At 43.5% G+C, this 60948-nt stretch overlaps 1 protein-coding gene across 1 annotated transcript; it reads left to right on the top strand.

Moving 5' to 3' along the window:
- Positions 1-2849: 2849 nt before the first annotated feature.
- On the top strand, positions 2850-30047 carry LOC109904419 (phosphatase and actin regulator 4A-like). Its single transcript, XM_031789251.1, has 14 exons — positions 2850-3387; positions 10391-10561; positions 10717-10797; positions 11102-11556; positions 12277-12850; positions 13334-13753; positions 17947-18538; positions 18743-19002; positions 19948-20131; positions 20253-20308; positions 25375-25436; positions 25634-25771; positions 28185-28261; positions 28505-30047. The coding sequence occupies exons 1-14, from the start codon at positions 3315-3317 to the stop codon at positions 28518-28520; spliced, it is 3159 nt and encodes a 1052-aa protein (XP_031645111.1). The 5' UTR covers positions 2850-3314; the 3' UTR covers positions 28521-30047.
- Positions 30048-60948: the final 30901 nt, after the last annotated feature.

Raw genomic sequence — 60948 nt, 5'->3', positions numbered from 1 at the left:
CCATATTTGCCCTTGACTCCTGTGTGTGACTTGATAACACAACACAAATTCCACAATACTGATGAATTGAGTCATGCAGTAGCCTGTTTTTATTCACCTTAACTGTTTTTTTTTCAGTAGATGTGACGAGGAGAAAAAAATCTACCTATTCATTTTCACAGAATCTGTTTCCTTTGATATTAGGCTGGTATGGTTACCTATAGAGACCAGCTGACAGCCAGGGATGGTTCCCAGGGTAGCGGGCCTGATTAGGACCTTTTTATCAAAAATATCACCTATAGCCTTGCATTCCTAACATTCCTGCCTGTCATTTCCCCTTGAAAGAGCTCTTTTGTGTCGTTACCTGGTTCCACCTCTAGAGAGGGCTACAGTGGTGTGCGCTATAGCTCAATAGAGGCAAAGGTTTTGGAATGGAGTCGTGTCAGATTTGAGAAGACTCACGCACACACATTCAGTTTATTTTAAGTTAAGGTAATTCACTGTGGACATTCACACACTGACAACTTCATTCAGAATAGTTGGCTACTTGTATGGGTTCCACATGTAAAAATAGCTGTTTGAAACATTGACATAGGTTTGAACTTGTGTGAAGTAAGTTATCGAGCCATGAATTGTTCTACCTCTAATTGAACTGTTTAGGCACGTGTTATATGTTCCGTGTCAACTCATTGACTTCATCATAGTTGCCTGTGCCATTGAGGTGCTTTACAGTGTCAGCAAACAAGCTGCACATTCCCACAGACAACTAGTCTGTCAATCGTTCATTGATTTATGGTGTAGCTCAGTTATTAGAGCATGTCACTTGTAGGTTCAATTCCCAGCACCACCCATAAGTAAAAAAAAAAAAAAATGTTTTAACGGAATATGCGCGCATGCCTCTAAGTCACTTTGGATAAAACTGTCTGCCAAATGGTTATTATTATTACTACACTGTGGCCAGTTTGTTAGGTACACCCATCTAGTATTGGGTCAGACCCCCCTTTGCCTCCAGAACATCCTGAATTCTTTGGGGTATGGAAACATTGCTCAATTGGTATCAAGGGACCTAACGTGTTCCAGGAAAACATTCCCCACACTATAATACCCCTGCCACCAGCCTGTGCCGTTGACACTAGGCAGGATGGGGCCCTGGACTCATGCTGCTTACGCAAAATCCTGACTCTGCCATCAGCATGATGCAACAGGAACCGGGATTATTTCTCTTTCGACCTCTCCTCAAGAAGATGTATGCGCCCACAGGACTGGATGTTTTTTGTTTGTCGCACCATTCTCAGTAGCCCTAGACACTCATGCTTGAAAAGCACAGGAGGGTGGTCTGTTTCTGAGATACCGGAACCGGCACGCTTGTCTCCGAACATCAGACCTAGGGCTGTTACGGTGACCGTTTTACAGCCTCAACGGCAGTCACGAGTCACGAACGCAGTCAAACTCCACGTGACCGTTTTGTCACGGTAACTAGGCTTGTCCAAGCTCTGATGCTGCTGATGGTCATTAGTAGTCTACCAAACATGCTAACTGCCTGGTACTGAGCACTCTCTTGTCCCTCTCATCACTCTGACATCAATGCAAATGTAACGTTCAATCAAACAGTAACTGAACTATAGCAAGCCACAGCCACGTCTGTTAGCACAAACCATTTTATTCACAAAGTTCAACTCAGGCTATGTGAGTTTGGTTGTCTTTTTATTGTAGGCTAGTCTTTAATGGTTGAGTAAATGCAGTTCTGTGATTGCGTAGGTTAATTGGGCTACTCACTTAGTCTAGCTATAATTCCCTAAGACTAAGGGAAGAAGCAACTGTTGATTCCTTCATGCTCCCAGTCATATGAGGAGATGGACTTTCTGCACGTTGCTATTGGTATTACTTAGAGAAAACATCTATCTTCCAGCAGGGGTACTGTGTTTCATAGCAGTTTATCACATTTTTAGGTGGGCTAATCTGTTATGTTTTGCCACAGACTGAGTTTGAGTGTAGGCATTTATTCATCTCTGCAAGATTTATTTTCCAGGAGCGATTCAAAATCATCGCTAGTTTGTTAGGCTATAGGCCTAGCTATTCACAAATTTGCTTCGCAGTCGACCAGGCAATGCTGACTGGTCTGGCAATTGTCAAGTCTGCTGTTGATTGTCAGTAAATGGAATGTGTTTGCAGACTTGAAGGGGTTGCATCCCTAGACTAGTGCACAGCCCGCTCTGACATACCTTCTTCTTACCTCCATCCCTCTAACTAACCTTATCTCCTTAGCTATTTCTCCTCTCTCCCTTTCACTCTAAACAGACTGATTTACATGTAACCACACCACTCACTGCTAATACAGTTCAGTACAACAGGACTGAAGGAAGATTTGCTGTTCTCCATGCTCAACAGGGATTTCTGACTGACACATCATTAAGCATTCACTGAAATCTCCTGCCCCTCCGTCAGTTCACTTCCCCCAATAGTCCCACTGTAACAGAATGGATGGTTTTAGAAAGCAGAAACACCTATTGAGGAAATATGTGCTTCGGTTTAGAATTTAGCATGCACTGAGATATTGTGGTGTTGATTTAGCATTGTGTTGGGGCATCTTAGGTGAGCTGCTATGCTAGTGTCTTCTCTCCTCCTCAACAGTTCTCTCCTCAAGCTGTCCATCCAAACTAATCCATCCATAAAATAAGAAAAGTGTTTCAATTAAGCTGTCAGCAACAGCTCTAACATTCAGCTGGCCTTCTGTACAGCAACACATGCACATTATCGGCTATATGGTTGACTTCGGGTGTGCAACACGACACCTGAGTGACATCACATCCTCTCTGGCTGTTCAGAGCTCCACCTAGACTTGTCTCACCTTCCACCACTTCTCATGTTACAGAGAGAGGGAGAGACCTCCCCTCCAGTTACCAACCACTTCTCCTCAGGAGAACTGGGATCAAATACCATTTGAATTCTCTCAAATACTGTTTTGCCTCCTGTGAACTTTGCCATGAGGAATGACAGGCTTCGGAGTCTGCCGGTATGCAACTGCCTTAACTGGTGTACCTTATTTATGAAGTCATCTACACAGACGAGGGACTTTGCAAATTGTGAGAGTGTGTGTGTGTGTGTGTGTGAGAGAGCGAGACCGAAACACACAGTGAAATAGACTGAGGAAGGAAGGGAACAACGTGACCCGAGGGAGTAGGAGAGTCTTGGGTTACAGGAGCATTAAGGCGGTTGGGTTTTTTGGCGAGGATCTTAGCAGGGGATCTATTTTTCCTCTGTATCCCTCCTCCCTACCGTGGACACCTGGAGAGTTGGGGGCCGGTGGGTCAGAGGGGACAAGGGCGTGGGGTAGCATGGGACAGAGTGCCAGCGACGTGGAGACAGTGCCCCGGCAACACCAACCACAACCTGCTCAACACAACACTGGTGAGTCCAAGGACAGAACAGGAACCTGTACAGAACTTGAGGACATGAGCTTTTGTATTTGTTTTTGGAGGAGGAGTTTGAAGTAGCCTACTCAGAAAAGCGCTATTTGTTTGTTTTAGCATGGAAGAACCTGCTTTTGTATTGCTGCCTATGGAATAGGAGTTTGTTTGTCGAATGTTTTGTAGAGAACTGTTTGTATTAGCATGGAACAGAAAGGGTAGGTGGATATGCAAGATATGTGTTGCAGGGGTTTTTGTTTTGCAAAGCGAGACCGAGAGAGAGAGGAGGCGGAGATGGGCAGGCACAGACAGGTGAGGGAATGTATGCTGATGGAATGTGGTGATTGTGTAATACACCGACCTCACCGACCCACACTGCTGTCTAAACTCCTCTCCCCCTCCCCCCGTTTTTACAACGGAACATGGGATTTTTTTGTTAAGTGGTGCTGGGAGTGCAAGGCACCAGGCTGTATCACAACCGGCCGTAATTGTACGCTGCCCTATGAGACTGCCAATTGGCCCACTTCGTCCGGGTTTGGACGGTGTAGGCCGTCATTGTAAATAAGAATTTGTTCTTAACTGACTTGTCTAGTTAAAAGAAATCTGCCGTTGTCTGTTTCTCAGGATTCCATCATTAATTATGGTGCTGTACCGTTTGCCTAGCCTAAAGCCCCCATCGTTCCTCTAATATACAGAGACAAACACAGAAACCTGTTTTTGCCGCTGTGACTGTCTGTCAGAGGGCGGAACACATAACTGTTGAATTTGGACAACTTGACTGCTCCATAGTAAACTGTGTGCAGGGAGGGGTCTCTTGATGGCTCAGTGTAGTTTATTAGGCTGGGATTGTGAGTTGTAGTCAGTGAGAAGAACACATTACAGTTTGATTTAGGCCTAATTGTCTCTGTACCATTCTGAGTTTAGGTGGGGGTGGTGGCTCATCTGGGATTGTCTTACATGGGTTGGAATAAAGCAGCATGCTACTTTCTGTGGACAAAGTCATCTCCATATTATCCTGCTTCTTCTTGTGCTCAAGTTTATTGGGCTTGTATTGTGAGTTTCTAATTTGTCTTTAACTTAGCCCCTAGGTTTATTTGCTTAGTAAAAATGTGAACCACATGACACGGTCTGGTCAGTCAGTGTTTGCTGTGTCATGTTGTGGACTTTAATAGGTTAGCATTGTTTTGTTGTGCACTGTACTTTCAACTCTTTAATAACTAAACAAATTGCATGCCTTGGTTTAGCCATTTGTTTCTGAACAACTGGGTTTTATATTGGAGCCCGTTGGGGAATGTTAATCTAGTGTAGGCCTAGTATTAGTTGGAATTGCATACTTTATACTGACTTGGTAATGTAGTTATTAAATACAATAAACTTGTAACACATGGTGGCAAATACAGTGGAGCACATGCAGTACATTCAGAAAGTATTCAGACCCCTTCCCTTTTTCCACATTTTATGTTACAACCTTATTCTAAAAATGATAAAATAATGACCAAAGCGAAAACAGGTTTTTAGAAATTTGTGCAAGGGTATAATAGAACAGATACATTTTCATAAGTATTCGGACCCTTTGAGAAAAACCAAGCCATGAGGTTGAAGGAATTGTCCGTAGAGCTCCGGGACAGAATTGTGTCAAGGCATAGATCTGGGGAAGGGTACCAAAAAATGTATGCAGCATTGAAGGTCCCCCAAGAACACGGTGGCCTCCATCATTCTTAAATGGAAGAAGTTTGGAACCACCAAGGCTCTTCCTAGAGCTGGCCGCCTTGTCAAACTGAGTAAGCGGGGGAGAAGGGCCTTGGTCATGGAGGTGACCAAGAACCCGATGGTCACACTGACAGAGCTCCCAAGTTCCTCTGTGGAGATGGGAGAACCTTCCAGAAGGACAACCATCTCTGCAGCACTCCACCAATCAGGCCTTTATGGTAGAGTGGTCAGACTGAAGCCACTCCTCAGTAAAAGGCACATAACAGCCCGCTTGGAGTTTGTCAAAAGGCACCTAAACAAGTTTCTCTGGTCTCATGAAACCAAGATTGAACACTTTGGCCTGAATGCCAAGCGTCACAACTGGAGGAAACCTGGCACCATCCCTACGGTAAAGCATGGTGGTGGCAGCAACATGCTGTGGGGATGTTTTTCAGTAACAGGGACTGAGAGACTAGTCAGGGTCAAAGGAAAGATGCAAAGTACAGCGAGATCCTTGATGAAAACCTGCTCCAGAGCGCTCAGGACCTCAGACTGGGGCGAAGGTTCACCTTCCAACAGGACAACAACCCTAAGCACACAGCCAAGACAACGACAGGAGTGGCTTTGGAACAAGTCTCAATGTCCTTGTGGCCCAGCCAGAGCCCGGACTTGAACCCGTTCGACCACCTCTGGAGAGACCTGAAAATAGCTGTGCAGTGACATAGCCCATCCAACCTGGCAGAGCTTGAGAGAATCTGCAGAGAAGAATGGGAGAAAGTTCCCAAATACAGGTGTGCCAAGCTTTGTAATGTCATACCCAAGGAGTGTCGAGGCTGTAATCACTGCCAAAGGTGCTTCAACAAAGTACTGAGTAAAGGGGTCTGAATTGTTATGTAAATGTAATATTTTGTTTTATTCTTAACCTGTTTTTGCTTTGTCATTATGGGGTATTGTGTGTCGATTGAGGGGGAAAAAAATATTTCATCAATTTTAGAATAAGGCTGTAACGTAACAAACTGGAAGAAGTGAAGGAGTCTGAATTATTTCTTTATGCACTGTAAGTATAATTGTATTTCTTTAGTACAGTACTCTCCTGTGCATGCTTCCACTCCATGCATATATGGTATACCACCACCGTGCTATGCTCATAGCAATAGAATGTCATTCGAACTTCATGGTTACACTACTCAATGCAGTTGTCAGAAACTATGTTGACTCGGTGCGTGTCATGTCATTGTTATGGGGCATTTACCTTATGGACCATTCAGTATGACTGCTGGTTGAGTAAGAACAAACCAAGGCTTCTCTAGCAGCTCTCTCTGCTTCTCTCTGCTTGTCATGTTCACCACGAAACAATGGGTACATTCACCGTGACAATATTGTCACAGATTTCTGTTCAAACAAGACGTGTGTGTTTGTGTACTATTGGTGTGTTGTAAAATATGTAGCCTGCATGCCAGTAAGACAGTGCTCAGCCTGTAGATGGATGTCAAACTGTTTATTTGATGGCCTGTCAGTCTCTGTGGAGCAGTGGCCTGTCAGTCCCTGTGGAGCAGTGGTTACCACCAGTCAGTCCAGGGTTGTTTGACTGTGCCGTCACCTTTTATTCCCCAACTCTGATACCTGCTTTCTCTTCTCACGTTGTCGCGTTCTATTGTAACACAAGGACGCCTCGCCCCACACAGACAGAGCCCCTTCCAGCACCAATTAGTGTCTGTCTGTCCAGGAACAGCTGTGAGGCTAATGTGTTTGACAGAGGTAAGGTTCAACGCCCACCACCGCTCCCTGTCCCCCACATCACTGCAGTGCCATACAGTTCAGGTTAGGACCTCTTGGTCAACTGGGGATCACACGAGACCCATATAGGAACTAAACGGACAAACAGACTTGTTTATCTCAAAGAGATGCATGCATCTGACAACATGGTTGTGCATTTAAAGGGACTTAAAAAGGAACACTCATTTTGAATGAGATGAATCATTCACAGCAACGTAAACTAAGGCTTAGACTTAATCCAAAATGAGTTAATGTACTATACAGTGTAGCTAAGCTAACAGTTATGGTAACTTGGCATAGAGATTGCTGGTGTTGAAGTTCAGTTGGTATTGATCGTTCTGGAGACCATGATAAAGTATGATTCCTCAGCTGTTCCTGTATGGAACTGTCTGTATGTACCCAAATGAAATGTCATATCCTGAGCTTTGCTGCTGCTACATTTAGCTTAGACTAACCTTGAGAAGAACAACTGTATTGCTGGGAACTGCATCTCTGAGTGTTCACTGTTTCCAGACCAGCACAATTACCATGTGGCCTGGATGTGGAACTACAGTATTTACACTATATATTACGCATACTAGATGCATATTCTCAGATGAATATTGGCATCAGGTCTGACGTAATCTTCTGGCTACATGCTACTGACAAAACAACTGACCTCAAAGTTCTGGTGGGATTCTCTAATTGTTTTGCTTTTGCTGGCACTGACTGGCTTGTCTCGCTCACTCTCAAACTGTTTTCTGTGGAACTGGCGCCTGCCTGCCACAGGGATATCAACACTCTAATTTTTCCACTTATGAATCCTGGCCCCGTTTCGCACGACTTCCCATGTCTTGTCTCCGACCCCTCTCTTTTTGCTGTTTTGCTCTCCCGCTTTCTTTCTTTCCTCTCTCTCCCTCTCTCTACTAGTCTTTTATAACATTATCTATTTGTTTAACAAACACCCTTGCCCTCAGTGAATTGCACTGACTGGTATGCTGTTTTTATCATTTGTTTACTATTTAGGAGCATGATATACCTGTGTCTGTCTGTCTCTCTAAAATTATCAATCAAGTGAATTCGATCTGTTTCTCTCCGCTTACCTTTCATCCCTCTTACTCATGCCAGGGTGTTTTCTGGTAAGAGTCAGAATACAGGGGAATGAATGAATGAAATTGAGGATGCAAATTGCCACTGTCCCCCATAGACTGGACTGTTGTGACCTCATCAATATAAGGCCGATGACTGTAACATATGTCTGGTGTTTTTATATAGATCTCATGCTATTCAAAGCTTCCTGGTTTGTTCCTTAGGGTGTGACTCAGTCAACCATCAACATGCTGTATGTCCTAAGCACCGTCCTCTTGTGCAGCAAGTGTGTGTACGTGTGGTTGACTTATCACCTAAGAATGTGTGGATATTTCACGCCCATAATAAGTCTTCCTTGCTCTATTGCATGGTTTACAGCAGCATGTGACGTCATCAGCTGGAGACCAGTTATGAGTCATGATTTCTGGGAGACTAACCTTATCCTCTCCAATGTCTTGCTTGTTTGTTTATTCTGCTCTCTGTCTGCAGATTCTGTAGTAATTATGTTTGTACTCTTGACAGGAAGTGTGTTGGGCTTATGTTTGTATTGAAACCGTATTGAAACCATCCCATTCTCTTTCCATGCTGGTGGGGAGAAGTCTCAGTTCAATGTTAGAGACTCTGCAGCCAATAAGAGTGGAATTCAGAGCAGCCTTCAGCTTTAAGCCTGGCTAATTCTGTATTGTGGTCTAGTATAACACTCTGTACAGTTGTGGCAAAAAGTTTGGAATTACATAAATATTAATTTTCAAAGTCTGCTGCCTCAGTTTGTATGATGGCAATTTGCATATACTCCAGAATGTTATGAAGAGTGATCAGATGAATTGCAATTAATTGCAAAGTCCCTCTTTGCCATGCAAATGAACTGAATCCCCCAAAAACATTTCCACTGCATTTCAGCCCTGCCACAAAAGGACCAGCTGACATGTCAGTGATCCTCTCGTTAACACAGGTGTGAGTGTTGATGAGGACAAGGCTGGAGATCACTCTGTCATGCTGATTGAGTTCGAATAACAGACTGGAAGCTTCAAAAGGAGGGTGGTGCTGGGAATCATTGTTATTCGTATGTCAACCATGGTTACCTGCAAGGAAACACCTGCCGTCATCATTGCTTTGCACAAAAAGGTCTTCACAGGCAAGGATATTGCTGCCAGTAAGATTGCACCTAAATCAACCATTTATCGGGTCAAGAACAATTGAACAGAGAGCTGTTCAATTGTTGTGAAGAAGGCTTCAGGGCGCCCAAGAAAGTCCAGCAAGCGCCAAGACCGTCTCCTAAAGTTGATTCAGCTGCGGGATCGGGGCACCACCAGTACAGAGCTTGCTCAGGAATGGCAGAGGGCAAGTGTGCATCTGCATGCACAGTGAGGCGAAGACTAATGGAGGATGGCCTGGTGTCAAGAAGGGCAGCAAAGAAGCCACTTCTCTACAGGAAAAACATCAGGGACAGACTGATATTCTGCAAAAGGTACAGGGATTGGACTGCTGAGGACTGGGGTAAAGTCATTTTCTCTGAATCCCCTTTCCGATTTGTTTGGGGCATCCGGAAAAAAAGCTTGTCCGGAGAAGACAAGGTGAGTGCTACCATCAGTCCTGTCTCATGCCAACAGTAAAGCCTGAGACCATTCACGTGTGGGGTTGCTTCTCAGCCAAGGGAGTGGGCTCACTCACAATTTGGCCTAAAAACACAGCCATGTGTAAAGAATGGTACCAACACATCCTCCGAGAGCAACTTCTCCCAACCATCCAGGAACAGTTTGGTGACGAACAATGCCTTATCCAGCATGATGGAGCACCTTGCCATAAGGCAAAAGTGATAACAGTGGCTCGAGGAACAAAACATCGATATTTTGGGTTCATGGCCAGGAAACTCCCCTTACCTTAATCACATTGAACTTGTGGTCAATCCTCAAGAGGCAGGTGGACAAACAAAAACCCACAAATTCCGACAAACTCCAAGCATTGATTGTGCAAGAATGGGCTGCCATCAGTCAGGATGTGGCTCAGAAGTTAATTGACAGCATGCCAGGGCGGATTGCAGAGGTCTTGAAAAAGAAGGGTCAACACTGCAAATATTGACTCTTTGCATCAACTTCATGTAATTGTCAATAAAAGCCTTTGTAATTATACTTCAGTATTCCATAGTAACATCGGACAAAAATACCTAAACACTGAAGCAGAACTTTGTAGAAATTAATATTTGTGTAATTCTCAAAACTTTTGGCCACGACTGTACTTTAACATGACAGTGGAATGTAGCAACAACCAGCTCAGGCCTAGTTCATACTGTAACGTTACTGTTGAAGACATACTATAGAGTTAGTTAGGGCCCAGTCTATAGAGGAAAATCAATCCCTTTTTACAAATAGGGCAGCAGTAGGCCTATTATCATTTTCTATCCCTCTTGCCTTCATCTTATATCTTGTAATAAGCATCATGCCATTCCCCTCCCTCTCTCACTCCCTCTCTAGATGATGAGGTGGACTTGCAGCATAGTACGACAGGGAGCGAGGGGGGGAACTCATCAGGCGAAACCCCTCCCTCCAAACGCAAGGGCAAGTTCTCCAGCTTCGGGAATATGTTCAAGCCCTGGAAGTGGAGGAAGAAGAAGAGCAGTGAGACGTTTCTGGAAACCTCAATAGGTACCTACCCTTTAGAAATAGTAACCTTGATGTATGGATTGTACAACTGTAAGGACCTGTTATCTTAAGTCAGCTCAAGTCTTCATGGTCTCAGACAATGTTACTCATCAAGCCACCTCTGTTACGGGAAAATGAAAACATTTGTTTACTTTTAGTGTTGGAGAGGAAGATCTCAGTAAGGAGACCTCGTCAGGAGCTGATTGACAGGGGAGTGCTGAAAGAAATTCCAGAGAATGGTATGCAGACCAATGCCCGTATCCACAAAGCCCCTCCGAGTAGGAGTGCTGATTTAGGACCGGTTTAGCCTTTTAGATCATAATGAATATGATTATATGGAAAGATCCTAGCTCTGCACTCCGACTCTGAGATGCTTTGTGCATACGGGCCCTGACAGGTAAAGGACCTACAGAGATACTAGTGGCCTATATTTTATGAACGAGAAACAAAACTATAGTAGGGTAACAATTTTAGAGAATATTGATGTAGAGAATATCTTTGCTGACCTCAAATTCCTTATCCGTATGTGTTTCTGTGTGACAGAGAGCAACGATGTGAACCACTCCAAAGTTCCGGGGGTGAAGAATGGCCAGCCACTATCCATGGACGTTGACCGGGTCTCCGAGTCGGGGGTGAGGGGGTCGCGGGGGGAGCCAGGCCCAGGGCTCAACCCCACTTGGCTGCCCCAGGGAGTGGACCCCCGGCGGGGCACTGTACCTTCAGACGACCCCCGGAGCAGGATCAGGGTGCCCTCCGATGCCTCTCGCTCCAACCGAGCCCCACTAGACGTTGACTCGCACGCCAGGCTATCGGCCATAGATCTGGAGAGACGGAGCAGACTGCCCTCTGACGTGTCGGAGAGGAATGGAGGGTCACTACCGAGAGGACTTGCTCCGGAGGACGGGAAGCACCGGAGAGAGGGGAAAGAGGACAAGCAAGAGGAGAGGAGAGATGGGAAAGAGGAGAGGAGAGATGGGAAAGAGGAGAGGAGAGATGGGAAAGAGGAGAGGAGAGATGGGAAAGAGGAGAGGAGAGATGGGAAAGAGGAGAGGAGAGATGGGAAAGAGGAGAGGAGAGATGGGAAAGAGGAGAGGAGAGATGGGAAAGAGGAGAGGAGAGATGGGAAAGAGGAGAGGAGAGATGGGAAAGAGGAGAGGAGAGATGGGAAAGAGGAGAGGAGAGATGGGAAAGAGGAGAGGAGAGATGGGAAAGAGGAGAGGAGAGATGGGAAAGAGGAGAGGAGAGATGGGAAAGAGGAGAGGAGAGATGGGAAAGAGGAGAGGAGAGATGGGAAAGAGGAGAGGAGAGATGGGAAAGAGGAGAGGAGAGATGGGAAAGAGGAGAGGAGAGATGGGAAAGAGGAGAGGAGAGATGGGAAAGAGGAGAGGAGAGATGGGAAAGAGGAGAGGAGAGATGGGAAAGAGGAGAGGAGAGATGGGAAAGAGGAGAGGAGAGATGGGAAAGAGGAGAGGAGAGATGGGAAAGAGGAGAGGAGAGATGGGAAAGAGGAGAGGAGAGATGGGAAAGAGGAGAGGAGAGATGGGAAAGAGGAGAGGAGAGATGGGAAAGAGGAGAGGAGAGATGGGAAAGAGGAGAGGAGAGATGGGAAAGAGGAGAGGAGAGATGGGAAAGAGGAGAGGAGAGATGGGAAAGAGGAGAGGAGAGATGGGAAAGAGGAGAGGAGAGATGGGAGAGATGGGAAAGAGGAGAGGAGAGATGGGAGAGATTTGAAAGAGGAAAGGAAAGAGAGGAGAGATCCTTGTGATGAGAGAGAAAGAAAGGATCAGAGGGAGGAGAGAGACCGGGAGGGAGGCCAATGGAGGGATGATAAAGACAAGGAAAAGAGAGACAGGAGAGATGACAGGGAAAGGAGGGACAGAGATTATCGAGAGGAGGACAAGAAGAAGCGAGATGGGAAAGGAGAAAAAGATGACCGGAGAGAGGGAAAAGAGAAAAGAGACGAGAAGAGAGATGATCGAGAGAGGAGTGATGACAAGAGAATCGATTGTGAAAGGAGAGATGCTCGTGATCGCAGGGACGATGGGGAGGAGAAGGATAGGAGAAGGAGTCCTAGGGCTGGGAAAACAGAGACTATCTTGAGACCTGTAGAAGGGAGTCGTCCGGTGGTCAGACCCCACTCTGAGATGGAGCTGAGGCCCAGTCTCCAGAAGACCTCGTCAGAGGACCGCCGTAGCAGGGTCCGCCCTGCCTCCGAGACTAACTGTGGAAGCACCCTGCCCAGGTACATGCCATCTGAGGAGACCAAACGAGGGGAGACCCGCGGAAGAGCAGGTAAGAAACTGCCTGGGGTGTGTAAGTAAATCCTCTCACTTGTATGTCTGAAAGGTTGCTCTTCAGCTGTTGAAGTTCAACAATTATTAGTGGAAAAAAGCATTTTAAAGCAGTTTATTGGGCACTTTGCAAGGGCAATGTCTGCTAATTGAGTGTCTAGGAGATTCTTTCAAATCTACTGTGTTGTGTGTATATATGGTAACGTGTAAATCTCCTTGTTCTCACCCCTGTGAAAGGTGTGAGGACTTGACCAGTATCCGTCTTTAGTTAGTTAATCAGTTAAAAAGCTGCTTATTGTCTAACGTTGAGTTGCAGCTTATCTCAGCTCTGTGTTCTATGTGCTCAGCACTGTACAGTAACAGTGTGTGTTTGAGGCTGCACTTTGAGCCCAAGGACCAGGTGGAATAGAAACACTTATTATCCTTCTGACATCCGGTCTGTCTCTGTGTTTTGTCTCTGTCGGTCTCCGTGTTTTGTCTGTAGAGTCCACTGGTGTCCGCTTCGCCCCAGGCCCCACCCCAGACCCTGACTCCGCCTTTAACTCCTCTTCCTCCCGGAGAGCTCAGCCTCCTGCCAAACAGGCCATGCTCCCTCCCAAGGGCCAACCCACCACCACCTCCTCCACGGAGCCTGGCCGGACCTCCACCCCACCTTCCTCCTCCTCCTCCTCTACTTCCTCCACCTCCTCTGCAATAGCGGTGGCCAAGCCACCCAGGACTGTTTCCCTGGTCATCAGTGATGACCCTCCTCCCAGCCCCATCCCCCCTGCGCGGTTCAGCCATGTACCCCCATCCTTCATCCCGGGAGAGTCGGCCACCCCTCCCCCTGTACCCCCCCATGCCAAGCAGCCACCTGTACCCCCACCCAAACCCACCAACCGCAACAGCAACCTCGCTCTGCTTGGTGAGTTTACCCTGCCTCTGCTCCCTGTTTGTACTGCTGTTTCACTCCATTATGTTACTGGTTATCATTGTTTTACGTAGGTTTATGGATGAGGTAAGTCCGGTACCCCTCAAGTAAAGTGTTACAATTACGTTTGACCTTTTTGAACCCAAATCAATGACTCTGGTGTTTCTAAGTGTCCTGTTTCAACAGAATATGTCCTCCTGCAGTATAGTGGTTGGTCTCGATGTGTACTGAAACATAGGGTGTTCTATGCAGTACTTAGGCCTTTTCTCAATTGGATTTGCTCAACTCCTGCATCCTCTCACATTCTTTTGAAAAAAGTCTAAGTTAATAGAAGAGAGGGAATGTGGAAGATGAAATGTGAAATGACTGTCCTTTGCTCAGGCAAATTACTTTTACAGGGGTGGATGCCCAAAATAAATGTATAAAGTAATAAAAACAAATTGTTAGTTTAGCAAGACATTTTTATAGATAAAATGTTTGCATCATTTTTCTCCTTCGTGAAAACAATCATATGTGGCAGAGTTTAAAACTCTTCCGTAAAGGACTTGAGTAGGATATACTTGTGCTTCTTCGCCAAAACAAGGCTATTGAGGAGGGGAGGTCCATCTTCCATTTGCCTACTAACGAATTGACACGTTCCTCGACCACTCATTGGTTTTCCGGTCACAGAGGAGAGAGGGCGGAGGACAGACTTATGTCCAAACAAGAAAGGGCCCTAGTCTGCAGTTTGTGTACAGCGAGACAGTCTCCAAAGAGAGGGGCAGGCAAGGGCTTTTCTTTACCGGGGTTATTCAAGCTCACACACACACACACACACACACACACACACACACACAATGCTGTGCTGCCGCTCTTCCAACAGGCCTGGAGCAACTCCAGAGCATCCAGGGCTCTGATTTGCTGCCTCAGTTTTCCATATCCTCTGCCCCAGCTGCCCTAGGTCTGGAGCCCATTACAACAGTCTGTATAGTGACAGTTGTTGTGACTAGGGCTGTTGTGGTGACCGGTAATTAGTAGCCTACCAAACTTGCTAACGGCCGGGTACTCAGCACTCTATTATCCCTCTAATCACTCTGGCATCAATGAAAATCTAATCAAACACTTCATGAGAGCCCATGAGCTCATGTTGCGCAACATTTCTATAGGCTATCAAACGGTGATGGCCTCTATTAAAAAGAGGAGGATCCCATTAGATTTCTGTAGGCCAGACCTACTGTATTTCTCAACCTAATATTAAGCAAATATTAAGCACATTGCTTATCATTACAACAGGAGTATAGCCTACCTGGTTGGCATTAAAATGAACTACAGGAAAAGCATCCTCCATTCACTATTTAAGTGCAGAGATTACATGTGTTTTTTTCACCTGCCCCTGTTTTAAAACAGGTGCATGACAATGGTCCATTCTAAATCAAAACGGATTTCACACATATATTATTTAATATATGTAAAGACAAAATTAAATCAAGAATAGTCTGATGGGTGACAATATTAGCCTATCACTTGTGAATGATATATTATCACTTGTGAACGATGCCCAGCTTAAGGCAAGAAACAATGCCTTTTTTCTTATTTTAACTTTTCGAGTCCTAGTCCACACCTCATGTAGCCTAGCCCATAGGCCAATATGGTTTGCATCACAGCTAAAATGACCAAATTACTTCTTAAAATGAAGCACATGAAACCGCTTTCCAACCGGTGTGGAGCCTAACTGGCATACATAAGCAGCACGAGTTTCAAGTTTGGGGAAGATCATTTTCACCATAAAAATGCACCTTTATAATAAAAGCATTGCATGCATAACTGCAGTTGCGGTCACTTTTGATAATGGTGTTTTCCCACTAATGGAACATTGGTGCTTCTAGCCTACTGCCGTGTGCATTGCTGCGCTTATAGTGTGAAGCAGGCAGCACTCAGGGAGAAGGGCTGCAAAAGGCATGGATTCTTTTTACGGTACATTATTTCCACACAAAGAGGATGCCGCCGGGAAATTCAAAGCAGTATCAGATGCTTCTCAAATTGTGAATGAGAGACTGATGAAATGTGAACAGCCTGCGCAAAAAACAAAGCAGAGCTCATGCCTTTCAAGTGACTTTTTTGAAATCATCATTAGTTGCATCATGCAGCCTTACAATGTATTAAACATCAAAACATATAGCCCAGCGTTTGTAGAACAACTATAGTTACATTATTAACTCTGAATTAACCATATAAGAGTACCTATTTTGTTGTTAACCGCTCAGCACATGTCCGCACTTCCTCAAATCATTTGGAGAAAATATCCATTATTTTATTCAGCTTTGTTCAGTTGTATTCTTCATACTATAAAATAATACCTTGGAATTCTAAGCAAATCTTGTCTGCTAAATTAACTAGTGTAGCCCACAGCCATATGGCATAGCCAGATCAGTACTTAACATAAGGACAACTCGGTATGCTATTCTGTTCTTATGAAGTGGACTACATTTTCTTCATATGCATCTTCAGACCTGTCTAAAATAAGTAATGGATTTATTGTGAAAGTGTAGGCTATAATACATGGATTTATTAGACTTAAAATGTAGATGTTCCAAAGGTCAGCATCAGTGGTTTGTAGGCTGTGTGTGGAAGCCAGGAGATGCTTAATGTGTTTTTTAAATCAATGGTCAATTACCATGAGACCGACAGTTATTTTCTTGACAATCACCCTATGATGAAATTTCGTGACCGCCACAGCCCTAGTTGTGACACAATTAGGAAAGTCCTATGCCATTCTGAGTGCATATAATCCTCATAGATACGTTACTCCATTTCACAATCGCATCTGGCTGACAGAGTTGTGTACAGCAGAAATTATAGTATTCATTATGTGGATCTCCTCCCTGATAGGCTTTCTGAGTCTGTATTCTGATTGGCTGCTACACTGACACACAGTGCATGTCTCCTGGCTAATCCCAAGAGTGGCGTTTGTCGATGGTTATGTAACCCTGTCATTGGTCGTATACCATACAGGATCCACAGAATACAAACATCCATTCTGTCACTGCAAGAGAGAGCAGGTTTATGTATCACAGTATATACATACAATAGGCCAACGTCCTCACCAGTCTGTCAACAGACAGTCATGCTGCCTGGCAGTTTTCTATATCCGAAGCCTATCTTTAGGTTAGATATTAGATATAATAAGATGTTAGATATTGAGGTAACAATCTGCCTAGCTGGGCAACAGTGGCCAGTTATTCAGTGTCCCGCACCTTCAACCAGCCCGCTGAAAGCCTTGACCTCTGACCTCACTCATCTCTGTCAGCATCCACATTGAACGGAGCCTCAAGGGTCCACGGTCCCCATCCTCCGCACGACTGGACAAGTTGAAGGCAGGGGGAGCTGGGCCTCCTCTCCCTGTCCACCAACCTCTGCTACCGACGGGCTGAACAAGCCTCAGATACCCTGTCCTGAGGGGCACAAGCCTGCCATGCCACACTGTTACGCTGTCCGTCCATGGGCTTAGCACTGAATAACCGTAACCGTTCCACAGCACGTGTGGTGACACAACCAAGTCTGATGGGTTAGTCTGACAGGAACTGATGACACTGAAACAACTGTTCCCCGTTCTGCCCATAGCAAGTGATGTGATGCACCACCAGCAAAGATTGATCATCCCCCACTTTATTCATTGCATGTCAGATTGAGTTGTGGCTGAACTGACTGCACTAACTTGACTTGGTTGGAATGAAAACAATGCATGGAAGTTAGGCTAACTGCCAGGCAGTGTGCCCCAGCTTGTTGGTTGTCTTCTTTGACTTTAAAGAGAGGTCAAGAGAGACTGCTGAGGCATGTGAAATTACTTAAAAATAATGGATTAAGACTAATAAAATGCTTTTCAGGTTGTTTTCAAATTCCGGTGGTTTTCAAATTCCGGTTTTGATACTGCACGGAATGATTTTCATCTGAACCATAGGATAAGATATGGGCCATGCTGCTAATATCCAGATTTGATATCATCATGATTTTAAAAAATATATCCCATCCATCCACAGGTTAAAAATGCATTGTGCCTTCATGAAACTAAACAACTCATCATAATCCTTTTAACCAGTTTGCTTAAGTGTGAATGTGATGCTTTGATGCCCTCTCTCCCTCTGACCTCTGTCAGTTCTGTCCTTGTATATGACCAGTATTCATTCTGTTGTGTGTTTTTTGTTCCATAGCGGAGCTCTCTCAGGCTGGCAGTGGTGTCATCGTGTTTCCTGCCCCCACCAGGCGCTCTCCACCCACTCCGCCCAAGAGGATGACCCCCGTCTCCAAGAGCTTCTCCGACGACCCGTCCCTTGAGGCAGAGACCTCCTTCCCATCTAGTTCTGCCCCTGTTCCAGTCCCCATACCTACTGTCTCTGTACCCCCCAGCGCTGACCAAGATGCCAATCGGGACACCCTTAAGGCAGTAGGCTTCCAACTACCCACCTCTGACCCTGTACCACGACCTCTGTCCCATATACCCATGTCCACTCCTAGCTCCCACCCCCACCTACCTCTCCCCAACTCTGTCTCCGTCCCCCTCCCTATCCATCAGAAGGATCCTCCCAGCCCCACCACAGAGCCACCCAACCACCCCCCAGCCTCAGTCCCAGCCATCCCCCTGCACATCCTGATCCAGCGGGCCCTGTGCTCCCCCAGCCCGGCCCAGGCTAACCCAGACGGATCCCAGAGAGCCCACTCCATGCTGTTTGAGTCCCCTCCAGAGTTCCTCACTGAGGCTGGAGTCCGACGCTCTCTACCCGTCACCATAGAACTGCTCAGACTGTGAGTGCTGAACTTATCATGCTTCCATAATGTCACAGCATGTCTATTAACCACAATATCAACTGGAACAATATTGAGCTAAAAATGTGGCTCCAATCACAACAACAGAACAATTATAGACATACTTCAAACACACGATCACACACTATGCAACAGACTCAATTGTTGACATTTGTCCCTCTTTCTTTCGATCCCTCTCTCCAGACCTGAGGATGATGACTTCAACATGGAGGAGGAGTTGGAGAAGCTTCACCCCAGGCGGATGCTGCCCTCCCAGCCCCCCAGACCGCCTGAGCTGGAGCCCAGGAGCAGAAGGGGTCTGATGGGGGAACCCAGGGTCAGTGTGATCCCAGAGGGCCGGGGGCACGGAGACAGCAGTGAGGAGGATGAAGATGAGGAGACAGACTCTGACGGACCCATCCTCTACAGAGATGACGATGAAGACGAGGACGAAGATCCACCAAGTAAGTAGATCTGAAGTCTGTTGATGATATCACATGGGTTTGGTGTTTATTGTAGATCTGAAGTCTGTTGATGATATCACATGGGTCTGGTGTTTATTGTAGTTCTGAAGTCTGTTGATGATATCACATGGGGCTGGTGTTGATTGTAGTTCTGAAGTCTGTTGATGATATCACATGGGGCTGGTGTTGATTGTAGATTTGAAGTCTGTTGATGATAACACATGGGGCTGGTGTTGATTGTAGATCTGAAGTCTGTTGATGATAACACATGGGGCTGGTGTTTATTGTAGTTCTGAAGTCTGTTGATGATATCACATGGGGCTGGTGTTGATTGTAGATTTGAAGTCTGTTGATGATATCACATGGGGCTGGTGTTGATTGTAGATCTGAAGTCTGTTGATGATATCACATGGGGCTGGTGTTGATTGTAGATTTGAAGTCTGTTGATGATATCACATGGGGCTGGTGTTGATTGTAGTTCTGAAGTCTGTTGATGATATCACATGGGGCTGGTGTTGATTGTAGATTTGAAGTCTGTTGATGATAACACATGGGGCTGGTGTTGATTGTAGATCTGAAGTCTGTTGATGATATCACATGGGGCTGGTGTTGATTGTAGATCTGAAGTCTGTTGATGATATCACATGGGGCTGGTGTTGATTGTAGATCTGAAGTCTGTTGATGATATCACATGGGGCTGGTGTTGATTGTAGATCTGAAGTCTGTTGATGATATCACATGTGTTGATTTCAATCTCCGAAGTAAAAAGTACTATTAGGAAGACACTTTCATTATAAGTGAACATCAATAAGGGAAATTCAATTTGAGCCTGTCTCTTTCGATTTTCTTCCTTCATTGTATGCATTTTACTACTTGCAAATGAGTAGTCTCATGTGATGCAGAGCCCCAAGTTAAACTGTGTCTGTTTTTGTCTGCACCACCCAGGTGCCTTGGCCAGCCGTGTGACGAGGAAGGACACCCTGGCCCTGAAGCTGGAGAGACAGCAGGAGAGAGAGGAGCAGGGGGGAGGAGAAGGACAGGACGGAGGAGAAGGACAGGACGGAGTCGGCTGGCAGAGCAGAGAGCAGTGGGAGGCACTCAGGAACAAGATCGGTAATACGCTCAACAGGTAACTACATCCAGAGACGGGTGTGTGTTGGGAGGGGGGGGGGGTGTTCCCCTATCCTGAACGTGTGCGTGTGCGCTCCCCTATCATCAACAGGCGTGTGTTGTGTGTTTTCTTTAATCAGGAGGTTGAGTCAGAGACCCACAGCAGAGGAGTTGGAGCAGAGAAACATCCTTCCAGGTAACTCTCGCTATCATATTTTTTGTCTGCATTTTTATGTCAGGTTTTATTATAATGTTTCCAGTCGTCAATATCAACTTCATGCTTCATTCATTTCCCCTCCTCAGTTGCTTTAATGTCTGTTACATCTAGATAGACAAGCATCCCTCTGGTTTTACTAGTAACCAAAACTGTATCTAATACACTGTGAGATGTCAATGTGTTGTAGACATCTGCCATACATCAGTCTACCCTCTAGTGGTCTGTAAAAGTACTTCCATACAAGAAAAGATATGGCTTGCTTCACTGTGTAATTTGAACATTGCACCTGTTTGTTCTTGAGTTTAGCATTGGGACGAAAACGGTAGTGCCAACACTTTTTAAGAAGTTGAGATTATATTTTCGAAAACATATTTCTGCTCAGGTATCCAAAATGGAATGTTTTCACATGTCTTATGGTTGTCCTCAGACTATTCTGAAAGCGCTGCTTAAAAGCTTTGTCCTTAGACAGCTTTGTAAAAGGACTACACAATGTGCAGAGTTCGTCTTAGACAAAGGACGTCCTTGTCCCCGAGAGGGGAAAGACTGATTTAAAACAACTCCTGTGCTGTGTAGACGCCAGGAGAAGCTCAGGTCCCCCCTGACCATATAATCATATTCATTAGGATCTAAAAGGAAAAACAGATTCTAGATCAACACTCCTATTCTGAGACGCTTAGTGAATATGGGTGCTGTCTGTCTCTGTATGTCTGTCTGACTGCCTGCCAGCCTCTGACCGACTGCCTGTGTTTCTGTCTCTCTGTCCTCTAACCGACTGCGGTGTTTCTGTCTCTCTGTCCTCTAACCGACTGCGGTGTTTCTGTCTGTCTGTCCTCTAACCGACTGCCTGTGTTTCTGTCTCTCTGTCCTCTAACCGACTGCGGTGTTTCTGTCTCTCTGTCCTCTAACCGACTGCGGTGTTTCTGTCTCTCTCTCCTCTAACCGACTCCGGTGTTTCTATCTGTCTGTCCTCTAACCGACTGCCTGTGTTTCTGTCTCTCTGTCCTCTAACCGACTGCGGTGTTTCTGTCTCTCTGTCCTCTAACCGACTGCGGTGTTTCTGTCTCTCTGTCCTCTAACCGACTGCGGTGTTTGTCTCTCTGTCCTCTAACCGACTGCGGTGTTTCTGTCTCTCTGTCCTCTAACCGACTGCGGTGTTTCTGTCTCTCTGGCCTCTAACCGACTGCGGTGTTTCTGTCTCTCTGGCCTCTAACCGACTGCGGTGTTTCTGTCTCTCTGGCCTCTAACCGACTGCGGTGTTTCTGTCTCTCTGGCCTCTAACCGACTGCGGTGTTTCTGTCTCTCTGGCCTCTAACCGACTGCCGGTGTTTCTGTCTCTCTGGCCTCTAACCGACTGCGGTGTTTCTGTCTCTCTGTCCTCTAACCGACTGCGGTGTTTCTGTCTCTCTGTCCTCTAACCGACTGCGGTGTTTCTGTCTCTCTGTCCTCTAACCGACTGCGGTGTTTCTGTCTCTCTGTCCTCTAACCGACTGCGGTGTTTCTGTCTCTCTGTCCTCTAACCGACTGCGGTGTTTCTGTCTCTCTGTCCTCTAACCGACTGCGGTGTTTCTGTCTCTCTGTCTCTGTCCTCTAACCGACTGCGGTGTTTCTGTCTCTCTGTCCTCTAACCGACTGCGGTGTTTCTGTCTCTCTGTCAAATCAAATCAAATCGAATTTTATTTGTCACATACACATGGTTAGCAGATGTTAATGCGAGTGTAGCGAAATGCTTGTGCTTCTAGTTCCGACAATGCAGTAATAACGAACAAGTAATCTAACTAACAATTCCAAAAAAACTACTGTCTTATACACAGTGTAAGGGGATAAGGAATATGTACATAAGGATATATGAATGAGTGATGGTACAAAGCAGCATAGGCAAGATACAGTAGATGATATCGAGTACAGTATAACATATGAGATGAGTATGTAAACAAAGTGGCATAGTTAAAGTGGCTAGTGATACATGTATTACATAAGGATGCAGTCGATGATATAGAGTACAGTATATACATATGCATATGAGATGAATAATGTAGGGTAAGTAACATTATATAAGGTAGCATTGTTTAAAGTGGCTAGTGATATATTTAAATAATTTCCCATCAATTCCCATTATTAAAGTGGCTGGAGTTGAGTCAGTGTCATTGACAGTGTGTTGGCAGCAGCCACTCAATGTTAGTGGTGGCTGTTTAACAGTCTGATGGCCTTGAGATAGAAGCTGTTTTTCAGTCTCTCGGTCCCAGCTTTGATGCACCTGTACTGACCTCGCCTTCTGGATGACAGCGGGGTGAACAGGCAGTGGCTCGGGTGGTTGATGTCCTTGATGATCTTTATGGCCTTCCTGTAGCATCGGGTGGTGTAGGTGTCCTGGAGGGCAGGTAGTTTGCCCCCGGTGATGCGTTGTGCAGACCTCACTACCCTCTGGATAGCCTTACGGTTGAGGGCGGTGCAGTTGCCATACCAGGCGGTGATACACCCCACCAGGATGCTCTCGATTGTGCATCTGTAGAAGTTTGTGAGTGCTTTTGGTGACAAGCCGAATTTCTTCAGCCTCCTGAGGTTGAAGAGGCGCTGCTGCGCCTTCTTCACGATGCTGTCTGTGTGAGTGGACCAATTCAGTTTGTCTGTGATGTGTATGCCAAGGAACTTAACTTGCTACCCTCTCCACTACTGTTCCATCGATGTGGATAGGGGGGTGTTCCCTCTGCTGTTTCCTGAAGTCCACAATCATCTCCTTAGTTTTGTTGACGTTGAGTGTGAGGTTATTTTCCTGACACCACACTCCGAGGGCCCTCACCCTCCTCCCTGTAGGCCGTCTCGTCGTTGTTGGTAATCAAGCCTACCACTGTTGTGTCGTCCGCAAACTTGATGATTGAGTTGGAGGCGTGCGTGGCCACGCAGTCGTGGGTAAACAGGGAGTACAGGAGAGGGCTCAGAACGCACCCTTGTGGGGCCCCAGTGTTGAGGATCAGAGGGGTGGAGATGTTGTTGCCTACCCTCACCACCTGGGGGCGGCCCGTCAGGAAGTCCAGTACCCAGTTGCACAGGGCGGGGTCGAGACCCAGGGTCTCGAGCTTGATGACGAGCTTGGAGGGTACTATGGTGTTGAATGCCGAGCTGTAGTCGATGAACAGCATTCTCACATAGGTATTCCTCTTGTCCAGATGGGTTAGGGCAGTGTACAGTGTGGTTGAGATTGCATCGTCTGTGGACCTATTTGGGCGGTAAGCAAATTGGAGTGGGTCTAGGGTGTCAGGTAGGGTGGAGGTGATATGGTCCTTGACTAGTCTCTCAAAGCACTTCATGATGACGGATGTGAGTGCTACGGGGCGGTAGTCGTTTAGCTCAGTTACCTTAGCTTTCTTGGGAACAGGAACAATGGTGGCCCTCTTGAAGCATGTGGGAACAGCAGACTGGTATAGGGATTGATTGAATATGTCCGTAAACACACCGGCCAGCTGGTCTGCGCATGCTCTGAGGGCGCGGCTGGGGATGCCGTCTGGGCCTGCAGCCTTGCGAGGGTTAACACGTTTAAATGTCTTACTCACCTCGGCTGCAGTGAAGGAGAGACCGCATGTTTTCGTTGCAGGCCGTGTCAGTGGCACAGTATTGTCCTCAAAGCGGGCAAAAAAGTTATTTAGTCTGCCTGGGAGCAAGACATCCTGGTCCGTGACTGGGCTGGATTTCTTCCTGTAGTCCGTGATTGACTGTAGACCCTGCCACATGCCTCTTGTGTCTGAGCCGTTGAATTGAGATTCTACTTTGTCTCTGTACTGGCGCTTAGCTTGTTTGATAGCCTTGCGGAGGGAATAGCTGCACTGTTTTTTATTCGGTCATGTTACCAGACACCTTGCCCTGATTAAAAGCAGTGGTTCGCGCTTTCAGTTTCACACGAATGCTGCCATCAATCCACGGTTTCTGGTTAGGGAATGTTTTAATCGTTGCTATGGGAACGACATCTTCAACGCACGTTCTAATGAACTCGCACACCGAATCAGCGTATTCGTCAATCTTGTTATCTGACGCAATACGAAACATCTCCCAGTCCACGTGATGGAAGCAGTCTTGGAGTGTGGAGTCAGCTTGGTCGGACCAGCGTTGGACAGACCTCAGCGTGGGAGCCTCTTGTTTTAGTTTCTGTCTGTAGGCAGGGATCAACAAAATGGAGTCGTGGTCAGCTTTTCCGAAAGGGGGGCGGGGCAGGGCCTTATATGCGTCGCGGAAGTTAGAGTAACAATGATCCAAGGTCTTTCCACCCAAGTTTCCACACAAGTTTGACTGCGGTGTTTCTGTCTCTCTGTCCTCTAACCGACTGCGGTGTTTCTGTCTCTCTGTCCTCTAACCGACTGCGGTGTTTCTGTCTCTCTGTCCTCTAACCGACTGCGGTGTTTCTGTCTCTCTGTCCTCTAACCGACTCCGGTGTTTCTGTCTCTCTGTCCTCTAACCGACTCCGGTGTTTCTGTCTCTCTGTCCTCTAACCGACTCCGGTGTTTCTGTCTCTCTGTCCTCTAACCGACTCCGGTGTTTCTGTCTCTCTGTCCTCTAACCGACTCCGGTGTTTCTGTCTGTCTGTCTCTGTCCTCTAACCGACTGCGGTGTTTCTGTCTGTCTGTCTCTGTCCTCTAACCGACTGCGGTGTTTCTGTCTGTCTGTCTCTGTCCTCTAACCGACTGCGGTGTTTCTGTCTGTCTGTCTCTGTCCTCTAACCGACTGCGGTGTTTCTGTCTGTCTGTCTCTGTCCTCTAACCGACTGCGGTGTTTCTGTCTGTCTGTCTCTGTCCTCTAACCGACTGCGGTGTTTCTGTCTCTGTCTGTCTGGCCTCTAACCGACTGCGGTGTTTCTGTCTCTGTCTGTCTCTGTCCTCTAACCGACTGCGGTGTTTCTGTCTCTGTCTGTCTGTCCTCTAACCGACTGCGGTGTTTCTGTCTGTCTGTCTCTGTCCTCTAACCGACTGCGGTGTTTCTGTCTGTCTCTGTCTGTCTGGCCTCTAAATGACTGCGGTGTTTCTGTCTGGCCTCTGATGGCATGTCTTGTCTTATTGTAGCCAGGAATGAAGCTGATATCAGGGCAGAGAGGAGCGAGATCAAACGCAGACTAACGAGAAAGGTTAGCCTGACACACACACTGCAGAATGAAAACACACAAGATACAGTACATTATCCTGCATATATACACACACTCCGGTGACAAAACAATCTTACACAGATATACAAATAAAACACTCAAATGTAACTAATCACCATAAAGTGTTAACTTAGCCTTTTAGTTCCAGACAGTCAGTGTGTTTTCTTTCTACCCGGCAGCTGTCCCAGAGGCCCACCATAGCAGAGCTTCAGGCCAGGAAGATCCTGCGTTTCCATGAGTACGTAGAGTGTACCACGACTCAAGACTACGACCGCCGTGCAGACAAACCCTGGACCAAGCTCACGCCCTCTGATAAGGTGAGACTCAGTTAAAGGGCATTTTCAAAAATGTTCAACTTCATATTAATCATCTCCAGCACCATCCCAATATCATGTGAAAATGGTGCGTTTATATGTTTTGTGGAAGGAAGATGGATGTTTCCAATGACATCATCAGTGTGCATCATGTGATTTTGACCAACTATGAGTATGCATTAACTACAAATATCCTAATTGTCTCTAATTGATAGATGTCATATTTTTTTACTACAAAACATAAACCGCTATTTTCATATGTTGAGGTGGTCCTGGAGATGATGAATATAAGGTTGTAAAAAAATGGTAAGTGTGCTCCTAAACTGTAATAGAGAGTCATAGTAATAACAGCCTGTCATACACTTTTAAACCTTTGTACCTTTATTTATACCAGGAAGTCTTCTGAGGTTTAAACCTCTTCATACTGAGAGATCTTTTATCATTTCAGCAGGGTTTTGAATTCCAGACACATACTGTGTCAAACAAAAATCCCAAGAATGCAATATAATCGCTTCTTAATGGCTGTGCTGAGTTGTCCCCAGGATATTACCTGGTCCAGTGAAGCTAGGAGAAGAGGTTGAAACAGAAATTATAGCATACTTTCTGCTATACAGAGGTTTAAAATCCATCACCATTTCTTAGATGAGAACTGACATTTGAGGTTTTATTTTTAATTTGCAGAACTTTTATTGGCAATTTAAACTATTGAGAAGTTCATATTAATGATTGGATGGAAGTTCTGAGGTGCCAGGATTTGGATATGAGGCAGGATTTGGATACGTGTGCCATCGCAAAAAAACTTTGCAAAAAAAGAAAGGTCCTCCTACTGTCAACTGTTTTTTTTTTCAGCAAACTTAACATGTGTAAATATTTGTATGAACATAAGATTCAACAACTGAGACAAACTGAATAAGTCCCATAGACATGTGACTAATAGTAATGGAATAATGTGTCGCTAAACAAAGGGGGGGTCAAAATCAAAAGTAACAGTCAGTATTTGGTGTGGCCACCAGCTGCATTAAGTACTGCACTGCATCTCCTCCTCATGGACTGCACCAGATTTTGCAGTTCTTGCTGTGAGATTTCTGGGGTGAAAGGCCCTGGCCCTCACCCTCCGATCCAACAGGTCCCAGACGCGCTCAATGAGATTGAGATCTGGGCTCTTCCCTGGCCATCGCAGAACACTGACAAATCATGCACAGAACGAGCAGTATGGCTGGTGGCATTGTCATGCTGGAGGGTCATGTCAGGATGAGACTTCGGGAAAACATGAGGGAGGCGGATGTCTTCCCTGTAACGCACAGCGTTGAGATTGCCTGCAATGACAACAAGCTCAGTCCGATGATGCTGTGACACACCGCCCCAGACCATGATGGACCCTCCACCTCCCAATCGATTCTGGTCCAGAGTACAGAGCTCAGTGTAACGCTCATTCCTTCGACGATAAACGCGAATCCGACCATCACCCCTGGTGAGACCAAACCGCGACTCGTCGTTGAAGAGCACATTTTGCCAGTCCTGTCTGGTCTAGCGACGGTGGGTTTTTGCCCATAGGTGACATTGTTGTCGTTGATGTCTGGTGAGGACCTGCCTTACAACAGGCCAACAAGCCCCCAGTCCAGCCTCTCTCAGCCTATTGCGGACAGTCTGAGCACTGATGGAGGGATTGTGCGTTCCTGGTGTAACTCGGGCAGTTGTTGCCATCCTCTACCTGTCCCGCAGGTGTGATGTTCGGATGTACAGATCCTGTGCAGGTGTTACATGTGGTCTGCCACTGCGAGGACGATCAGCTCTCTGTCCTGTCTCCCTGTAGCGCTGTCTTAGGCTTCTCACAGTACGGACATTGCAATTTATTGCCTGGCCACATCTACAGTCCTCATGCCTCCTTGCAGCATGCCTAAGAAATGTTCATGCAGATGAGCAGGGACCCTTGGCATCTTTCTTTTGGTATTTTTCAGAGTCAGTAGAAAGGCCTCTTTAGTGTCCTAAGTTTTCATAACTGTGACCTTAACTGCCTACCGTCTGTAAGCTGTTAGTATCTTAACGACCGTTCCACAGGTGCATATTCATTAATTGTTTATGGTTCACTGAACAAGCATGGGAAACGGTGTTTAAACGCTTGACAATGAAGATCTGTGAAGTTGTTTGGATTTTTACAAATTATCTTTGAAAGACAGGGTCCTGAAAGAGATTTTATTTTTTTGCCGGAGTTTGTCTGACTCAGCTGGAGAGAAGAGCAGACACTGGCTTGCTTGTCAATTGATTCTCATTGAAAAAAGCCTGAAGTCTAGGCACTAATCGTTTGATCTCTTTGTCTGTACTGTACAGAATTACAAAGTAGAACTGCTCTAGGTTGTTCTTGCCAGTACAGTGATTCCGGTGTTATGTGATGCATCTTCCCCCTCTATTATTCTAGGCTGCCATCCGCAAGGAACTTAATGAGTTCAAGAGCTCTGAGATGGAGGTTCATGAAGAGAGCAGGATCTATACCAGGTTAGTGTCCTATACAACAACACATATCTATAAATTATTCAAAATGACTCCTCAGATTTAGCTGAACACTTCAACATTTCTTCCAATTTTATGGTTCATATTTTATTTACTTATATCCAGGCCCGGAACTCCAAACTAACCAGGATTTCTCTAAAACTCAACTGTTGTTGAATGTTGTAAGTTGCAGCCCTATATCTTCCTAGCCAGTGTGCATCATGACTTTCCTCCATCCTCACTCCTCAGATTCCATCGGCCTTAGCTGTGCTCCCTGGCCTGGCTGCAAAAGAAGAAGTTAAATGCAATACGGAGCCGGGGGTTTGCAGGACTCCAATATGGAACGCACAGACCCCCTGGTGACTGCAATACCCACATTCCCTTGTCCTGGAACAAGCCTGTTCCTCTCCCGGAAGGCACAGTATTGATGGCTGTATCTGAAACCATGGCCTATCTGTGACCATGGACTATGAATTTGTGGATGTGGTTCCTTGGTCAATCCAGTCATTGTTGAAGCCACGGACTAGAGGTGAGTCCCATCGGTCCAAGCCCTCAGATATGAAACCATGGGGCTACTGGTACTACTGTACTGCAGCGTTGAGCTTCCTGACAAGATGACCCATGGGGGAGCAGGAGGAGAACAACAGAGGTGGTGGTTTAGGCCTATTTCAGAGGACATTTTGTTACTTCCCTGTGCCAACACTGTGACTTACGATAGAAATGACAAAAGGGACAGAGATTGACAGAGAATGTCCTGTTTTGTTCATCACATCTACATTCTCTGTCGCTACCTAAGGTAAGAATATTCCCAAGAGGCCTTCTGCACCTGCTTTTTAGACTTCCCTCAACACTTTGCCATATTTGTATTTGAGAAGAGGAAAGAATTGTGTACGTATTGATTGTTGATCATGATGATGGTTGACATTCATACACGGTGGTACTAATGATTTAATGTCCAAATAAAAGAGATACTGAACTTTGTTAGACTACATGACACTGGTGAAACCCTCAAACGTGTGTGTGTGTGTACACACTAGTACTAGCCTTATCGCTGTTGGGACAATACATGGAGGGGTATGAAAACTGTACAGAGGAAATGTGAAATGGCTATATGTAGCCTACATATATCAGTGACGGGTTTAGTTAAAGGAAACTCAAATGTAGCCTCAACTAGTCCGCTAACTAGCTGTTTTACATAGACCTAGATCTTATTCAACAGCGCCATTCTCCCCATACACAATGATGTGCATTTTTACTGTATTCTGTACATTTTCTGACAGTCAATAATACAAGCTAACTAATAGTTTTTTCAGGCATAGTAATAAGGCACCATATTGTTAAAATGGGAATTTAAAGTAAAAAAATGTAATTGTACAATTTGAAACATTAGAATAATTGAATAAGACCTAACATGCACTATAATTATTTCACGGAGGGTGTTGAAGGCCTGCAGCAGGAACATGGATATATTTTTACTTAAACATTTTTTTATTATGTTACTTTTTATGTAGGCCAATGGTTGGCCTCAGCTGTATAAACTTATCCTGTAGATTTTACTTTATATTAAATACTGCATGTCTTCCTAATGTTAACAAAAATGTATTTTAAATGTAATTAAAGTATTACAACAGTGCTATTTTCTAATAATATTACAGAAATTGGTACAGAAAAAGCGTCCCCTTATTTTTCAGATGTTTTTTATGAAGAGATCTTTAAAATGATTTGCAAACCTATTGTATAAATGAATGGTCAACTTGCACTCAAATTAAAATAAATGGTTTATCATGAAGAATGTTGTCAACTTGTTATTTTCCCAACCATTTGCCTTTTAAAAAGTACTCCATGTGAGGGCAGTATTACACAAACTGTATAGTTTGTCTGCTACTTGCAACTTCTATCCTGGATGGAAAATACAGGGCATTTGTGTGTTTTTTTGGGTCAACAATAGCCTTGAAACTATTATGAGTCTTTCCTTTCGCCATACATGCAGATGAGAAGTGTAGTCTACCGTGTACCCTAACTATGGCAATAGAGTATTCTTGTGTATCTTCTTCGACCGCTGGTTCATGGGATAAACAGCCTTCCTCGATCAGACATGTTATATCATACTGCACATCGAGCCCCAAGTTAAATCGGGTCCTATTCGCTCCTCTCTTCAGCCTTTGAATTGCTAATCATGGAGTCGCGTAATAGAAATACATATTAAATGTGCCCATTCTACCTCATGTTAGTTCTTCTAAGCCAATTGGCCCAAGAATATTATTATGCCATTTTTTTTATATTTTTTTAGCAAAGTGAACTAATATCTAATACTCTTCCACCCTTTCTTTATTGCCTTTCATCTTTGTTGATGTATTCTGTTTTTAATGTTCAATTTTTTTTATTTCATTGAGTCTTTAGACTATCAATTGTGGACAATGTGTTCCACCCGCAATAGCCGTCAGTGGGTCCTTACCGATACCGACGTCATTAAGAACCGCTGCATCACCGAGAGTATCATGACTGGCTGCATAACTGCTTGGTATGGCAAATGCACAGCCCTCGACCGCAAAGCACTACAGAGGGTGGTGCGAACAGCCCAGTACATCACTAGGGCCGAGCTCCCTGCCCTCCAGGACCTCTATCAGGTGGTGTCAGAGGAAGGCCCAGAAAATTGCTGTAGACTTCAGCCTCCCAAGCCATAAACTGACTCTGCTACTGTCTGGCAAATGGTACCGTAGCATTGGCTGTCGAACCATCAGGGGAAGGAAACATTTTTAAATGAATGCACTCACTACTTGTAAGTCGCTCTGGATAAGTCTGCTAAATGACAAAATAGCTTCTACCCCCAAGCCATAAGACTGCTAAATAGCTCATTAAATGGTTACCTCGACCCTATTTTGCACAGACTCTATGCACGCTTTAGACGGGTTGGCTGACAATGTCACAAACGATGCCCGTGCATCGATGAGGCAGAAGGATGGGTGGTGTTATGATTCTGAAAGGTCAGATCTCTAGCAACAATGACAAGAAGCTGCCATGTTGGGAATCGTATGTGGCTCTGGAGAAAACCAGGCACAGCTCATCACCCGTCTAACACCATTCCTACCGTGAAGCATGGTTGTGGCAGCATCACGCTATGAGGATGCTTTAAATAGAGCCAAATACAGGCAAATCCTTGATGAGAATCCGCTTCAGAGTGCAAATGACAGACTAGGGCGAAGATTTACATTCCAACAGGACAACGACCCCAAGCATTCAGCCAAAGCTGGAATGGCTTCAGAACACATGTGAATGTCCTTGAGTGACCCAGCCAAAGCCCAGAATTGAATCCCATTTCAAATCTGAACTAAATTAAATTGCTGTTCACTGCCGCTCCCATCTAACTTAACAAAGCTTGAAAAAATCTGCTAGGAAGAATGGGAGAAAGTCCCTAAAACCAGATGTGCAAAGATGATATATACATACCCAAGATGACTGAAAGCTGTAATCTCTGCCAAATGTGGTTCTACAAAGTATGGAATAATGGTGTGAGATATAGTTCAGTTTCAATAAATTTGCCAAAATTTCTAAAAACACTTTTTTACTTTGTCATTATGGGGTATTGTGTGTAGATGGGTAAGAAAAATAAATTTCATCCATTTTGAATCCAGGCTGTAACAACAAAATGTGGAATAAGTCAAGAGGTATGAATACTTTCTGAAGGCGCTGTACACACACTCTCCACTGACACACAACCCACACAAGCATACATATACACATTTACACATCATTTGCTGCTGCTACTCTGTTCTTTGTTTTAGTTTTGTCTATCCTGATGCCTAGTCACTTTACCCTGCTTTCATGTACATGTCTACCTCAAGTACCTCGTACCTCTGCACATTGATCTGGTATTCCCTGTATATACAGTGGGGCAAAAAAGTATTTAGTCAGCCACCAATTGTGAAAGTTCTCCCACTTAAAAAGATGAGAGGCCTGTAATTTTCATCATAGGTACACTTCAACTATGACAGACAAAATGAGAAAAAAAATCCAGAAAATCACATTGTAGGATTTTTTATTAATTAATTTGCAAATTATGGTGGAAAATAAGTATTTGGTCAATAACAAAAGTTGATCTCAATACTTTGTTATATACCCTTTGTTGGCAATGACAGAGGTCAAAAGTTTTCTGTAAGTCTTCACAAGGTTTTCACACACTGTTGCTGGTATTTTGGCCCATTTCTCCATGCAGATCTCCTCTAGAGCAGTGATGTTTTGGGGCTGTTGCTGGGCAACACGGACTTTCAACTCCCTCCAAAGATTTTCTATGGGGTTGAGATCTGGAGACTGGCTAGGCCACTACAGGACCTTGAAATGCTTCTTACGAAGCCACTCCTTCGTTGCCCGGGCGGTGTGTTTGGGATCATTGTTATGCTGAAAGACCCAGCCATGTTTCATCTTCAATGCCCTTGCTGATGGAAGGAGGTTTTCACTCAAAATCTCACGATATATGGCCCCATTCTTTCCTTTACACGGATCAGTCGTCCTGGTCCCTTTGCAGCAAAACAGCCCCAAAGCATGATGTTTCCACCCCCATGCTTCACAGTACGTATGGTGTTCTTTGGATGCAACTCAGCATTCTTTGTCCTCCAAACATGAGGAGTTGAGTTTTTACAAAAAAAGTTATATTTTGGTTCATCTGACCATATGACATTCTCCCAATCTTCTTCTGGATCATCCAAATGCTCTCTAGCAAACTTCAGACAGGCCTGGACATGTACTGGCTTAAGCAGGGGGACACGTCTGGCACTGCAGGATTTGAGTCCCTGGCGGCGTAGTGTGTTACTGATGGTAGGCTTTGTTACTTTTGTCCCAGCTCTCTGCAGGTCATTCACTAGGTCCCCCTGTGTGGTTCTGGGATTTTTGCTCACTGTTCTTGTGATCATTTTGACCCCACGGGGTGAGATCTTGCGTGGAGCCCCAGATCGAGGGAGATTATCAGTGGTCTTGTATGTCTTCCATTTCCTAATAATTGCTCCCACAGTTGATTTCTTCAAACCAAGCTGCTTACCTATTGCAGATTCAGTCTTCCCAGCCTGGTGCAGGTCTACAATTTTGTTTCTGGTGTCCTTTGACAGCTCTTTGGTCTTGGCCATAGTAAAGTTTGGAGTGTGACTGTTTGAGGTTGCGGACAGGTGTCTTTTATACTGATAACAAGTTCAAACAGGTGCCATTAATACAGGTAACGAGTGGAGGACAGAGGATCCTCTTAAAGAAGTTACAGGTCTGTGAGAGCCAGAACTCTTGCTTGTTTGTAGGTGACCAAATACTTATTTTCCACCATAATTTGCAAATAAATTTATTAAAAATCCTACAATGTGATTTTCTGGATTTTTTTTCTCTCACTTTGTCATAGTTGAAGTGTACTTATGATGAAAATTACAGGCCTCATCTTTTTAAGTGGGAGAACTTGCACAATTGGTGGCTAACTAAAAACTTTTTTGCCCCACTGTTACTTCATTCTTGTGTATTTAATTCCTTTGGCCTTTTTTATTGCATTGTTACGAGTTGACTCGTAAGCAAGCATTTCACAGCTGGATTTGGCGCATGTGACAAATAAAATGTCCTTAAAATTGAAACCGTTTTTTATAGAAGACCATATTGTTAGATTGGTGAGGCTTTGTGTTCCTGTTATATTACTTCCATTGAGTCCCTTGTAGAGCTTAAAGGAGGAATCCTACAGCACATCTACCAGAGGTGATCATACAGCTTCAGGTTCTGAGACATTCGGTCCGAGCGATTGCTCTGTAATAGTGATTGCAACCTATTATGCCCCACCCCCTCCTTCAAAAAGAGAGTTAAAAGGATGACTAGATAAATGATAGGCTCTGTCCCAAATTGCTCCCAATTCCCTATATAATCACAACTTTTGATCATTTGGGACTCCGCCAGAGACTCCACTCACTGGTGTATAAAATGGATAGTAGAGTACTTATCTGGGGAGACGCAAGAAAATAAAATTGTGGCTTGCTCTTCAGCAGTAACCTACATTGCTATTATTTATAATGTATATTGGAGATCCATCTATATGCCCTTGTAGTTTTGTATTTCATCTCAAAGCATTTAGCCCGTGGGCCCTCCCTGGTTCTGCCTTGTTCAAGTTGCCATTGGAAACAATATGGTCCTGTTGAAAAAGTGTTAAATGCTGTTTCCTCTGAAGCAGATGATCAAAATCTTGTTAACCATTTCAAATACTGAAACAAAGGAAGGTATATTTAATGTACCTTCTTGGCTCCTGGTAATGGTGGACCTTTCCAAGCTACTAAGACAGTAAGCCTGATGTACTGTGAGATTTCCTTCTGGGTTATGAGAGTATGACACTTTAACAACCCAATACCGGCCATAACACTGACCCTACCTTTCCCTATGCAATGGACTGACAGTGGACGGATCTCTCTCTCTACCATGTAATTGTTGTTGTCATGTAGACTACTTTAGGCTTAGTTCCCCTTGACAGACGTTTGATTCTGGGTAACAAATCTATTCTATTGCACAACAGGTAAATGGAAGGTTTTGAAGTGTAATTAGTTATTCAGCTGAGCTGAATGTCAACTGGCACTATACCACTACTTACTTGTTCACAAAACACCCACTTATCTACCCATCTATTTCTGTCTATGTATTTGTTCACTTTAGTAAATTCTCCTGTACAGGACAATGTTGATCATGGATCTGAATTTGTGTTCATTTTGCTCCATTATAATGTTTTTATCAACACTATGCCTTTGGAACACAGTTGCTTGGTAACTATGGACAAATCTGATATATGGAAGGGATCATGGTTGTGTTGTCGATCTGGTATATTACAGTAATGAGAGAGAAATCCTTTCTCATACAGTTCTTCTCTCAGATGTATTACACTGTATATGTGAAGTGATACAACATGTGAAAGTGACACTTACTCTATCCTCATTTTGTAGGCTAAGAATGAACCTCAAATGTGCATAGTCAAAGTCATGAAAAAGTGGCCATTTAATCCATTTAATTCTATCGGTCACAATAGTGCCTTAATTTTCAATACATTGAATCCATGATGCTCATGTTATAATAAAATATCTTAATGGGAAAATACAATAGCTCAATTTCTTTTTTTTGTAGATTGAATTTTTGTTCGATTATAGATATACTTGATCAAGAGTTTACAGATCATTTTACCATTATCCATTAGCCTTTACATACAGTATGTTTAAATCAGTGATTTTGAGTGTGAAATGTCATATTTGTTTATTTCAGGGGGAATTGGCCATGTATAGACCCATAAACTGAATGAATGTAATATTTTAACAAATAAATAATATCAATAGGTTTGTTTAGTGTCTCTTGCACAATGGTAGTGGGTTTTGATGACTAGTCACAAGGGTAGACCTGGTTTATCAGAGTATTGGAACATAGCCATAGGAGCAAACCTGGTTCGTATGGGTATTTCCGCTGAGATATGCAGGAGTAGATCTGGTTTATATTAGTATTGGGACTAAGTCAAAGATGTAGACCTAGTCAGAGTACTGGAGCTGTGGTGCAGGGGTAGAACAGGTTTACAATTTTAGTAGTCAGGCTTTGTCACATTTAGACCTGGCTTAGTTGACTTATTGGTTTCAAGCACAGGTGCATACTGTAGGTATGTAAATTGGACAGGTGTAGACCTGTTTTTTATTAATATTGGGGCTGGAATGCTGAATTACACATGGCCTTTATGTAGCAGTGGTAGACCTGTGTTATTGTAGGGCATGCGCAGCAAAAGCCCCAGGTTTTTTCTTCTTCATATTCTTTAGCACACTACTCATCCAACACTGTTTAAGCTAGAAATGCTGTTCAGATGTCAAAACGTGTGGAATGGTCACACTGAAGTTGCTTGTATACAGTACAACTCTCTTCTTTGTCCTCCATCCGCTTTCATGGCATTTCTTCAACATTCTGAAGCTCTCCATTGCAGTGTTGCCAACTTAGTGACTTATTCAGACCCCTCTAGCAACACATTTTCAAAATAATCAACTAGCGACAAATCTAGCGACTTTTTCTGGTGTTATTGGAGACTTTTGGAGACTCTGACGTGAAAGCACGTATCGTTCTTACTCTTCTCAACGAGCAGTGGACGCTGCCTTGGGCCCCACCCCTGTCCCAAAGCACTCACAGGAGGCCCAGTCCTCGCGCAGCAGTCCCTCCCAGTTGCAGTCAGAGCAGGAGATGTTCACCCCTCCTCGTCCAGACTGCAAATGAATCGCACGTGCGGGAAGCAGCCAATTGGCTGATCCCACCCTGGCTTACATTCAGGGCGGGATATAAATGTAAAATGTTCTTTGTCTAAAATAATTCACTGCACAAAAATAAATCACTGCATTTAACTCACACAGCCTCAGTCACTTACTCACCTTGTCCACTGTGTGTGTGCCTCTCTGTGACATAAACTAAACATCTAGCTGGCTAGCTCATCATGTCTCAGTCTAAACTGTACACTCAAAAATACAGAAAGGAGTGGGAATCAAACCCTGAATTCAAAGGCTAGTTGAAGCCGTTTATTGGAAATGATACAAGGGCATACTGCCTGTACTATCAGGACGATTTCTAAGCCAAACTTAGTGATGTAAATAAACCCATGACAACTCTAAAACATACTCAAAAGGCAAAACCTTTTAACAGTTCCACCCAAAACAAGCTGCCATTTATGGTTAAAAAAATGACTCAGAAAAGGCTGAGGCCACCATGGCATTAGCTATCGCTGAACACTGTTCCATGCTGGCATGTGATCACATCAGAGAAGCATGTAGAGCTGCTTTCTCAGTCTCCACTGCTGTTACCCACTTCAAAATGCACAGGACAAAGTGCACAGATATGATTAATGGTGTTCTAGCACCATACTTTCTGAAAAAGTTGGTCGCCGATGTAGGTGACCAGCGTTTCAGCCTCCTCCTCGATGAGTCCACGGATGTGGGTGACCAGCGTTTCAGCCTCCTCCTCGATGAGCCCACGGATGTGGGTGACCAGCGTTTCAGCCTCCTCCTCGATGAGTCCACGGATGTGGGTGACCAGCGTTTCAGCCTCCTCCTCGATGAGTCCACGGATGTGGGTGACCAGTGTTTCAGCCTCCTCGATGAGTCCACGGATGTGGGTGACCAGCGTTTCAGCCTCCTCCTCGATGAGTCCACAGATGTGGGTGACCAACGTTTCAGCCTCCTCCTCGATGACTCCACGGATGTGGGGGCCCAGCGTTTCAGCCTCCTCCTCGATGAGTCCACGGATGTGGGTGACCAGCGTTTCAGCCTCGATGAGTCCACGGATGTGGGTGACCAACGTTTCAGCCTCCTCCTCGATGACTCCACGGATGTGGGGGCCCAGCGTTTCAGCCTCCTCCTCGATGAGTCCACGGATGTAGGTGACCAGTGTTTCAGCCTCCTCCTCGATGAGTCCACGGATGTGGGTGACCAGCGTTTCAGCCTCCTCGATGAGTCCACGGATGTGGGTGACCAACGTTTCAGCCTCCTCCTCGATGACTCCACGGATGTGGGGGCCCAGCGTTTCAGCCTCCTCCTCGATGAGTCCACGGATGTAGGTGACCAGTGTTTCAGCCTCCTCCTCGATGAGTCCACAGATGTAAGTGTTTCTAAGTACCTGGGGGTTGTGATAAGGTACTTTAGTGACACCAAGCAGACAATTGTATCAACATTTCTGGGGCTTGTTGAGTTGGAGGGAGGCGATGCCAAATCTATAGCCCCTGCTGTTGTGGCTTTCCTCAAAGTGTTGTCTTAAAAAAGAAAAACTCTTGGGGATAGGGACAGACAGTGCCTCTGTTATGACGGGGATTAACAATGGGGTCCATAAAGTGCTGAAGGAGGAGGAGTATGTTCTTATTCGCTGTGTGTGCCACTCTCTGCAGCTTGCTGTAAGTCATGCTTCCAATGACACCATCCCCCGTAGTGTGGAGTACTTGGTACGAGAGATTTAAAACTGATTTTCAGTGTCTCCAAAGCGCAGGCAGGCCTACAAGGACATATATGAGACCATCAACTGTGGGGAGAAACCTTTACAGATAACCAAGGGGTGTGCCACACGTTGGCTCTCCATTGAACCTGCGGTTTCATGCATTTTGGACCAGTGGGAGGAGCTTAGGCTGCATTTGGCAGTCACCAAGTCCAGTGAACACTGCTACATGGCTGAGGTTTTATACTCCATGTACAGTGATCCTCAAAACATTGTTTCTGACTTTATTGAAGTCAGTGCTGGGTGAGGTATAGTTGGCCATCAAGGCTTTTGAGGGAGAGCAAGTAGATCATCTTAAGCTACTTGACAGCTTGGTTAGCCTGATCAAGTCAGTGAGCAGCAGGGTGCTGAATCCACTGGCAAATGTTGATGTACTCAAAGGGCCAATAGATGGATACATCAGTCCCAAACCGTACCTTGGTTACCTTTTTGAGTCAAAGGCAGCTGAGCTCCACCTTGCGCCTGAGGATGACAACAATGTTCGAAAGCGGTGTGTAGCCTTCACCATCTCCCTCACTAATGAGTTGAGGGTGAGTCTGCCGGACAACATCGAAGCATTGCAGTACATCCATCTTAGTAAATGGAACGAGACAAAAACACACTGGGCTTCTGGAGTGAGATTTGGAAGTTCAGGGATGCAGCTGATATCAACCTGTTTCAAGAACTTGCCATGGCTGCTGTGTCTGTGTTGTCCTTGCCACACTTGAATGCTGAAGTCGAGAGAGTATTCAGCCAGATGAGTGTGGTAAAAAGCACACTTAGAAATCGGATGTCCTTGCAGACCCTTAACTCCATCCTGTAGATTGTTTATGTAGATTGTATACAAAAAAATGTCATGGTTAAAAATGTTCATGTTTTACTGTGACTTGTTGTAGGCTCCTAAGCTCCGCCAGAGTCTCTTTTGGGTCACTTTTGCCAGTCCCAAGCCCGGATAAAGGAGGAGGGTTGGAATTGTGACATAAAAAAACAAGAATCGACAGAAGAAAGTTCATTTGTAGTTCTAAACATAGTTTTTACTTACTTTTTGTCTCTCCCACGACGTTATTCCTCTCTCCTACAGTGTCCATCACAATTACATGCACATGGCAAATTAAGTGATGATGTCATTTAGCAACTTTTAGGACAGCCAATAGCTACTTTCTTTACTGAGGAGTTGGCAACATTGTTCCATTGTGACAACATCACTTCCAACAGCCATTCTCTCTGTACATGGAATAATGCAACTTTTGACCCAAATCAGCTACTTTGACCACTTTACAAGAAGCGTTCACATCTTTGTATAATTCTCTGCTACTCACATCTGGCGTTTGAACAAAAGATAATATTCTGATAAAAAGTTACAGCTGTTTAAGTAACTGCATACTGAACATTTTTGCGATTTTGACCACTACCCTCAACCAGTGAAGACAAAGTTAGAGTAAAAGCTATGCTTTATCTTGGCCAGGTCGCAATTGTAAATGAGAACTTGTTCTCAACTTGCCTACCTGGTTAAATAAAGGTGAAATAAAAATAAATATTCAAAGGCATGAAACCTTCACTGACTTATTTGCTTGTCAAATCATCTGTAACTAGAGCCGTTTTACGAACCCACTACCTGCTCTCTTTCTAGCTGCAGTAAATCATGTCATAGGCGATCAGATTAATTATTTACCAACAGCAGCTGCAATTTCCTATCAAACTACATCACGTTTTGAAGTTCACTATCCTTGCTTTGTCTCACAACACTATCATGAATCTAGCAAAGTCGTTTTGTGGGTCAGAGTGCAGTGTTTAGTTCATATTAAAGAGCAAACTAACTATCTTAGCCTGCATCTCTCTTGCTTTCGTCAAAAGGCAGCAGTGTTGCCAAGGCTACTGTTGCCTAGCAATGCTAGTTTGCCTGTCTCTGAGGAGAAGGGTGGGCTATACCCCTCTGATGGAAAAGAGCGGATTAGGAATAGCTTCCACCAATAAAAACTAAATTGTCTGTTGTAGTTTAGAGTGACAAAAAGTGGCATGCTGATGTCTATTAACCCTCTGCAACCCCTATTACTAGCCTGTTCAACCTCTCTTTCGTATCATCTTTCCAAAGATTGAAAAGCTTCCGCGATCATCCCCCTCTTCAAAGGGGGAGACACTCTAGACCCAAACTGCTACAGACCTATATCTATCCTTCCCTGCCTTTCTATGGTCTTCGAAAGCCAAGTTAACAAACAGATTACCGACCATTTCGAATCCCACCGTACCCTCTCCGCTATGCAATGTGGTCTCAGAGCTGGTCATGGGTGCACCTCAGCCACGCTCAAGGTCCTAAACGATATCATAACCGCCATCGATAAGATACATTACTGTGCAGCTGTATTCATCGACCTGGCCAAGGCTTTCAACTCTGTCAATCACCACATTCTTATCGGCAGACTAATCAGCCTTGGTTTCTCAAATGACTGCCTCGCCTGGTTCACTAACTACTTCTCTGATTGAGTTCAGTGTGTAAAATCGGAGGGCCTGTTGTCTGGACCTCTGGCAGTCTCTATGGGGGTGCCACAGGGTTCAGTTCTCGGGCCGACTCTCTTCTCTGTATACATCAATGATGTCGCTCTTGCTGCTGGTGTCTCTGATCCACCTCTACGCAGACGACACCATTCTGTATACTTCTGGTCCTTCTTTGGACACTGTGTTAATTAACCTCCAGACGAGCTTCAATGCCATACAACTCTCCTTCCGTTGCCTCCAACTGCTCTTAAATGCAAGTAAAACTAAATGCATGCTCTTCAAATGATCGCTGCCCGCACCTGCCCTCCCGTCCAGCATCACTACTCTGGACGGTTCTGACTTAGAATATGTGGACAACTACAAATACCTAGATTTCTGGTTAGACTGTAAACTCTACTTCCAGACTCACATTAAGCATCTCCAATCCAAAATTAAATCTAGAATAGGCTTCCTATTTCGCAACAAAGCATCCTTCACTCATGCCGCCAAACATACCCTCGTTAAACTGACCATCCTACAGATCCTCGACTTCGGCGATGTCATTTACAAAATAGCCTCCAATACTCTACTCAACAAATTGGATGCAGTCTATCACAGTGCCATCTGTTTTGTCACCAAAGCCCCATATACTACCCACCATTGCGACCATACTCGTCGCCAAACCCACTGGCTCCAGGTCATCTACAAGTCTCTGCTAGGTAAAGCCCCGCCTTATCTCAGTTCACTGGTCACCATAGCAGCACCCACCCGTAGCACGCGCTCCAGCAGGTATATCTCACTAAGTCACCCCCAAAGCCAATTCCTCATTTGGCTGCCTTTCCTTCCAGTTCTCTGCTGCCAATGACTGGAACAAACTGCAAAAATCACTGAAGCTGGAGACCCAAATCTCCCTCACTAGCTTTAAGCACCAACTGTCAGAGCAGCTCACAGATCACTGCACCTGTACATAGCCCATCTGTAATATAGCCCATCCAACTACCTCATCCCCATACTGTATTTATTTATTTATTTATCTTGCTCCTTTGCACCCCAGTATCTCTACTTGCACATTCATCTTCTGCACATCAATCACTCCAGTGTTTAATTGGTATATTGTCATTACTTCGCCACTGTCATGAAGTTGGCCTGGGGGTAGGTTTATGACAGTCATAAATACATCTTCCCCCCGTTTTCCTCTCTGTACCCTACTGATGTTACATTTGCAAACAACATGGTTAACATAGAGATTCTGGGAACATCAGAAGTTGGGGGGAAATTAACTATATTCTGGTAATCCGACCAATTGAACATATGCGGTGGTATTTAATGAATATGATGTCAGTTCGGTCGTCATCTGAGACATTCTCATCAATAATAAGATGACATAAACTCTACAATGGAAAGTCTACACATCAGAGTTATCGGATTCACTTGGAATTGTTGTTCAATTTAAATGTTTGAATATGAAATGATTCGTGATGGGATGAAATGTGATTTTAGCTTAAAAAATTTGAGATTTGGGTTTTTATAAGGTTAGGGATAGGCTCAATCAGTGGCCCGCCCCTGTGAAGGGACATGGGCTATAAAACTTTTCAAACACGCCCTCCTCTCCCTTCCTATATAAAGCCTTGACGACAATGTAACCTCCTGTTCCGACGATGTCAGGACGACGATCCGATGTCAGAATGGTTCAGATAATAACTACAGAACGAAGCCAACATCAGCGTGAGCTTTGGTTGCGAATGGTATGAACTTTAAACTCTTATTCACTACAGAAGTGATGCCTCCTAGCCGTTGAGTTAGCAACAGCCGCTGCAAACGATGGTTAGGAAGGAACAAACAGAGTATCCCGTCTATCACACAACGACCTTACTACAACGTATCCAATTGACCACCAGAAACATTCTTCAAAGGACTCGGTTTGTTAACACGGCCTTCCATCTACCACCAACCTACTGAAGCGCAGCTCAGAATAAATATTTATTGCATTTTTCTTTTCCAAATGGGCGGTAATTTAGAATGCATAAGATATTATATTTACGATAGCACAGCTTCACCCTTTGTTCCTCAGTATTCCCGCTCTTTCACTCAAACCCAGCCTCTTTTCTTTTGTGTAACAAGCTGTCATATCTGTTCCGCCCGCTAGGGACGTTTTCCTTTATGACATAATTTGTAATCAAGTTATGATTAACTATGTGTATGTGTAATTCTGTGTGATTAGTTAGGTATTTAGTAAATAAATAATTAAACCCAATTTTGTATTGCTGATTCAACTTGTTAGCCAGGGTTCGTGAAGAATTTACAACATTCAGATGAGATTGAATTAAGGTGACGATTAATATTGACTGCTATTGATGTAAAGTATTACTAGGTCTTTAAGAGTTTATTCGGAAGATAACAGCTCTATAAATATTATTTTGTGGTGCCCCGACTCTCTAGTTAATTACATTTACATGATTAGCTCAATCAGGTAATATTAATTACGGATAAATTATTTTATAGAATAGCATGTCATATCACTTAATCCGGCATAGCCAAAGACACGACACCACCATGGCCTATTTATTGCCTTACCTCCCATATCTTACCTCATTTGAACACACTGAATGTAGATTTTTTTTCTACTGTATTATTGACTGTATGTTTGTTTATTCCATGTGTAACTATGTTGTATGTGTTGAACTGCTTTGCTTTATTCTTGGCCAGGTTGCAGTTGTAAATGAGAACTTGTTCTCAACTAGCCTACCTGGTTAAATAAAAAAACAATAAATAAATAAAAATTAACATCTCTCTGTGTCATCATTGAGTTGCAACGGAGCCTTTGCTATGATACACAGACACAGAGCCCAAACATTATGAGGAGAGTGAAGAGGGACCACAATTACTGACCACAACAACACAAACAACTGAACCACACATCTACAGACCACAACCACACAACTACTAACACAACCACACAAATTATGACCACACAACTACTGACCACAACAACTGACCACAACCACATATCTTGTGACCACAACTACTGTCCACAACCACACAACCTCTGACCACACAACTATTGACCACAACTACTGACCTAAACCACACAACTACACAACTTGTGACCACATCTATTGACCACAACCACACAGCTACTGACCACAATCACACAACTTATGAACACAACTACACAACTACACAGCTACTGACCACAACCACATAACTTATGACCACAACTACACTATTGCTCTCCACCTCTAGTGACCACAAAAACATAACTACTGACCAGAACCACACCATTTCAGACCACAACTATACACAACTATTGACCACTTCTAGTAACCACAACCACACAACTTCTGACCGCAATCACACAACTACTAACCACAACTACACAACTATTGACCACTTCTAGTAACCACAACCACACAACTTCTGACCGCAATCACACAACTACTAACCACAACTACACAACTATTGACCACTTCTAGTAACCACAACCACACAACTTCTGACCGCAATCACACAACTACTAACCACAACCACACAACTGCTGACCACTTCTAGTGACCACAACCGCACAACTTCTGACCACATCTAGTGACCACAAACACACAACCTCTGACTGTAACCACACAACTCCTTACCACATCTAGTGACCACAACCACACAACTTCTGACCACAACTACACAATGTCTGACCACAGCTACTGACCACTCATTTACTGACCACAACTTCTGACCACAAACACACAATAAATGACCACAACCACACAACTTCTGACCACACATCTAACTACTGACCATATCCACACAACTTTTGACCACAACCACACAACTTCTGACAACAAATACTGACAATTGATGGGAATTAAACATTATTTCACTATTTGGATAATATAATCCAAGTACAACTTTGTAAACTTCTTTCACTAATATTTTTTTTAAAGAGCTTTAGCAAGCTCCACAACTTTACTTGTAAAGTTACCAACTAGTTGCAATCAATATTGGGTTAGACGTGCAGATGTACACCTGAGCTGTGTTCGAATACTCATACTCATACCGCAATAAACATACAATTTGTGACATAATTTGAGTATGTCATATGCTTATTGGTCATCGTGTGGATATAGTTAGTATTCCAAAAGTTCCCGGATGTCGTACTAAATTCGCCAAAATACAAAGTATACAAGCAGTGGACACTATTTCATTGCTTTTAGGGCCCATAATGCAATTCTTCAGAAAATGGCTGTTGCCTCGCAACGTTTTCAGAATTTAAGAAATTGGCGGAAAATATGCAGCCGAAGTCCAACGAGAGAGGATACAAATTCATTGCTTTAACTTATTATGACAAATGTTAAGAAAAAATTTAGCAATGTAGTAAAGTAATGACTTTTCAAATATGTTACACGGTATGTTGGCTAACAATGTGTTAGCTGACGCTATCCTTGCGAACCACATAGCATTACAGCAGAATGTTCCGTTATGTTAGCTAGTTACCTAACGTTAGTTGGCTACTAATACATGGAACTTGCCAGGCAGTATATTAACTATAAGCTATCTAACTAACTACCCAACGTTTATTGATTTGATTATTCAAATCATTATTAGCTAAATGGTACAGTCGTTGTGCTTTCTCAATGGACATTGTTAATTCTGGCTATCTACTCCGATTTCAGAGCACTCGTCTGAGAGTGCCAAAGCGCAGAATAACTGATGAATTTACGAACGCTCAACACCGGTTGAATATGGCCGGTGTCAGTAAACGTTGGCAAAAAAAAGTAATTCAATTGTTGTCAGCAGCACAGTTACAGTCTCCAACGCTCTGGATAACATGAAAGCATAACCAGCTCTGCTAGGGTGAGTAAAATGGTCAGCGTGAGGTTTTCTCTCATTGGTGTCTGGAAGTAGCTAGCAAGCTAGCATTTAGCTTGGTTGCTTGACTGCCGATGTGAGGTCAGAATGCTTGGATCAACACTACTCCTTGGCCGGAGCATCCAGTGTGCACTCTGAGAGCGAAACACTCTGAATTTAAATAAAATAAAATTGTATTGATCACATACACATGCTTGTGCTTCTAGTTCCGACAGTGCAGTAATATCTAACAAGTAATCCAACAATTACCTAATACACACAAACCTAAAGGGAAGGAATAAGAATATGTACATATAAATATATGGATGAGCGATGACTGAGCGGCACATGCAAGATGCAATAGATGGTATAAAATATAGTATATAGAGTTGAAGTCAGAAGTTTACATACACCTTAGCCAAATACATTAAACTCAGTTTTTTACAATTCCTGATATTTAATTCTAGTAAAAATGTCCTATCTTAGGTCAGTTAAGATTCCCACTTTATTTTAAGAATGTGAAATGTCAGAATAATAGTAGAGACAATTATTTATTTCAGCTTTAATTTCTATCCCCACATTCCCAGTGGGTCAGAAGTTTACATACACTCAATTAGTATTTCCTCCTGACAGAGCTGCTGTAACTGAGTCAGGTTTGAGGTCAGGGCTTTGTGATGGCCACTTCAATACCTTGACTTTGTTGTCCTTAAGCCATTTTGCCACAACTTTGGAAGTATGCTTGGGGTCACAGTCCATTTGGAAGACCCATTTGCGACCAAGCTTGACTGATGTCTTGAGATATTGCTTTAATATATCCACATCATTTTCTTCCTCATGATGGCATCTATTTTGTGAAGTGCACCAGTCCCTCCTCCAGCAAAGCACCCCCACAACATGATGCTGCCACCCCCGTGCTTCACAAATGGGATGGTGTTCTTCGGCTTGCAAGCCTCCCCCTTTTTCCTCCAAACATAACGATTGTCTTTATGGCCAAACAGTTGTATTTTGTTTCATCAGACCAGAGGACATTTCTCCAAAAAGTACAATCTTTGTCCCCATGTGCAGTTGCAAAATGTAGCCTCAATTTTTTTATGGCGGTTTTGGAGCAGTGGCTTATTCCTTGCTAAGTGGCCTTTGAGATTATGGCGATATAGGACTGTTTTACTGTGGATATAGATACTTTTGTACTGGTTTCCTCCAGCATCTTCACAAGGTCCTTTGCTGTTGTTCTGGGATTGATTTGCACTTTTTGCACCAAAGTACGTTCATCTCTAAGAGACAGAACACCTCCTGAGCGGTATGACGGCTGCGTGGTCCCATAGTGTTTATACTTGCGTGCTATTGTTTGTACAGATGAACGGGGTATCTTCATGCTTTTGTAAATTGCTCCCAAGGATGAACCAGACTTGTGGAGGTCTACAATTTTTATCTGAGGTCTTGGCTGATATCTTTTGATTTCCCATGATGTCAATCAAAGAGGCCCTGAGTTTGAAGGTAGGCCTTCAAATACATCCACAGGTACACCTCCAATTGACTCAAATGGTGTCAATTACCATATTAGAAGCTTCTAAAGCCATGACATAATTTTCTGGAATTTTCCAAGCTGTTTAAAGGTACAGTCAACTTAGTGTATGTAAACTTCTGACACACTGGAATTGTGATACAGTGAGTAATAAGTTAAATAATCTGACTGTAAACAATTGTTGGAAAAATGACTTGTGTCATGCACACAGTAGATGTCATAACCGACTTGCCAAATCTATAGTTTGTTAACAAGATATTTGTGGATTGATTGAAAAATGAGTTTTAATGAATCCAACCTAAGTGTATGTAAACTTCTGACTTCAACTGTACATATGAGATGAGTAATGTAAGATATGTAAACATTATTAAAGTGGCATTATTTAAAGTGACTTTTGATCCATTTATTGAAGTGGCCAATGATTCGAGTCTGTATGTAGGCAGCAGCCTCTGTCTCTCAAGGCACTTCATGATGACAGAAGTGAGTGCTACGGGGCGATAGTCATTTAGTTCAGTTATTGTTGTCTTCTTGGGTAGAGGAACAATGGTGGCCATCTTGAAACATGTGGGGACAGCAGACTGGGATAGGGAGTGATTGAATATGTCCGTAAACACACCAGCCAGCTGGTCTGAGCATGACCTGAGGATGCGGCTAGGGATGCCCTCTGGGCCGGCAGCCTTGCGAGGGTTAACACGTTTAAATGTTTTACTCACATTGGCCATGGAGAGGGGGAGCCTGCAGTCCTTGGTTGTCTTTTTGTGGTCCGTAATTGTAGACTCAGCCACATATGTCTCGTGTCTGAGCCGCTGAATTATGACTCCACTTTGTCCCTATACCGACATTTTGCTTGTTTGATTGCCTTGCGGAGGGAATAACTACACTGTTTATATTCAGCCATATTTACGAACAGACAATCTGACAAAGTCCTGGATTTACTCTGGCACTCCAGATTGATTTTACGAACACACCCAAAACTGTAAAATGTCTAAGTAGTCATTTGTTACACTAACAGGCTAGCAAGAGGTTGCATAGCAACATCATCAACTTCCGCTAAGACAGGCGAAGTGCTAGTACGCTTAACTGAAACGATACTGTTTGTTTACAGTACACTAAAATGAACTAATAGTATGTAATATATACTCATTAAGTATGTAGTATACAATATGTTAGTATGGGTATTCGAACACAGCTCTGGTCTTTCAGAATATTGAGGCTGAAGTACAAGTGTACACCTGGTTTGTATGAATGTTGCGGCTTGGGCAATGGGGTAGACCTGTTTTATATGAAGTATGCCAATGGATTTACATAGTTTATATGAGCAATGGGGTGAAGGGATACACAAGGCTCACACAGGGGTCTGGATTGAAGTCTGTTGCTCATTCAAATACTTTCTGGCTCCAAGTTTGCAGTATGAAAAAGCAAAGGGGGCTGGGGCACATGTGTTATACCACTGTACTAGGAGTTTACCTATGAAATTATTAGCATATAAATCTCAGAAGTCACAGGACTAAGATAAGCAAATACCAGGGTGAGGGTGTGCAGCGAATGGCTGGATCCTGTTGGTGACTTGGGGAATACAGGCCTAAGGAAAGTGGTTAACAGAGTTGAGATAGGCAAGTAACAGGGATGAGGTGTATTGGCAAAGGAACTGGGGTCTATGAGTAACAAATAGGGCCTTAGGGCTATGATATGAGTGTATCTGTACTTGATTGTGTCAATATTAAGGTATTGGCATGTGGGTTCTAGGGTTAGGGTATGGGGGTAAGTGGGCTGAGATAGTGGGGCTGAGGAATAGTGGTAAATGTCTGTTAATTTTATTATATTATTATTATTATTTTATTATAGGCAGAGGACTGCTTGTTCCCATCAGTCACAATCGTGACTGAGAATAATATATATCTATTTTTTTAACATACTTTTGATAAAAATAAAAAAAAGCATTATGGATTACTAATGGCATAAGATTTGCATAGTCGCACGTCTGGGAAAAATGTAGGGAACAAATAGGTTAAGATATAAAAATGTGTAAGTGTTTACAAGTAAATTTACTTACCATATGCCATATTTGACAGCCAAGATGAAGCCCGAAGCCGAAAAGTTTCATTACAACTACACACATGAACTACAACTACCACCAGCTATATATGTCTCACTTTTATTGAATTTAGTACTTGCTGGCAAATTTCAGTAAAAAAACCATAATGTAACATAAAACACATTAAATGTATTGGCCACTGGTCGGCCATATTGTAAGTGTCCATGATACATTAATAATAACTGAACACGACTCAATACAAAAATAACAAAGTGAATGGAAACGAAAACCGAAACAGTCCTGAATGGTGACACAAACAACAAAACAGGAAACAATCACCCACGAAACACAGGTGGGAAAAGGCTACCTAAGTATGATTCTCAATCAGAGACAACTAACGACACCTGCCTGACCATACTAAAACAAAGACATAACAAAGGAAAAAAAGAACAAAGAACGTGACACATATTGGTCCTCCCTAGTAAGAGTGGTATTCCATAGGAATGAGTGGAATTCTACACTATTTCAATTAAATGTTTCAAGGACAAATTACATGCATTTAAGTATTTTGTTGTTTTTGGTGGGACAGTAACATTAGTTCTCTAAAAATATAGATAATTTAAGGAAAATAGTTGTATGTATTATTTCATTTTTATGTTTAGCTCACAGTATAATTTAAAAGTCTGCATTAAGGTGTCTGTGATGGAATACCTCTTCAAACAGTATCTTAAATAATCCTCCTCCTCACCTCGACCTCCCCTCAAAAAACATAACCAGCACTTGCAGTTGACACCCCCCCAGCTCTGACTCTGCTGATAGCTACATTATTAGGGGAAATGTACTTTCTCTGCCTGTGATATGTGGTTGTCCCACCTAGCTATCATTAGGTGAATGCAGTTAACTGTAAATTAATCTTGAAGTCTAGTAAAGAGATTATGGAACACATCCAATGATTTATATACTGTACAGCCTACACTAGATGACTAATAGGGTGCGTTGTGTTGAAGCCACCCTGCCTCCATCTTGGCACTCCCCCACCATTGTCAAACATAGTTTAGAAGTAACATAAATGCATTTATAAATGTCTACATTAGTTTTTGCCACATTTTATTACAGACACAATGCATATGTTAAGTTATATTATGTAAGCTAAACATTAAAAACATGAACAAATATATATATTTTTTAAATACATCAGTAAATACTGATGTTACTGTCCCCAATACAAAAATATATATACTTAAATAGTTTGAATTTTGCCCTTGAAACATAATTGAAATAGTGTAGAATTCCATTCATTCCTATGGAGGACTGCTCCTACTGGCGAGTGCCAACATGGCCAACCGGTGGCTTCAAAGCCTTTCAATGGCCAATACATAGCATCAGCAACCCGTAAGTCTGGAGTAGGAACGAATCACATTCATATTGTATTAAAGCCACACAGTCTCCTTCCCTTCATTTAGTAGCTGATTAAAGGTCTTTGGTGATTGGGACATCCATCATGTTTTCATTAAGAAAAGCAATAACAAACTTATAGGGGAATATAGTATTGTGGCCTTCAATATGTTCCGACTGTATTATAGCAGCCCTGCAGTGACAGCCCAGTGTTTCTCCTTCTGCACTCTCTTTCCCTCCATCCCTGCCTCTGCCCTTATATGTCTCTCTTACACTCTCATCTCTTTTCTCCTTCTCTCCCTGCACAGTTCACATTCCCGTACAATAGTCATTTCTCCATCTCATGGCTCTTAAGTGTATAGAGTCTGCCTGATGCACTTTACTTTGCAGGGTTTTTACCCAGTGAGATTTCAAAAGTCACCTGGAAGCTGGGGCGAATGGACCTCTCTCTCACCATGGAGACAGGGAATAGAATGCCTAAGATGTATGGTGGATCTTGGCTTTTTTAAAATTGTACCTTTATTTAAAGAAGGCAAGTCAGTTAAGAACAAATTCTTATTTACAATGACAGCCTAGGAACCAAATGACAGATTTTTACCTTGTCAGCTCAGGGATTCGAGCTAGCAACTTTTCAGTTACTGGCCCAACGCTCTAACCACTAGCCTACCTGCCAGCTTGTGGGACTCTGAGATGGGAGATCAGAAAGATGCTTACAGGCTTCCTTCCCTTGAAGCAGGGATACAGGTGTTCAAAACACCTCTCATATGTCTGCTTAGAGAGGCCCTCTACCCCCCCTTCAAAAAAACTCTGTAGATGAGATGTTCCGTATCTTGCTGCAGGGGTACAGGTGCACAAGACAACATCATCCCTTTGTCTATTCATTGTTTAGTTTCTAGATATCATATGTATTTTCCTACAGAGGCTCAGGCAACTACCGAGAGTGATGAATACATAGCAGGCAACAATTCTAACTTCCTGTAATAAATGTTTGATATGATTAAATACAACCCTAGAGTAAGACTGTGAAGTCCAAGTATCCGGGTCAGCCCTGCCCTCAACACACACTCGAAGCCACAAAAGCCATGAAAGCAATCAGAACTCCTCAATTTGTCAGAAGCATTCCACAGGGATGCTGGTCCATGTTGACTCCAATGCTTAACAGAGTTGTGTCAAATTGGCTTGATGTCCTTTGGGTGGTGGACCATTCTTGATACATTTTTTTTTTAAATGCAGGGTTGCAGATCTTGACACAAACCGGTGTGCCTGACACCTACTACCATACCTTGTTCAAGGGCACTGAAAACTTTTGTCTTGCCCATTCATTCTCTGAATGGCTCACATACACAATCCATGTCTCAATTGTCTCAAGGCGGAAAAAAACATCTTTGACCTGTCTCCTCCCCTTCATCTATGCTGATTGAAGTGGATTTAAAAAGTGACATCAATAAGGTATCATAGCTTTCAAGTGGATTTACCTGGTCAGTCTGTGTCATGGAAATAGCAGGTGTTCATAATGTTCTATACACTCAGTATACAGTACGGTGATGTATAGGAGGAGCTGAAGTGGGCTATAGTCTGAGCCTGAGATTCATGGATGAAGCCTGGGTTGGTATGTGATTTTAATGACTGGAGGTGTAGAGGAGAGGATCCATTCTAATACCTCCCTCACTAGGCTCCTGCTGGTGCATTACAATGCACTTCGGGGCAACTGTAGGATAATCTCTATGCTGGGGCTTCCTTCCAGACAAACATAATACATACTGTATCATTTTTTTAGGATTTGATGTGTGTACATCTCCTCCTCTCTCTTGAGCTATACCTCCACACAGCCTCTCCATTTCCATCTCTCCTCCTCTCTCTGAGCTATACCTCCACACAGCCTCTCCATTTCCATCTCTCCTCCTCTCTCTGAGCTATACCTCCACACAGCCTCTCCATTTCCATCTATCCTCCTCTCTCTGAGCTATACCTCCACACAGCCTCTCCATTTCCATCTCTCCTACTCTCTCTGAGCTATACCTCCACACAGCCTCTCCATTTCCATCTCTCCTTCACTCTCTGAGCTATACCTCCACACAGCCTCTCCATTTCCATCTCCCCTCCTCTCTCTGAGCTATACCTCCACACAGCCTCTCCATTTCCATCTCTCCTCCTCTCTCTGAGCTATACCTCCACACAGCCTCTCCATTTCCATCTCTCTGCCTCTCTCTGAGCTATACCTCCACACAGCCTCTCCATTTCCATCCCTCCTTCTCTCTCTGAGCTATACCTCCACACAGCCTCTCCATTTCCATCTCTCCTACTCTCTCTGAGCTATACCTCCACACAGCCTCTCCATTTCCATCTCTCCTTCACTCTCTGAGCTATACCTCCACACAGCCTCTCCATTTCCATCTCCCCTCCTCTCTCTGAGCTATACCTCCACACAGCCTCTCCATTTCCATCTCTCCTCCTCTCTCTGAGCTATACCTCCACACAGCCTCTCCATTTCCATCTCCCCTCCTCTCTCTGAGCTATACCTCCACACAGCCTCTCCATTTCCATCTTTCTACCCCTTTCCCTGAGCCAAACATCCACACAGTGCTCCATCTCCCTCTCTCGCTCTCTCGCTGTCTCTGTCCCTCTGAGGCTCCCCCTCACCTTCCATTGACTATTCTCCTGAGCTGTAGCGGGTTTAAACACAGCCACCAATGGCCAAGTGCAGCGATCACCATTAGACAGCAATGCCAGAGAGAGGGAGGGCGTGTACGAGGGTGAGCTGCAGAACTTGTTAGACCTACGGTACACATTGTAATTACAGTCTTGCATCAGTGACCCAATCCCAGAGCTTCCCTTTAGGAAGGGACTGTTAGTTTCTCAGACTCCTCTCTGGATGTTTCATTAATGTACCCCTGTCCTGTCCTGTCCTCTCCCTCCATATCCATCTCTTCTTCCCTAAACACTGTCCTCCAGCCTTCCCCTGCAGTGGTGTTCTGGGAGGCGTGATGTCTCCACAATGTCTTCATTAACTGCATCAACAGCAATGTTAGCAGCCAGTGGACTTGATGCTGTTGGGACACAACAAGTGTTTGATGCCGTCAGAGAATGACCTGAAACTCCTGCTCTGTAGTAATCCTGAGAGACAGACCATAGCTCACCACTGGAGAGGAGACAACTTAATCTCTCCATGGATCTGATGAATAGCAACTCTGAAACCTCAGAGGGCAGCTAGGAGAGTTATTACTGTATAATAAATTTAGGATAATACTGTTCTGTGGTTGGAGGTTGTGATTGGATGCTCGTTGGGAGTTGTCTGTCTCGTGGATGAAACTGAATCCATACCCTTTCCTACTCTTGAGTCCCTGGCTGCTGTTGCATGAACAGTGTAAGAATATTCAAAGATAAATACACAACTCAGAGAACTAAAGGTCAAGAGGGAATTAATGATCAATGGAAATAGTTGTTTTTCTGTAATGGGGAACTGAAGATTAATGGGTTAGGGACACGGGAGGAATTTCCAACTCGGACTTATAGCTACATGTGGCAAGTTTTCGTTGGTTCGAATTGTTTATACATTGAGCCTGAAACGGGATACTTGTTATTTGGCCATCGGCCCAATTTCACTGCAAGGAATTCTAATTGGTCAACCACAGGTTAGGGTTGGGGTATAAACTACATCCTGTCTCTTTGTTCAGGGGAGAAAACATTGAGGACAGGGAATAATAAACATCTACCATCTACTTCCCATCATAACAACTATGATTTGTTCTCTTTGAATGAATATCATTTTCTCCCCCTGATTTGCTTTGGGGTCTGTGTTATTGAAGAATAAGATCAACTGCTAACAACATTGAATAGTCTCTGTGGAGGAAGACAAATGCCACATAAAATGGATAATTTTCTAACATCATCATGAATATTCAATGTCCATGTGGATCGATGCAGTAAGTAGAGCAACTATGTTCTGTTAAGAGACTAACTGTTGGAACTTTACCACAGACAACAGAAAATCCCTCTTGTTTCCTCAAGCTGTTTCCCATCTTGAAAAACTCAGGTCAAATATTCACTTTCTCCTTGTTAGTGACTTTTCTGTGAACACTTGTTCTAAGATCAGAGTTAGACATTACAGGGGGCTAATGAACCGTTTTCCATTAACCTCGATCCTCCACTTCAAATCAGCCTCCTCTAGCTTCACGCTAAATGCTTTTTATGATTTCCCCCCTTTATCCTATTTAAAAACAATGTTTACCATGAACCCCCCTGTGTCTGCTAACTGCTAGCCCCTGCTAACTAGCACTCCTTAGCCATTGTGTGTGTCCCCTATTCCCTCTGGGCCATGGTCAAAAGTAGTGCACTATATAGAGAATAGGGTGCCATTTGAGACACATCTATTGTTGACAGCTCCCTCAATCCCCTGGGTCCACCGGCTCTCCCTTCTGGTTTGTAAGTGGATCTTCAGAGGAGTGCTACCCTCCTCCTCCTCGCTCTAGCAGCCTCCACTGTGAATGTGGCTGTAATTAACAAAATGCTGCTTGGCAGTCTAAGGCTAATTAACTAGTAGAGCTTTGTTGAGTTCCTTATCCATTCCACTAGGAGTTTATAATGAAACAAATGAATAAATAAAACTCAAACATATTATTAAAACAACAGAATAGAATTTAGACCCATTCTCTGGAAATACTTATGCTTGATTTGTTTTCTCATATCATAGCTTTTCTTCTTTGTGGTTTAAAGGTGATTATATGCCCTCTTCATGTTGTCCATCATGACACTGCTTTGGTGACGTCAGTAGGCTTCTGATACATGACCTGACCTTTGACACACATCAATAATCAATCCATTAACACCTTTTCATCAATAATTTAACAAGACCGATCTAATGTGTGTATCGGCATAGCTATGTGTTTTTAGTCCTCAAAACATGATTCAATCTTTATTTTGTCTCCTCGTGCTAAAAACGAAATTAGGAATGGATCATGCTAAAGCTATTTAAGGAGATATGCGGGTTAATTATTTAAGAGGGAATGTATCAGCGTCATGCAGAACGTGCCACTGCTGGTTTTGGAAGGACCTCTGAGAACCAAGGACTATGAAGATGGTTTGTTTATGATTATGTCTGGAGTCTATGAAATATGTTAACATATATTTAGCTCAATCATCCACAGTGATTATGTTATCAGAGCAGACAAAACTCTCAAGATGAGCCCTTTATATCTGAGTCATTTTCTACAGGTAATTGCAACAGACTTGGGCCTACACAAATTGGACATTCAATGATAAAAGCATAATTGGTTATTACTTCATGCGTTATTACAATATGTTATTGTCTATTTATTTCCCCTCTTTTAACCCCTAGTTCAGAATGGGAACGGTGCGTCCCAGATGGTATCCTATTACCTATATAACGTACTACTTTTGACCAGAGCCTGGTCAAAATTAGTGTAATATATCGGGAATAGTGTGCATTTTGTTACATAGCTTAAGATGCTTAAGATGACTTGAAGTTAAACGGTAGCAGGGAGAAGAGTCACCACTTATGAGCACTCAAGCAGTAAGAGAAAGAGGCCTTCATTGCCACCCGAAAAATTGACTGAAGAAAAAACATTCAGGTTACTTTCTAAATGTAATCAGTTACAGTTACTAGAGAAGTCCATCAGGTCTTTGTATAGTAAAGTGTATTTACGATGCAGCAAGGTTATCAAAAATTATAATCAGTAATGTAACTTTTGGATTACCCAAACTCAGTAATGTAATCTGATTACTTTCAGTAACTTTGGATTACTTTCCCTTTAAGAGGCATTAATAGAAGACAAAAATGACCCATCAAATGCATTTGGTGTGTCATAATAGTGGTCTCTGACTTGTGGTCATACTTGCTCAGGTGGAACAACTTTAAACTTGTGATTTTTGTCAATGCTGAATTGAATGTCATTGAGAAAAATAGAAAGGTGTCAATGTATTTTTTCATAAACATCCTTTCTGAATTTAAAAGTAATCCAAGAAGTAATAATCTAGTTTTTCAAAAGTATCTGTAATCTGATTACAATATTTTTGCTAGTAATAAAACTGATCACAGTTACAGTTTTTTTGTAATCAGATTAAATCTATTTTTTACCCAGTACCCTTAGAATGTAAAAGAAGGCACCAAAGCTATTGTTAAGACGTTTCGAGGTTTATTGCTTCCTCTATCATGCAGAGAAGTCCATCAGGTCTTTGTATAGTAAAGTGTATTTACGATGCAGCAAGGTTATCAATAACTTCTGCTACTCAGAGAATGGCCATGCAGATGGCCATCAGCTCTTTGTATAGTAGAGTGTGTTTATGAAGCAGCCAGTGGGTTTGAATCGTGACTAGAACTGGTTTGGCCTTGCTTTTTGTCTGGGTTGGTGTCTGGATTTGTGGGTGGCCATGAATAATTCTGTATGATACTTTGGGCTGTTCTTGTGTGAGCTTTGTGTTTTCAATTTTGTGTTCTTTTACAGTGTATAACATGTTCACTTCTGAGCTCATCTTGCATAGCTAAATAACTCACATTGAAAGACATGAATAACCACATTCTACAAAGCATTGATTCGTAAAATGTGCTGTTGTGTAGACTTCTCTGTGAGTTGATGGGGAGACTTGGTGTGTAGACGGCTGTTGGGACACAGCGTGACATCCCTCACAGACTGTGGAGGCGGGGGACTGGCGGGACTGACATGAACAGGTGGAGGCATGGTGTGCATGTTTGTCTCGGTCACAGCGGAGTGCAAGCACACACAGTGTTATCTCAGCACCCATAAATCGATTGATGCTTTGGCTCGACCACACAATATGCCACTCGGCCTGTCAATCCTTATTATCAATCCTCTTCTATCACACAGTCTCTCTGGCAGGAGACATCACCGGGGCTAGACAGCCCAACGCCAGACATCTGACAGGTTCAAGCTTATTAAGGGCCCAATGCAGCAATTTTTATATCAATATCAAATCATGTCTGGGGAACAACTAAGTACTTCATTGCAATTGTTTTCCATTTAAATGGTCAAAAAGAAGCAAATATAGCTTTTTAGCAAGAAACTTTTTCTCAAGCAGGAACTTTGCTAAGACTGTCTGAGAGAGTGGTCTGAGTGGGGAGGGAGAGGGCACCTTAAAACTAATTGAGAGGTTTAGAACTCTCTTTGTTATTGATTGATTTACCACCAAAACTCCACCCATGCAAAACCTTAGGTCCTGTGATTAGAAGGTCCTGTGAAGGTAATATTTTCAACAAGCGTCTATCAGGAAATAACACTGTTATATTTTTTTCACACTTTTAAACAGACTTTTGACTGCATTGGTCCATGAAAGTATAGAACTGGCTGACAAGAATACATCAGCCATGGGAGACCCAAATATTAAGACAGTTAATTCAACTAAGCTCCTAGGCCATTTATAAGTGATATTCTTTAAGAATCAGTGGGTACATTATAAACATTTTATAGAAACAATCATAAATGCCTTTAAATATCACATAGTGGGCCTCTAAAATATATAAATGACAGACAAGAATCCATTAGCCATATGAATCCTTATGTTACAGGAGAAGCCCTCTCTCTATAACTTCTGTTCAGTATAATGAGGACTGTGGGAAGACACATTTCTTTCTCATTCTTTATCTCCTCTGGCTAAATGACAATGTGTTAGCTGCTGTTGGCAGTTATTGCTGAGGCAGAATATTGACCGTCCAGAGGAGTTAGGGAGGGAGAGAGCGAGCGAGAGACAGAGAGAGAGAGGCACCCTGGGTACCACTCGATTTTAAGTATGCTTGTCGATTTGCTCTGTCCTGAGGGCGATTTGGGCTGGGGGAAAAAAGGGAGGGGGGGGGGTATTGAAATTAAGCCAGCGATAGAGTGAGAAATATGTGTTTATTAGGCAGAGAGCCAGGTCACTTTGCCATTTGCCCTTCCTTCTGTCAACTCCATTTTCTGTCATCTCTGCTACCGCATGGCAAGCGGTACCGGAGCTCCAAGTCTAGGTACAAAAGGCTCCTTAACAGCCTCTACCCCCAAGCCATAAGACTGCTGAACAATTAATCAAATGGCCACCCAGACTATTTACATTGACCCCCCCCCCCCCAAACAGTCTTTTAGCAGTTCCCACATATGCTGAGCGCTTGTTGGATGCTTTTCCGTCACTCTGCGGACCAACTCATAGTAAACCATTTCAATTGGGTTGAGGTAGGGTGATTGTGGAGGCCAGATCATCTGATGCAGTACTCAATCACTCTCCTTCTTGGTTAAATAGCTCTTACACAGCCTGGGGGTGTGTTGGGTCATTGTACTGTTGAAAAACGAATTATAGTCCCACTAAGTGCAAACCAGATGGGATGCGTATCACTGCAGAATGATGTGGTAGCCATGCTGATTAAGTGTGCCTTGAATTCTGAATAAATCACTGACACCAGCAAAGCACCCCCACACCATCACACCTCCACCTCTGTGCTTCATGTTGGGAACTACACGTGCAGAGATCATCCATTCACCTGTTCTGCGTCTCACAAAGACACGGCGATTGGAGCCAAAAATCTCAATGTCTCTTGGTCCAACAAATCTCTTCTTCTAGTTGGTGCCTTTTAGTAGTGGTTTCTTTGCAGAAATTTGACCATCGCCGATTCACACAGTCTCCTCTAAACAGTTGACGTTGAAATGTATCTGTTACTTGAACTCTGTGAAGGATTTATTTAGGCTGCAATTTCTGAGGCAGGTAGCTCTAATGAACTTATCCTCTGCAGTAGAGGTAACTCTGGGTCTTCTTTTCCTGTGGCGGTCCTCATGAGAGCTAGTTTCATCATAGAGCTTGATGGTTTTTGCGACAACAATTGAAGAAACATTTTTTGATTGACTGATCTTCTGATAGATTGACTGATAGACTGTCGTTTCTCTTTGCTTATTTGAGCTGTTCTTGCAATAATATGGACTTAGTCTTTTACCAAATAGGGGTATATTCTGTATACCACCCCTACCTTGTCACAACACCACTGATTGGCTCAAAAGCATTAAGAAGGAAAGAAATTCCACAAATTAACTTTTATCAAGGCACACCTGTTAAAAATTTCTTAGGGCTGCAATCCCATTAATGGGAACAATATGACAACAGCCAGTGAAAGTGCAGGGCGCCAAATTCAAAACAACAGAAATCTCATCATTACAATTCCTCAAACATATACCGTTTTAAAGGTAATCTTGTTGTTAATCCCACCACAGTGTCCAATTTCAAATAGGCTTTACAGCGAAAGCACCACAATTGATTATGTTAGGTCACCACCAAACCACCAAACTGTTAGGTCACCATTTTTCCAGCCAAAGAGAGGAGTCACAAAAAGCACAAATAGAGATGAAATTAATCACTTCATCAGATGACACTCATGTTACACAATACATGTATGTATACATGTAATCTCAGTATACATTGGCGCGTTACGTTCACTAGTTCCAAAAACATCCGGTGATACTGCAGAGAGCTACATCATTTTACAGAAATACTCATTACAAATGTCGATAAATATAATTGTTAGACAAGGAAATATAGATATACCTCTCCTTAATGCAACCACTGTGTCAGATTTCAAAAAAACTTTACGGAAAAAGCAAACCACGCAATAATCTGAGACGGTGCTCAGAAAATAAATAAAATGATCCGCCATGTTGGAGTCAACAGAAATCACATTATAAATATTCCCTTACCTTTGACGATCTTCATCAGAATGCACTCCCAGGAATCACAGTTCCACAATAAATGCTTGATTTGTTCGATAATGTCCATTATTTATGTCCAGGTAGCTACTTTTGTTAGCGCGTTTAGTACACAAATCCAAACGCTCATGCAGATCCAGCCGAACGTCGGACGAAAACTTAAAAAAGTTATATTACAGGTCGAAGAAACTTGTCAAACTAAGTATAGAATCAATCTTTAGGATGTTGTTATCATAAATCTTCAATAAAGTTCCAACCGGAGAATACCTATGTCTGTAGAGAAGCCATGGAACGCAGGTCGCTATCATGTGAAATGCGCATGACCAGGACCTGGCTCTCTGCCAGACCACTGACTCAAAGAGCTCCCATCCGTCTTCACAACACAGTAGAAGCCTCATTCAAGTTTCTAAAGACGGTTGACATCTAGTGGAAGCCCTAGGAAGTGCAACTTTATCCATATCCCACTGTGTGTTCAATAGGGGCTGGGTTGAAAATCGACCACCCTCAGATTTCCAACTTCCTGATTGGATTTCTTCTCAGGTTTTTGCCAGCCATGTGAGTTCTGTTATACTCACATACATCATTCAAACAGTTTTTGAAACTTCAGAGTGTTTTCTATCCGATACTAATAATAATATGGATATATTAGCAACTGGGACTGAGGAGCAGGCCGTTTACTCTGGGACCTTTCATCCAAGCTACTCAATACTGCCCCTGCAGCCATAAGAAGTTAATGGAAAAGCATTCCAGGTGACTACCTCATGAAGCT

Source organism: Oncorhynchus kisutch, linkage group LG14 (assembly GCF_002021735.2).
Source record: "Oncorhynchus kisutch isolate 150728-3 linkage group LG14, Okis_V2, whole genome shotgun sequence".
In the NCBI taxonomy this organism is placed as follows: Eukaryota; Metazoa; Chordata; class Actinopteri; order Salmoniformes; family Salmonidae; genus Oncorhynchus; species Oncorhynchus kisutch.
The sequence above is the reverse complement of the archived record's forward strand: the minus strand, read 5'-3'. Positions and strand labels throughout refer to the sequence as shown.

Excerpts from the sequence above, each read along its gene's own strand:
- LOC109904419 (XM_031789251.1), top strand. The coding sequence starts at position 3,315 with ATGGGACAGAGTGCCAGCGACGTGGAGACAGTGCCCCGGCAACACCAA. Across the intron at positions 3,388-10,390 it reads ACCTGCTCAACACAACACTG|ATGATGAGGTGGACTTGCAG; the intron begins GTGAGTCCAAGG and ends CTCCCTCTCTAG. Across the intron at positions 20,132-20,252 it reads ATCGGTAATACGCTCAACAG|GAGGTTGAGTCAGAGACCCA; the intron begins GTAACTACATCC and ends TTCTTTAATCAG.